The sequence below is a fragment of the Phaethon aethereus genome (assembly GCF_964289735.1).
Source record: "Phaethon aethereus genome assembly, chromosome: 1".
In the NCBI taxonomy this organism is placed as follows: Eukaryota; Metazoa; Chordata; class Aves; order Phaethontiformes; family Phaethontidae; genus Phaethon; species Phaethon aethereus.
Window position 1 is genome coordinate 101,041,304 of NC_138575.1, and position 72,089 is coordinate 101,113,392.

Genomic DNA, 72,089 nt, shown 5'->3' on the forward strand with positions numbered 1-72,089 from the left:
TGTATCAGTGCATTCACCTAAGAGTACTCGTACTTAAGTACGTGAGTGGTAGGAACACAAAAATATGCCACATAAGCAGAACACTTTGCATTATCTATGTGTAACATTTTAAAAACATTTTAGACAAAAAATTTTAAACGTAAGTTAAATCTATCTTCTAAGAGAAGGAATAGTAATTTTCATGAGCTGAATTAATCTAAAAAGTATTCAGTGCTTCCAAAGAAGTTGTTCTTGTCTTTTTAGCCAAAACCTAGAATCCACAGAAGGACCTTACTCAGAGACTTAAAGGTTTTAAATAGAAAATAATAACTATAGTTGTATTATTAAAGGTAAGTATATTTGATATCCATTATGTTTCGTTTCATGCCTGTAATGTGGTGTCTCCATGTAAACAATGCACAGCAGGTGAGGGACACTCATATTGAGGTGAGACAAAAGCACTGTAACTTTCGAAGCTAGTTGATAATCTTGTGAGATTTCTACTTCAGTTCCACACTCCTGACAGAGAACTGGAAAGCTTTAAGAGAATTACCTGCAATAGACGGCTGATGCCAGCTTTCTAATGGCCCTCTGGTGAGCCCTGGTTACAAGGACCAAGAGCGAAGCAGCAAGGCACCTACAGAGAGGCCAGTGAGGCAAGTGTAACAGGCAATCATCAAGCACATCAGTCACCCCACTGGCTATCTATCAGCAGGGGCCACAGAAGCCCCTGTGCTTTAAGCATGGGCTTTAAGCCCATGTTCTCTCTCACCTTCTAGGCTGTGAATTCTGTATGACCTTTATAAAGGCTGCAGTGATTGTCCTTTCCTTGAAACTGGAAGAATTGTACCTCTATCCTCTGGAGGCCTATCTGTCACTTAAATATGGTTTTCTCAGTTTTGCTATTTTAGATGACTTTTAAGCCAGGAGTGGTCTCATGACAATTTTCTTCTCCAGTTGAAACCAGTATATCTCCCAAGAATAGTTATTTTTTGATATAATGATGTCACATTAGAAAAGACTGATGGACAGTAACAAAGCGTAGGCTTTTTTTTTTTATTTGAACAGCTGCATCTGTAAATGGAGTGAGGAACTATATTTTAAAAGTAAATGTAATTTGAGACAAGTTTATCTTACAACAGAAGAATCTTTTTCTTGTTTAGTTGGTTTTGTGAGGGTTTTTGGGGGTGTTTTTTGGTTGGTTTGGTTTTTTTTCTCTTTTCTCCCCCTAATCTTCAGTTAAGTTGTATTTTCTTGCTTAGGATTGCTCTGGCAACTGCTCTATGCTAACAAAATCTGTGCTTTTCAGAAGATATTAGGAAAGTGGACCACGGAATTGTTAGCAATCTATGTGTACTCCCCAATGAACATGAATTTTTAAGATTGCTTCAATTTTTCTTTCTGCTGGGCTAGTGGAAAGATTGAGAGAGGGAAAAGTTGAGTGAGGATGAGTAAGAAGAAATTAAATCCTTACATCAAGTCAAGTATGTTGGTTAAACCTGTAAAGACCAACAAAGCCAGGTGAGCCTGAATAAGGTAGCTGTGCTACTAAAATAATGATTCACTGATAAGCAACTAGATAAGAGACTGAAGGACTGAGGAAGAACAGGAGACTCGGGATTTTGAAATGTGTACATACACTTAGAAGTTTTCTTCAGAAGGTAGTAGATTTTGCAGACCTCAGAGTGATGCTTAGTCAGTCTTCCCACCATGTCTGTATTTGCTACTGCAAAAAGCAGTGTCCTAAAATTTATCATGCAGAAAAATACAGTCTTAAAAGTTTCCCAGGGTACTACATCCTAACAGCATTAACTTACATGATCTGCTAATCTACATTTTTTTTTATCCTAAAAGTCATGTTGTTCATGACTTTGAAGTCCATAAAACATAGCAAACTTTTGCTAATTCTTTCCTAATACACAAGCAAACATATTCTCCTTGTTTATTATATTTCTAAATTACTATATAATAATAGTGAAGGCTCAAAATTTGTGCTTGCTCCAGGAAGCTGTGGACACCTGAAACTGAACAGTGGAAGTCACAGTAGTGTCCCGTCTTTTCTAGTTGCTAAGCTTAAAATATGTTGATGTGCTGGTGGTGGTATTTCTGAATATTGACTCTCGAATTTTAAGACATTTCAGCCACCCTCTGTTCTCTGAAAGTATCAGGGCACAATAGGGCATACATTCTGTCCTCTTCCTTTGCTTCCCTAATGCGAGGACATGCTTAGAAAACACAAGTTTGAAATAAGGTAACTTGCATTTAAAGGAAATGTGTTAGCTTAAGAGAACTGTGGACTGAGGCTATAGTGGAGTTGTGGAAATACGATGGATTTTGCAGAAATGTGATACAGCTTGTGGTTTGTGGTTTAACAGGGCATGCAGGCATGCACATGGTCACTTACCGTGGCAAGTGTAGTTGCTTAGGTGACAGAAATCGCATAGTTCTGGATTGCTTTTTATTAAGAGGAACAGTAGCCTGCCTTTCAAAACGAACTGAAGTTCATTCCCCTAGAGTCAATCCATCTCTTCAATAGCACACAACAGAGATATAGGTTGCAGCTGCATTTTTACTGTGGTGGTGTAGTTTGTCTGTTTGTTTACAATCATGGTATTGCTAGTGAACAAACTATTTAACTGAAGTCCCTTCTTTGCTTTTGATATGTTGCAAATCTTACTGGTTTCAGACACATTAAGCAATGCTGACGGCACCATCTACAAGTAGAATATTGCCCTATATTTAGGGGAAGGCGACTCATTCAGCATACTTTTTTGTTTTATTGGTACAGTAAAATTCAGTTATTGTATGTATTTTCTTGGATGTTACTGGTCTTGTCAGAATTACAACTGCAGAGAACTGTACTTTTTACACCAGTTTTGGTCCGTGTCTCATGGTACAACTCATTTATCAAACAACCCTCTGGTTTCCTTTCACATTTGATAGGTAGGAGGTCTCTATTTTGCTTACTAGCTCTTTGTCGGGGTCCCGATTGAAATGTTTCAAGTAAGTTTTCAAGTTTGATGATAATTTCCATGAGATTTTCATAAATGCCCTTAGTCTTCATTAGTCAGTGCCTGAAACTCAAATATTTATCTATACGATAGCACTCCTGCCTTTACCTTTGCACCCCTTTCCAGTCTGGATTTCAGAGGCTGGTTTGGGCGCACAGGAGCTGTGTGGGCAGCCATTAATCAGAACTGCTGTTAAACAAACTTGCTGTTTCTGCACGGGTTGCTCTTTACTGAAGGAGTTGGCAGATGCTGGTGGACAAGCGAGCTTTTGAGAGAAAGAGGGCACGTGGTGGCTCTGTTTTACTAGGCCAAGATGGCTGCAGCCAAAGATGGCCGACACAGCAAGATGCCCTTCTTCGCAGGAGAGGTTTGCAGGTCTCAGCAGCTCTGTTCAGATGAAGCAGTCTGTAGTGCTTCAGTGCTGCTAAACCAGTTGCAGTTGGTGAGTTGGGGTTTGGTGGTTCTCCTGGTCACTCTTCCCAGAGAATGGGCTACCTGAGAATGTGTGTAAGATGTTTGTGTGAATAATTATCAAGTTTCTATCGATTTTTTTTTCTCTGCAGTAGCAGCAGGTTAAGCTAGAGCTGGGCTCCGGCGTGCTTTAGAGGAGGCTCTTGAGCAGCTGAACAGCAGTTGCAAGGTCTGCATAAGCCTGGACCAAGCCAGGAGTTACGGACTGGTGAAAAGCCATTAGCAGAGCTCCCACAGTGGTGGCATGGATGGCGGCAGCACCTCGAGCAGGCTCGGGGGTGAGGATAGGTTTTATAAATTGATTAATCGCGGCTCCAGTCGCTGCCTAATCCTGATTTATCTCCTGGGGAGGCTGGCAACGCTGGAGGACAGTCCAGACTCCCACGGTTTAAAAAAAAAAAAAAAGAAACGGCAAACAAACAAAAACCGAAGAAACAATCAAAGAACAGACCAAAAAAACCCTCAAACCACCCCCAGCACCTGCTGGGAGCGACAGGGCGCAAAGGAGGTCGGCGGCGGCGGCTCCGGGGCCGGACGGGCGGAGCTGGCCCCGCCCCCAGCCGCCAGGGGGCGCCCCGGTCCTGCCGCCCCGCCCGCCTCCGGCCATGCGACTGTCGCGCGCGGCGGCACGGCGAGTGCTGCTGCCGCCGCCGCCGCTGCCGGCCTCTGGCTCTGGGGCCACCCTCCTGCCGCGCCGAGCGGCCGCCCGGGCCGCGGAGCCGGTGAGGCACGGGGGGGGCGGGGGCCAGCAGCGCGGCAGCCGGAAGCGAGGCGGGAGGCCGCGATCTGCGCTTCCCGGGGCGGGGGCCCGTACAGCGGTACGGGAATAGGCCCCGCCGCCGCCTCTGGAGGGAAGGGCCGCGGCGGGGCGCCGCTGTTTGCTTCTCAGTTTGAAACGGCGGCGTGGGTGGTGTGGGGGCGTTTGTACCAGGAGCCCCGACACGGCCTAGTGACCGGTGCCGGGGTCCCGCCCGCAATGGGCCGGCCCCGTTTGTAATCCCCGTGTCCGGTCTGTGAAAGAGCATGTCTTGGACGTTCGCACTCTGTGCTGAAGGGCCCTCGTGGCCTGTTTTGCCGTCAGTGCCGTGCCTCTCCGCGTTTGGCTGTGGTACAGCGGTGGCTCCCTCTGTGAGGCAGTGCGGCCCCTCTTACGCGGGCATCGCGTAATGTTAGAGACAAATCTGACCCGCAAACGCACTGCGGTGTTTAATTAAATTAAGAGTGAACAGTAGCTCGGAGCTTAGCAGGTCGTCCGGTGCTACCTTGCGTCAAGTGTTCCGTGCGGCGAGGAGCGGTGTTCGGCACGGCGGGGAGGCGGGAGGAGGGACGGTGCCGCGGGCGTGGGGTGGGCTGCGCCATGTCCGTGGGGAGGGAAGTCCCTCAGGATTCCGTGTTTCTTTTCGGGGCTTTCCTTCCGAGTAGCACAAATTTGCTTAGAAACCAAAAGTTCTTACCGCCCTTCCCCCCCAATAAAATATCAAAACTTCATAGGTTAAAAAAAACCCAAAACAACAAAAAAAACCTCCAAGAAGTGTAGCCGATTTTTTTTGCCTATTCCTGGAATAAATTAGTTACTGCAGTGCTTTGTGGCTCAACTCTAGCTGACTTCCACAATGAATCAAATTAATATCTTTTAGTTAAGCACGTGGATTCGTCTTGGCAGAGGTGATCATAGTGAGTGATCATAATCATGCCTTGCTTATATTGCTCTTGGTATATTGGAGTCCCAGGAACCACTCCATTATTCGCATAGTGGATGCGAAGGAGTATTAACAGCAAACTTTGAATGGCCTCTTCACAGGTAGAGAAGAAGAGAGTACGCTACCTTAACTTGTTTGTTCTCTAAAATTTCTGTTATGTCGCACATGTGTGATGTGACCTTGATATTTGAGCATCCTAATATCACTGATACTAAGTTGATTTAAATTAAGAATACATTCCTTTAATAGTTCTAGTGAGACGTATGGGGCGTTTCATTTGTTTGTTTTCACTGCTTTTCTTTTTTCCTCCATTCTCTGAAGCTGGAAAATACAACAAAAAGGAAACTTCAAAAGCAGATTTGTCAAGTCGTTCTGGATCATTTTGAGAAGCAGTACACAACGGAACTGGGAGATATATGGACCAGTGTCAGGTCTGTTGTTTTGGGGAAGTAAGGGAAGGAGAGGTGGTGGTATTTTTTGAGTGCTTCAAAAAATAACTTTGAAGAGAGTCATGGACTCTAACAATTACTTCAGTTTATTTTCAGTTTAGAACTAGTGTAAAAGTGTTGAATAACAGAAGACTGAAGCTTGGAATTTTTTGGTTTTTTCCTTGACGTTATTCTTTTGGATGTGATGAAGTTTCTGTTCTCCTGTATGCATGTGCACTGCAAGGAGACTGCCATTTTATGTGTTTGTTGACCATTTTGTAAAAACGTGGTCCAAAAAGCATCCCTTTATACTTAACAGCTGCTGTTAGGGGTTTTTTTCCCTACGGCTTTGTAGTATTTTGAGAGACTGGGGCAAAGGTGTTAGAAGTACATCCCCTGATTTCTTTCATTAGAAGAAATTGAATATTAACAACACTTACAGAAAAGGCTATTGCTTAATTTGGGCCTTGATCACACAGCTGCTAAATAACTAGCTGTGGTATTGCAAGAAGACGTTTTCCTTTCCCTGCTCGCTGGTGGTTGTCGCTCATAGGAAAGCCATCAGAAGAGCCCTTCTGGAGATGTTCACTGCTTAGCGTATATACTGTTGAGCAGGAATTTGAACAAAAGCAGTTGACTTTGACCTAAAGTGCATGAGGAGGTGTCGTGGTTTAGCCCCAGCCAGCAACTAAGCACCATGCAGCCACTCACTCACTCCCCCTCCCGCAGTGAGACGGGGGAGAGAATTAGAAAAAAACTCGTGGGTTGAGATAAACACAGTTTAATAGGACAGAAAGAAAGAAACAAAATGATAATACCAACAAAGGAATGTACAAGAACAAGTGATACCCAATACAGCAATTGCTCACCACCCAGTGATCGATAGCCCGTCCCCAAGCAGCGATTTCTGCCCCCTGGCTAACTCCAGTTTATGTACTGGGCATGACGTCGTATGGTATGGAATATCCCTTTGGCCAGCCTGGGCCAGCTGTCCTGGCTGTGTCCCCTCCCAGCTCCCCGTGCTCCCCCAGCCTCCTTGCTAGCAGGCCAGCACGAGAAGCTGGACTGTCCTTGACTACTTAGCAACAACCCAAAACATCAGCACATTATCAACAGTTTCTCATCCCAAATCCAAAACACAGCCTCACACCAGCTTCTGTGAAGAAAACCAACTCTATCCTGGCTGAAACCAGGACAGGAGAGCTCCTATAATCAGTGTCATGTTACTTTGAAGGGAAAAGCATCTTGTGTGATTGGAGTCTTAGAAACCGCATGATTCCTCTGAGTGACCTCTTTGGACTAACAAGTAGTTTAAAAAAAGTGTCTCCATTGTTTAAGAAAAAGCTTAGGTGTATAGCATTAGTTTAAGTAAATCAACTTAAGAACTCTTTTAGGTTGGATCAATGTGTATTTCTCTTTTAGACAGTGAATATTCCTGAGGGGTATTTTTTGAGGCTAAATGAAAAAATACTGAGAGAAATTTGAATACAAAATGGGGGAAATCCGTGTAAGAAAGGTCTGAAAAAGTGAACTGAAATATGAACAAGCATGTTCCTGCCATGTAAGCACTGCTTTTTTACCGTCTTCTAGGAATTGGCTGGCTTTTTTCTGGCCCAGTGTTCGCAGAACATAAAAGAAAATTTAGAAAAGAACACTTGTAAAAACGGCATTTTCTGGTGTCGGCTGGAATAACTGTTGCAAAGCCAATGTGATTGGTTTTTGTTGTGATATTTACAACTAACATTACAGTTGTCTTTGTCTCTAGGGAAGTACTTTATAGTCAGAAAGCATTATGCTTCATAATTTATAACTTCTACAGTCATTTGTTAAAGAATTAGGAAAAATAGAGACCATTTTGTTTCTGAAGAAGTTAGTGTTTTAAATCCAATAATTAGAACAGTGGCTTGATTTCCTATTAAAATTATTTTCCTACATACTTTTCTTAATCATATCTAATCAAAATTATTTATTTTTGATTGTATGATAATCATCTGAGGGTGAGGTTGTTATCCTTATGCAAGAAGCGCTATGGAAAGCTCATTTTATTTGCCAAGTTATTAAATAGCTTTTCCTTTTTTCAATCTAGAGATGTACTCACATACCCATTGTGCTGGCAGTATGCCGTCCTGCTTAACAAGTTCAGCCAGTCTGCTGAACTGGAGAACACCATGCGTGTGAAGGGATATCATCCTGCCTTTCAAGGACCTTTGCCCTATCTTCCGGCATCTTTGAAGTGTTACATCAGGAGAACTCCTGGGAGATTCCCTGCACAAAAGCACCAGGCTGGTAAACTGAAAGACTATTACCTGCTGAATGCTGCTTCGCTCTTGCCAGTGCTGGCGTTGGAAGTGAAAGATGGGGAAAACGTTTTGGATCTCTGTGCTGCACCAGGGGGTAAATCAGTAGCTATACTGCAGTGTGCTGATCCAGGTAATGTATTGAGGTGCTGTTAGAAGCAGATCCTTCACTCTGTGCCTGGGTTATTTTCAGTTGTGCCTGTGTCCTGTACAAGATTTGAATTGGGGGCAAAAACCCAAACAACAGTTTATATCCCAAGGAGTTCCATGCTGTTTAGTGAGATTTTTATGAAGTCTTTTTACTTAAAAGAGGATGAAGAATGCAGTAGTTATTTAATATACTGCAGACTGACAGACAAAAGTGAAGTAGCTCTATGTTTTTCTTCCTCCACTGGTTCTGTTATTGTTACTTCTCAAGAAGTTACTTAAAATCATGTAGATTTGTTGGTACAGGGAGGTAAGTAATCTGCAATCTTAGAATACTCATACTTTTTTCTTCTTTTCCTCTGCTGCCTCTCTGGCCAGTGCTATGCAAATAGTATAAGTAAATTTAAGTGTACTGATGTAAAACAGCATAACAAATTAAATGTGCAAGATCTAGGCAGAAGGAGAAAGCTTATGATGAGGAATTCATCTATATCAGTATTCAGTAAGCTCCGTGTCTCAATCCACCTAGATGTTGCAGAAGGGCACTAAGATAATCACAACATTTAGAAGGCAACAGCAAGCAGTAGCTCAGCTCTTCTAGGCCAGGGAGTTAAAGCAAGATGTGATTGCTGTTTCCAAGTTTATATGTTAGCTTGGGTGATAATTGTCTCAAAATGTTCATATCACCTTATGTTCTTACTGATGAGACCATAACTAAAACCACCTGTACCTGTTGATGACAGCTGATTCTCCCTCCCTCTTCTAGAGGAATGAGGCGATGCCAGTGAGGTAAATTAAATGTGGATTGCCCTTTCAAAAGGTTTGGAAAAAAAAACCCCACATTTATTCCATGGCTGCTTCTGAAGATACCAAATTGTTGCTGAGAACATAAGATATAAGGAAATTGATTCTTAATATACCTCAGTGCATGCTAAGATGTACCAAATTGTGTGTGGCAAACGTGGTGTAGGACAGCCTGTGGAGACAAGAAAGAAATTTTATTAAATTAGGAAACAGGACTAAGAGGCAAAGTATGGTGTGTTGCTGGTATGGGTACAAGCAACCACAGTGTTTTTTCTGAAGGGGTAACCACTCTGGCTACGTTGTTAAAAGTAAGTGCAACCAAAAGGCTTTTGTTAAAACACTTCTAGCTTAAACTTCAAATAAATAAGGGGTTGGACTGCTTGACTTAAGATAGACAAAATTGATGTTTTATTTATTTAAAAGGCAATTAGTTAATTAATAAGGGGCAATTACTTCATTTAGACAACGGCTCAAGAAAGGCACTCATTTAGCACTGGTCTTTGGGTGTGGATCATGTTTAAAGTTTGTTTTACTGTGGAAGTCTATTGCTGCAGTAAGTATTCATTAGTAAATATTTATATATAGATTACTCTGTAGGAGCATGTTGGAATTTACAAGAATTCAGCAAAGTTATAAAATGTGCAATAACATAAGCACACGAGGTGTAAACTCTATGGCAGTCATGGCAAAACAGTAGAACTTCTGAAATCGGTGTAGCTCCTTATATTTGTTAAAAAAAAAAAAAGACAAAAAACGCAAAACAAAAACCATAAAGACTTATTTTAGGGTGTTTACTTCATTTTTTTTAATTTTCTAAGGTCAGTTTCACTGTAACGAATATGATGATTTGAGGTCAAGATGGTTGAAACAGACAATAGAATCCTTCATCCCGGATCCTTTGATTAACTTAATAACAGTCTCTAAACTGGATGGTAGACGGATTGGAGATCTTAAGCCTGAATTATATGACAAGGTAACATTATTACTTATTAGCAAATGACATGTCTGCAGTATGCTTTTTTTTTCTTCCTATGCCGCGCTCTTTTTAATTTTATTTTTGTTTCTGGCCCCGGTGAAAATACCTGGCCTATCAAGGAAAATCAAGGTCATGTACAGTATTTGTAGAGCCTCAGGATCACTGTATGATGCCTACTGTGCATTTGTTCACGTATTAGATGATACCCATTTAGCCTTGGTAGTAAATTCTGAAGACCTTGTGTTCTTTGCATGATGTGTAATTAGGAAGGGGGAGAAACAAGTGAAAACTATTCAGGTAGAAGGTACCTTTTGGAGCAGTAATTTCTTATCTTCCCTTTCTCCCCCCGTAACTCTATAAAAAACATCTCAAAATAGTACTCAGATCATTTCTGCCCCTAAAAGGGAAAATAAAAAGGGTATTCTAAGTGTTTGCGAAAGTAAGTTGAGCAAGTTTTTGGCATATGGTGTTCAGGAAGTGCGTATCTTTATTCTGAATTGTCTTATTTGCTCCTATTTGTTGTATAGGTACTGGTTGATGCTCCATGTTCAAATGACAGAAGTTGGCTATTCTCTTCTGATGTTCAGCAAGCTACGCTTAGGCTAATACAAAGGAAAGAGTTACCCTCTCTTCAATTCCAGCTGATAAGGTAAGAAGTGCAAAGGAAAGCTATTAAAGGAGCTTTTAGTAATTAGTAAAAATGACATGGGGGCAAGATTACCCATGTGTAGTAACAAAAATCAGGTTTCACCATGTGAAAAGAATGTGAAGAATATGTTGTTGCAATTGCTGTTCAGAATAAAGAGTTAATCTAGGCTAATGTGAATATGGACATTTGTATGGGGTAATGTAAGCAGTGAGGCGTAGGTCTTCTACTACCGTACTGCTGTACAGCCCTGTTAACTCAGCTATTCACATATATATAAGTCCATTTCCAGATGACTCCGAACACGCTGGTACCATATCAGAATATTTTCAGTGGACACAGCTAAAGTGGTTTCAGATACATTCCTCAGCTGAAGCAAAAAGACATATTTTTTTAACTATCTGTGAAAAATAAATTTGTAAACCTGCCAAGCTGGGCATTCTTTCCGAAAGTCCTTTTGCTGCTGCTGCTGCTATTGTTCTTTCACAGAATTATCCCTTATGGTTCTTTATTACAGTCTTTTTGATAACGGAGCTGTAAGTCGGGACTGGTTACCAACCATCACTTAGGTCATTAGTTAATGCTGCTTCAGAATTTGCTTTCTGGGCTGTTCATATGAAGAGGTTGAGTCCACTATTGCATGAATTTAATACCCATTTGAGTCTTTGTGACACAGAAAGACTACTGATCATAATTGATAGGGTAAAAATGTAAAAGAATGTGGGGTTTGGTGCGTGACTGAGGATTGTTTGTTTATTTTTTCAAGAATATCCACCCAGTAGTTCAAATCAAGGTTGTCATGTATTACACTTTTTAATGATACTGGCCATAAGCTAGCATTTGTGAAGCATTTCAAACTCCACAGTTTTTCTCATTGGGGAAGAAAAAAAGTGACTTCCCAATAATACCTTCTAGACTTGAGTGGTTTTTGCAAAGTAACAGTCACGCCTGAAATCCATCTGTCAAAGCAAGTTGAGGGCAAAATAACATATTATAAAAAAGAAAAAGTTTTTTTATGGAAAGTTCCCATTGCAGTAGTTCAACATAGTTTTGCACGACTTCCAGTTGAAAAAGGCCCAGCAGAACCCTATGATTTATAACAGAAATATGAGTATCTTATTGCAGTAATGCATCATGTCACCCATTTCCTTTGAAGAAATCAATCACATTTAAAACACTGACCTGTTTCACTTTTCCCTTTTCAATATTTGACACACAAAATCCAATTTGTGAAGCCCTACCAAAAGAAAGCATAGATCATGCAGGGAAATTTTGAGAATTTGCATAAATCACTCCAGATTGTAATCTTGAAGTGGAGAACTCATGACAGCAGAGACCTTGTTTTAAAAAAAAGGAGACATTTCTGTCAGGCCAAATCAGATTTAATTGAATTATTCCAAAATCAAGAAGAGAACTTTGCTTCTGTTGAAAGTATACTTTACTATAGCAACAGCAATAAGAATTAGATTTGTAAGGACAAAATACTTTTGATACTTAAGTTGCAGTAAAAGGTTGGTAATTTCAATTTTGTTGCTCAACTTAGGTCTGAGTAGTTCTGTAGATTGACCAATCTATTATGTCCACTAGAATTTTTTTTGTCTTTTAAAAGATTTTGGAGCATATGAAATAAATGGTTAGGTTGTAGATTTAGAGATTACAAGCTTTATCAGGTAAAATATTTGACATATACTTAGTAAATTATATAGCTGTCTGCTGTATTTTTGTTGTTCCTTTTATTCTGATCACTTCAGAATGAATTTCCAGCACTAATGACATCTCAGATCCTGTGCAAAAGGGAAAAATGAAATGATGAAACTAGGAAAGGCTAAGTGATTCATGCAAGTGCATTAGAAGTTTGGCAAAACTAAAATTATGGAATGCTACCCAATTCAAGCCTTTGTTTTATGGCTAGTGTGCAAAATTATAAATAAAAAATTGAGTTTGAATCCTATCTCTGATACTTCCAGTAATATTCAGGAAGGCTGAACCTGCATTAATCCAGCTGTACTGCATTTCGTGTGAGTCAGCTCATGCAAAGCTACCTCTGGTTTATCTGTTCAGATTATTTGGTGCTCACCTTGGTTCCTGTATCTGTAAAACAAAAACAAGTATAAGGCTGAATTGCAGCAATTTTGTTGAGTGTAGTGTAAGAAGTATTACGTGATTTGAAGATGAAGCTTAAAGTGCAAAGATCAAGCATTGTTTCAGTTTAGCAGTAGTATTAAGTATAAGGATAACACACAAATCAGAAGAATAAATGCAAAGAGGAGTTCTGCTTTCATTTCTATCAAGTGACACTCAGCCCAAAATTTGGGATTCCCTCTTTCTTAATCTGTTTTTCAGGGTTTGGTAATTTTGAGCTTTTTTTCTTTTTTTCTTTTTTTTTTTTCTTCCTCCTCCTTCCTTCTTTTGCCTTTTTTTCCCCCTTTTTTTTTGTTTTCTTTCTGTTTTCTTTTTTCGCAGAGCAACTTGAGGGGGGAAGCTGGGAAGGAAGGAAAAGTATTTTTTGCGGTACAGCATAATTAAGTACATAGTCTTCAGAGAATGAAGATCTGAAGGAAGTGTTGAAACTGATGCAACAGTCTTCCTACTCCAGTCTGAATAAAATCTGAAATGTAAATAAGTGTCATAAATGCTGAACAGCAAATGTTATAAGCAGGGTGGGCACCACTGATTTGAAGGAAATTGAAATTGCAATGATTGTTAATACCAAAACTAAAGCATCCCTGCTGAGTGCTATAATCCTGGAACACACTGCAAATCTTGTTATTTGGAGTGTTCATGCAGAAAACAAATTGCAAAGTAAGTAAGGAAGGTTTATTTCCTGATACTGAATGCTAGCACAAAATGCAGTGGTTCCTGTACGTGAATTGACCAATGCTATCAGTTCTCAGATAGAAATTAAAGTTTGTGTTAAGCTCAAGTGCATAGAACTTAGTGGCGAAACTGTTATGGATGTTGTCATTATTCCTAGAGCAGTTACTGCAGCTGAAAGAAACTGTATTAGGGTTCAGCTGAAAATAAATCCAACAGGATACAATTTAGAAAATGCAGCAAAGGCATTCAGAGTACTGTAACTCTTCTATATGCAACACCTCTCAGTAATTAAACAGCTCTGATAGAGTTCTGGTCCATGGGAGCTCAGACTAACTTCAAAAGATACATATTGGTTGACTTTCCTTTTTTACCTCTTTTTCTCCCTAGTAGTTAGCTACAAGGATGATTATTTTGAATACCTATGACATGCATGCACAAAGTTAAGAATTTGGGGTGAGAAGTTTGAAGTATGTTTTGGATTACTGGTGGCAAAATAAGCCATACAAATGCTCATTTTCCTAGATGATCTCTTGAGTCTTATGTATTCTCATTTTTCAAAACTCAGGATGAAGCGTTAAACTTAGTTGGAGAAATACAGAACACTGTTTATTCTTCCTAGTTAATTAAATGTTTCAATCCCTGTTTTGCTTATAAATATAATGATTTTTAAGGAGCTATGTCTGTATTTGTATATATATAGTTCTGTGTAACATACATATCTTCTCTTGTAAAAACTATGCACCTGGAGTGCAACACTGAGATAAAATGAATGTTTCCTTCTATAAAGAACTTTTTTCCTTTGGATATCAATCCTCACATGGTATTTGAAACTGCTGACCTTTTTCAAGAAAAGGTTAGCAGAAGTTTTGGGTTGGTTTTTTTTTTTTCTTTTCTCATTTAATAGTTTGGGAGGCAAGAGTGTTGTGCATATGCTTTTACTTGGAAGGAGAAATAAAATAAAAAAACTCAGCCCAAATGTTCTGAGTCTATTTTTCTGAATTAAAGGGTACTTAAGCTATTATTTAATGTCATATGTAAGTAACCAGGTGGTGTGCAAGTGGCTTCATAAAACTTTTGATCTGTGTTTGTCTTGCTGCTTCAGTCCTGGGCTTCACCAGAGCAGAGGATCATGCAGCCACTTTGCATGGTGGTTTACCAATCTGCACACCTGAGAAGTAAAATGAGTTTGACATTTTCCCTTAAGTCGTTAGGTAAAATGTGCAACTTAAGTCTCTAAAGGCTATTCTACATGCCACAAGACCTGCTTGATTTTCTCAAGTCCAGGCCTTTGAAAATATATCTTACTTAGAATAAATGTTAAAACTTGTGATGAAAATGTAGGACACAGATATAGCAAACCTTAAGTTACAAGCTGCTCGGTTTTCTCTGGTGTGTGAAAATTAGTGACGTGATTTCATAGAATACATTTAGTCATAGATTTATTTGTTGGAAAGTCTTTTTCACATAATGTGTAGGAAATACTGTGATTTACTGGAAAAATCCTGATACTCCTCCTCCTGCATTCAGTGTCACCTTTGTGTTTTCACTGAAGTGTAGAGTTTTCCACATGTACATAGAAGAAGAATTGTGTGCTTTTAATTGTGGGTTTTTTTGTCGTTGTTGTAGAGTGAAGGCAAAAATTGTTTTTTAAAAATACACCATCGTATATTTAGCATATGGTACTACTGCACCATTTCTGCTTTGATTAAGACAGAAGCCTTCGTAGCACATGGGCATGTAATGATGAAGCAAAAAGGAAGATACTTGCAATTAGCTAGTTGTCCTATCCAGGCAAAATTACTCAGTTTTGCTGGTGATTTGCTACTGATGAAAAAAATCTCAGCCTTTAACGTTCATTGCAAAGGCAAGGGGAGCCAGTGTCTTGAACCTTTAAAAAAATCTGCTATCGTAGAAATTGCTTGAGTTTTAGTGTCAGGCATTAGAAGGATGGCAAGGCTGAATGTCATGGGGGAAGGAGAAACACAAGGGAGTCCCTCCAGAAATACAGCAGCCATCTTGTGCCATAGATTTCTGTTTCAGCATGTGCTGGTCTCCTGCACAGGAGCTCCCTAAGTTCAGGGGCATTCTGGAGTGACCTGAGGGAATTCTGAAGCACAGCTCTCGAGGGGGAGAGGTGAGCTGAGGAAGGAAGTGAAGTGGATGCCATTTTCTGTGGAGAAGGGAAAGAAGGCACATCGGAAAGTGGAGAAAATCGCATTGGGAATTGCTTCATCACACTGTTCTTCAGCTTTTTGCTTGTATTTTTTCCCTTTGCTCCTCTGTAGCGGACCATTTAATCCACCTGGCTTATCTGTAACCATCTAGTCAGTCAGCTCCACTGGGAATTTTTTAGAATTCCCGCTGTTGGACCAACAAACCTTCTATGGGTTGCGTGGATGATTCTGTCTTTAACCACTTTCCATCTTGGAAAAGCTGAATAGTTCATATAGACCAGTGGCCTCAGACCAGTGGCCTCAGGCTCCAAATTGGCCAGGGCTGTCTTACTGGGCAAACCATGCTCTTCTGTACATCCTTGCCCCTCTGGATGAGAGCAGTTAGATCGCTGCTGACTAGACGGGGAGTCTTTATTTTTTATTCTGATTCTCTGTGCTTAAATGTGTCATGTTTGTGCAATGCCATTCCCTGAAACACAGTTGGTTATTTTGCTGGAGGTATGAGGCATTTAACTGAGTTTTTTAGGCTCATGGTTGGTTTGAATTTCTTCACAGAGCACGTGCTGTGGCTGTTGTTGTGGTTCCATTTTGTATTCCATCAGAGATGTCAAAATAAATGTTTTATGATTTTTTAACTACTGCCTGCTTCCTTAAGCCTTTGCAGTGCCCTGAGAGTAACTTATGGATCAAGTCCCTTATGATATGTTGCAAAACAAAGTTTATTGAATTAATAAATAGATGCACAAATGAAAAATAAGCTACCAGCAGCTAAGGTAGCTGTTTTGGTATCATGGATTTAAATTCAGACACAAATTTTGCTTTAATTTCACCTTCAGTCCTTTCTATGTGTATGTGTTTTTCATAAGCTGTAATGAAAAATGCTAACTCTAAAGCTGCGTGGCGAAGTCTGTAGCGGGCTTCAGGAGTCTTTTGTTCTCCCTTCTCTAGTTGAGAAGGTTCTGCTGGGCTCTTTATGTTTTTCTTCTTGCAAGTAATAAGTTTAAGTTGGTAAGAGGGATGGACCTTTGAGAGTGTATAAGCTAAGAAGGTAATTCTGGTATGACTAAAACGGTGGAAGGGTTGAAAGTTTGTCACAGCAGTAGTAGTGGACTACGTCTGGCTGCTGGAGGCTAGCCAGCTAGAAACAGCCTTGCTGTTAGTGATACTGAGCCTGCAGAAACCCAGCATGTGCATGTGCGAGGCAGCTGCAATATTGAGAGTGGAAGCAAAATTCTTGAGCGTTGCATTGGCACTTGTGGCTCTTAAATCTGAGAATGGGAAGTAAACCAATCTGTTACCATTACGTTACAGTTCTGGTATTGCGAAGGGTATCTCGTAGCCCTGTGTTAACAGGATGAGTATTTCAGAAGTCACCATGCATTAGAAGAGAAAACTCAATGTTAAACTGAAGGTTTGGTCTTTGCTTTAGAAGAAATATAGAAATTAAAATTGTTTGCTATAGAAATGTTACCAGAATTATTGTGACAGATTTTGGCTAGAGCAGAACAGGGTGGGTTTTTGGGATATGTGGTGTTTGGTTTTGGGGGGTTTTTTGGTGGCTGAGTCTACTTTCGTTTATAGTACACTCTAATGCTGAACAAAAGCAGTTCACTTCATGTTTCTCCTGTTGCTACTGTGTCATTCTGAACTGCAATGTCCCTCCACAGTAGCAAAGCTTAGAGAGGAGCAGAGGGAGTATGTGCTTGGGGTGTGGAGAGAATACATGAACTCAGGTCTCCGTCTCTTGTGCACCTCTGTCACTGCCCATCACAAAGCAATAAAAAAATTGGTGTTTTGACTCAGGATGAATTTCCTTATCAATTTGACTTGGTTTGGAGGAAAAAAAAAAAAGGCAAAACCTTTAACATGCAGGCCATATTACCGCGAGGTATTTAGAATCTTTTAAGAGGAAGAAGGAAATGTATGATATCTTTAGTCAATAAAAAAATTAGGATTGAGGATAAAAGGAAATGCATCTTGAGATGCTTTATTTCTTGAATAGCTTATAAAAGGGTTGGCAGTGTTTATTCTGATCAGACATTATCTTGCATATTGAGCAGAAATACATCCCAGTTGCCAAAAGATGGCACTGTTGAAGTGTTGTATTATTTTAAAATTGCCCTAAATATATGTAATCTTTTTACTTGAATACTGAAAATGGTTGAATGATTAACATAATTAATACTGACCCTTCCAATGGCATGCAACATAAACCCAAGCACAAGGAGGAGTATGGTGGACATGCAGGTGCTAGCTATACTATGAAATATATAGTGTCTGCCTAGTTTTAAAAGGATGTTGGAGACACCAAGACCTTTATAATGAACAAAATCTCAGCCTATCATGTTTAATTTTCTGTAAGTGTGAAAAATCTTTTGGGGTTCTTGCTAATTATGTTGTAGTTGCATGTAAGAATATTTTGGTTTTATAGTGTTGTTGTGTGGCTCTAGAGTGGTCTTTTTTTTTTTCCCTGAGATATTAAATAATAATACTGTTTTTCCCAATTTATTGTTAGCATCTTCTCCATTGTTAGTTTTAAAGTAAATTTTGAGAAATAAACTAAATAAAACTGCTTTAAAATAACATATTTATTTTAAAAATCTTACCCAGTATTCCTGTAATATGAGGGGTTAGGATAGATTAATGGATTTTTGGTACCTCTGACTTCCATAGTACAATACGTTCTGTTGAACCTGTATCCAAAGGCATATCCTGCAAAAATATAAAGTATTGCTAATACTTTTTTTTTTTTTCTTTAAACCTCATTTATAATAAGGAGGGGAGCAATCTGCATGTGTTAAATTGTTTCAGAGTACTTCCTGAATGGGCTGCATATCAACCACCCTTTTGTTTGGATTACAGATGTGTCTTGGTTTTATGTGCTGGAAAGATTTAAGTGTGGATTTGGTGGTATAAAGTGATAATGTTAGTAGTTTAAAGCAAGTGTGGAAAGCATCAGGCAGGTTTCTACAGAATGATGTGCCAGTGAATCTCACTGTCCTGCAGTTTTCCAGCTATTCTAATTCCACGCTATTGATGATTTGAAAATATAATTAAAATTTTGGACTGTTTGATACCACTGAAGTCTCGTAAATTGTCATATGCTAATATGTGCTAAAGTTGTGTTCAGAACCTCAGAAAAGAGCTGACTTTTTTTTCTTTAGTTTAGCATGTATGTTGTCTTGGAACAAACGTGCAATAGTACTTGCAGTTTTATAATGTGATTACTTCTTTGGCATACTGCTTTGTATTGTCTTCTGGAAGAACTAGCCTTGGAGATCTTGTATACAGGCCTTACATGGAAAATAGGACATGTTTAATGGATTGTTGTGCATTTCACCAATTTCAGTCTTTTCTGCTTTGCCTTGACTATCTTCTGGTGCTAAAACAATAACCTCACACTCCTGCAGTGGTGTAGCATGGTAGCATGCAGCATAAAAGCTTGTCAGCTGCCGACAGCGGTGCTTCTTTAGGGTCTTGATTGCAAGTACTAACGGGTTGTCATGTTACTAAAACAAAAATGGTTATAGGGAAAGGTGAAAAAGTCATGAGGCTCCGGGAGAAGTTTGCTGTACTTTTAATGTGTATTCTTATGTTTCTCCATATTGAGCTTGAAACTGCAATATCAGTGCCTCTACCATGTAAAATGAGTTATGGTAAATGTATATACCTGAATTTAAAATGATGAAATTAAGTATTACTAGATCTATTTTAAACTGAAAGTTTTAGTACTTTAATAAACATGAAGGTCATGTGTACCAGTAAGAGAAAAATAATTGCAGATTAATTACCCTTAAGTAATGTATTTTATTTTTAAACAATGTATTGTAAAAGAGGAAGGTGAAAAAATATTTTAGGGTCTTCTGCCCTAGCACCCTTTTTAATCAGTCTAGATTTTGAGCCCATTTTTGGAAGTTGCAAAGCTAAGAGTTGAGCTTTAAGTAAGGATTTGGGTATAATCGAGATGCCTAATGTAGGAGGAATTTTACATTCTTAGATGGTGGAGTCATAGTAGCAGTGGTGGGTTCTGCTAGATGTCTGTAAGGTATGCTCCAGCTCTGACCCCTATCCCTTGGATAAGCTTGTTCCCCTCCATCGATTATAGAGGAAGACTAGTTTCTTAAATTTATTTGAACAAATTCTCCTATGAATGAATTCTCTGTCATGCTGATGATAAGGGGACCAAAGTCCCTGAATCTGCTTAGCCCAGAGGAGTATCACCCTGTGACTTTGAGCCCAACACTTCTTCACTTTGAATTTTGCAGCTCAGTGCAAGTTTATCAAAAGCCAAACACGGCTTAATCAGGGATGGCGGTCGGTTGACTTTGAACACAGCCACTGAAACAACTGTTGCTGAACTTGACAAGATGGATAGATACATTGATTAACCTTGCTGTGTGAAGTAATCCTGCTTAGATATTTTAATTCACGACTTAGGTTCAGAATAAAGATAACTGCACTGAGCAGCCTGACCTTCTTGGGTCATTGGCCAGTGAAGATTCCCAAGCTGAGAAGGCTTAGAGTTAGGGGTCTTTTGATGTGAGATTTCCAGGATTTTGTTCAGAAGCCTGTGCTGCTCTTTCCTCTGAATCACTGCCACAGCAACTCAGTTGTAGAAGCACGGTGCCTTTGAAAGTGTTGTCTTGAATAGTTGTTAGTTTATATATGGTAAGAAATGGACACTTAGCAAGCGTCCAGGCTTTTAACCCTGTAAGCTGTAGCTTATCTACTTTTTTGGTATTTACCTTTACATAATAAAAATATTTTCTCACTTGTTTAAATGTTCATGTAGTATTCAACTTACAGGTACGAAAGCAGTTTCCGTTATCTGCTTCTATGACTAAAGTTAGCAGGTATGGTAAAAGTACATCTTGATTGTCATGCAGAAAACACTTTTCACACTTCCAAACCAACTAGCTGCCCTCTCATGGCTTTCCCGTACGCATGGAAAAGGTATAGCTGGAGGGGGAAATTCTATGAAAATGAGTAAAGCGGCTGATTTCTAATAGTACTGTGAAGATCAGCCAACTTTTGAGGGCCCGTTGAGACTTCAGCTGTGTTCTCTTTGAGTTCTAATGTGAAAGATAGAAAGCAAGCAACTATTACATGGGCAAAAAAAATGCTTTTGTGTTTTCTAGTACTGGTATGAGTCCAAGGAGACAGGGGATCAGTATGTGGTTCTCTGTCTGGCTGTTTGTTCATGAGGAGGGAAGGTTGTACATTCCTGCTCTGCTTTACCATAGTTACTTTCCATACATCTGGGCATACTGTGGTTGCTCAGACAGGCCAGAGAGCAGCACTGTGAGCCTTGCCCTTTTAAATAGGCAGCTGCAGCCACAGCAGAATGGCTGCAAACAAGGAAGGTAGCTGGAGAGGCAGTGGAGACGGCTTAGGGCCTCAGGTCCAGTACTGGTAGTCTGCTAAGGAGTATATGTGTGTTGGAACATGGAGGGGAAGAAGGCTGAATATCTGGAGCTGGGCAATTCACATGCATGCTGGTAATTGCAGAATTTTAGAAAATAAGATCTGGAAGGGATGTTAGGATGGCACCTGTTCTGTTTTACTGTCTCAAGGTGGCATTGTAAATGCTGTCCCATACCAACATGTGTCTAAAGCATTCTTAAACATTTTTGCAGACTCTCAAAAGCTACTCAGAGGTCTAAGATAAGCTTGCAGTTTTGTGATAGCTTTAGCTAATTTTGGAAGTATCCTAGAATGAGTCCATTAGGCCAGTTAAATTGAAAGTATTCAGACTACCTAAGTACTCTGTAACCTGTTCTTTACCTATAACAGGCTGAACTTGAACTGTTCACTCAAGCTAAATGTGCTAGCCATCTGCTCACTCTCTGTCTTTTTACTGAAGACTGATACAACAAAGGTATTAAACATTGATTTTTTTTTTTTTTTTTGAGCGTTGTCTGTTGAGAGAGCTTTGTTCTCTTACGCTAACTAAAATTGGAGTATAGACTCCAGTAAAATGCATACTTGGCTTGCTGATTAATGTAACTGGGACTCATAGAAGAAATGAGCAAGACAATGTGTACAGTCTCCAGCGAAAGAGGTTGGGTATAATACGCAGGAGTTTTCACCTGGGAAGATGAACAGAGTTGTATTATCTCTGTTTGTTTCAGGAATTTGTCCTGGTCTTTCCTTATTATTTCAGACAGGACTTTCAGAGTAGCTTTGATCTGTGATCTGCTTTGATCCTGCTTGTGATGAGACTTTTCTTTATTGATTCTTTTCCTGGAAAGGCCAAATCCTGTTAAAAGGACTTGTCTTTTTCCCCCTTGTTTTTTCTTCTTTCCTTTCTCAACTGTTTTTGTTCAGATACCACCCTTAGCAAATCCTCAGCTTGTCTCTGGAGGAATTTCTGTTTCAATGGCATTGTGTTTGTTTGTCTGGGCTTCGAATCAGGCTCACTGCATTTGCAGGCTGCTCACCTCATCTGGTTTGAAGATGTGTTTTTTTCTTTTGTTTTTTTCTTCTTTTTATTTTTCCTGTAGATTGGGGGGGGGGTGTCAATACAGTATTGTCAGTAGTATCTACCAATCTAAGATTATTCACTGTCTTTCCATACAGCATGACTGTGTGTGTCATTGTGCTATGTGTGTATCTGCCCTGCCCTCGTGCACCTCCTAAATTCCCAGTGACACACTTGCAGTCCCCTGAGTGCCTGCCGTGTTGTCTCTCTGATATTCACAAGATGAGTAACAGCATTCACCTGTTTAGATTCCTTTGTTTTGAAACAAAAGTTTTGTTTGGGGAACAATTGTATTTTAATGTGGTATTCACTTCTGTTTTCCAGAAGCAGTGAGGTGATCTGTCTGAATACTAGTTTACAACTCAGTCCTTGAGCCATTATGTCCTTGAAGGCTCCAAAGTGTATGATTAAAAGGGATTAGCTTAAGAGTGCATTTTAATGGGAAACTAAACTATAAACTATAATATAAATACAGTTTGAACTATATTCTGCAACTCAGAACAGATGCTGCTTTCTGCTTGTCATTGTTGTGTTAAAAATAGCTTCGGTTAACTGAGAATAAATTAATAAATGAGAAAGCAAAATGTGTTACAGGTAGCTTCCTGACCTGTTTCATTATGTTATTTTTCTCATATATGTTTATACCTATTTATAACTCTAGATTTATAAGCCTTACATGTTCTCTTTCCCCCACAGTATGTCACTTCTTACGTTGAATTTTTTGTTGTTTTTGTTACCTGCAGGTCTGCTATTAAAGCGTTGCGTCCTGGTGGATCTCTGGTCTATTCTACATGCACTCTGTCAAAGGCAGAAAACAACAATGTAATAAATATGATTCTAAACTCCTGCAGTAATGTTATGCCTGTAGACGTAAGTGAAATGGCCAAAGCAGTCTCTCAGGAGTTCACTTTTCTCAGTGGTACGCAACAGCATGAACTTCTGATTCTCCCAGAGAAAGGGAGAGCATGGGGTCCAATGTACGTAGCTAAATTAAAGAAAATGTAGTCCATCTGGTGCCTACTAGTTTTTTATAAGGGATATGTGATAAATTAATATTTATTTTCTAATACAGTATGTATATATGAACATATCCAAGGCAACTGAATTTAGACCCTTGCAGTTCTGTATCAGCTGCTGTCTAATAAAAAGGAAGCTAGACACTTAACTTAGTTTAGCTTAAAATACTAAATGTGTCTTCTACTGTGGACTTGTGGGTCTCTGTGAAGCCCTTATGAAGTCAAGGGAGCTTTGTATTATTTTCAAGATGATGCTCTTAAATGGATTTATATTCTAGAATAGAGGCCTAATGTGGTGAGGTTTTGCACCGGCTTTTTGCGGTTTGTTTTTTTTTTAATTACTAATTTGGTTTTAATAAAGTATATTTTAAAATTAATGGTTTCAATGGTCTGAAGTCATGGAAAACCTGTGTTCTCTGTCAAACACGTCTAGAAATCTGTTTTCTTGTAAGAACTGATTTGTATGCAGAGTCTGTCATCTTAAGCACTGACTATTCCAAGCACTGGCAAAACAGATTTCACATTTGCTAAGTTGTTTACTGGTCAAAAACTGTCTTTTATTTACAGTCACAAAGGTCAGCAGCTATATTGACACCAGCTTTTTTTTTTATATATATTTTTGTATTTTTGAGCTTATAAAAATATAAATTGAAAGAGTAAATTACGTTGAAATGTCCTTAAAACAGTAGATTTAGATGTGTTTAGCTTTGGTACTCAGTTTGTGGCATAATGCAGTATATCCAGCAGTCTCTAGAGCACATGTTTGAAACACAAGCAGGGTGATTAATAACCACAATAATAGCACAGCATTCAGAGAATTTTGTCACATAATGACAGTCATGACGAGTAAAACAGCCAATCTGGAGAAGTGGCTTATCCACTGAGTTTTGAAATGTTATGTGAATTCATGATGTCATACCTCTGGTGTGTAAGGAAAGAGAGTCCTAGTGAGAACATGTATTGATGTCGTTTATAGGCTCCCTCAATTCTGCTACGCAATGCTGTGGATAAATAGGTAGACGAGCACATGTTCATGCATATGCACATGCAAACTATATCTTCCTACGTACTGCCTCTGGGTTAGGTATAGCAACTTCTTATCCAGCAGTGCTTGAATTATGCCTATGAGTGGATCATGTCTTGAAACAGAATCCATTTTCATCCCTCTCCAAGCAAAGAGGAGCCCTTTCTCTGATTTAAGCTTAGAATAATTGTTTTTAAGGAATGGTGTTTTAAAGAACAGGGGGTTTTTGTGGTAGATGAGTTGCTTGTGTGGAAATGTGTGTGTGTGAGACTGTGTACATTTATATATTTCATATGTTTTGTCTTTACATCTCTGTGTGTTTGTGTAATTATAAGTTTTTTGCAATCTCAAACAGAATTTGTTAATGCAGATTTGATTTTTTTTTTCCCCCGAATACAAATGAATATCAATTTGTAAATACTGGAAAAACTACCAAATTGGTGATTCTGCACCGCGTTAACAAAGGCAGGAATGAACCTGATTGCCTGAGGTCTTCTGTAAGGAGCTCCATGTAACCACGCTGGAAACCCAGTAGTTCTACATTAAATTCTCCAGGGATTCTGTTGCTGTGAGCTCAGAAATACTTGTTACAACTCTGACTGAACTGCCTTTTGTCTCTGACAAATTCGGTTGGCTTTTCACTGCCTTTATTGTCTGCTCACCTTGCTACAGTGATGAGCCTTGACTCTGCATTCACACCAGTTCTCTGTCAGTACCCATGGTCATGGAGCACTCGACATCTGTCCCCGCTCTGAGTGCTGTGGCTGCTGGGAAGGTCCTGTCCATAGTACCTAGAGCAGTGAAGAGGGCAGTGTTCAAAAGCAGAAAGAAAATCTTGGTTGCCTAAAAGCAGATGCTAACCATGAGCAGTGACTTTGGTTCTTCTGGCTTCTACGACTCAGAGGAGGATGGGTTGGGCAGTTTTCCCTCATAATAGTGTCTCCCTGCTGCACCTTTTGCCGAAAGAAATAAATGGATAAGGTACTCTGCCCCTTTGGTGCATGAGCTCCCACGGTTATTGTTTCCCCTACTTTGTGATGAGAAATGTTTGAGGTGCCCCTATAGTGTTAAATTGTCAGAAGTATCTCTGAAAACTTAAGAGGATATAAAGCGTATGCAACTTGAGGCACAGAAGTTACTAATGTATGCAGATGGTATTGTGTTCCTGTGAAAAGACCTAACAGCATCTGTCCCAGAAACATTAAATGTAATATCCAGATTTGGAGTCATCTCGGGCTACTGGATGAAATAACAATACCCTTGTCAAAATGCTTTCCATCAGTTTTATTTGTCCCGTGGAAATTGAAGTGGAAAGCCAAGAACGTAACTTACTCGGGGATGGAATTAAATACGTGGTTAAACTGAATCGTTGAGGAGAGCGTGGGCTAGGTGATAACGGAAAGAACAAAGGGATCCTTGAAAACTGAACTTGGCTCAATCTCAGCAGATGTGTGAGTCCCTGTGAACTGCATTGCATTAGACCTAAATCGTGCAGCAAGGCCTCCTGATGTATGTAGAAGTTGCACTGAGTTCTGCATAACCCTTTGCTGTTCTCCTGAAGTTTCTTTTCAACTAGTCTAAAAATGCACCAAAAAGGGAGAAAAAATGAGGGTAGTCAATAGGTGTGATTTATTTTGCTTTGTAGCAGATGAATGCTAGTCCGGAGTGCTGTGGAGTTGGTTTTGTTCTGTTCTAAGCGGTTCTGGGTGATGACAGGAATTTGGTAAGCACATGTGGAGGGAGAAGGGGGTGAGAAGGGAAAAGCAGAGAGGATGGGAGGCATGCCTGTGGAGGTAGGGGGCAAGGTTTGCACATGTGGAGAAGTGGCTTCCACTCAAGGATACTTCCTGAAATGGTTTTGTGTCCGTTCAGGTATGTCATAGATACTTCTGATGTCCTAAGATGACTTCTGCTCACCTTCAGGACAAGGCTGCAACATTCTCCCTTTTTACACCTTTTTTCCCAGGGAAATGTAATTTAATTCCTCTACTAGGTCCTGCTTCCTCTTTGACAAGCAACACTGGTGGAAATGGGGTAGCAAAGAAGTCAGCCTCTCTAACTTAGAGGAAATTGCAGCCCTGGGAAAAAGTCAGATGAGCAAGATGAGGCAAGAAAATGACCTTTTTTGTTCTGTTGTGGAGTAGCCAGAGAAATCTGCATGGTCTCTAAGGCAGGCAATGAAGAGAGTGTTTGTGCAACTACTCACAGTCATATTGTGCATAGCACGTATCAGTGCCAGTAGACTTCAGAGGCAGCAGAGATAACTGGAGTTCAAATACTATCATGCTTTTCTGCCATTCCCTTTTCAAACATACAAAAAGCAATTTCCCTGTTAGTTTCAGGGGGCTTGGCACAACAAGAAATGAAGACGTTATATAAAGGCAACTTCAGTATTTGCCAAATTTTATCCTTTATTCAGTGACGTCTGACACAATTCAATTATGGCTTGTCAACAGCGTTCTCCACTGTAGGACAGAGTGGGAAAAAAGATAACACGCAAATGGCTGTGGACTGTTACAGTCAACTAGGGGACTAAGAATTCTTGGCTTTCTTACTGAGATGTGCAAAGAGATGGTGAAGCAACGCTGAAAGAGCGGTAAAACGAAAAGATCTGGACTACAGCAGTGGAAGAAAAATGTGAAGTACTGGAGAAGAGATGCCATGGCTTTTAGCATGGAAGAGCAACGATGCTGCATCCTGCACCGGAAAAGGTCCATGAGTGTCTGGGTGGTGGGGAGAGGATAGTTCCTTTGGGGGAGAGCCACAGTTAGCTGTGCTGGGGTATGGAGGATCCCCTTAGCTCATTTTGGCTGTCTTGGGAGAAAAATGTCTCTGCGGACATCAATCACGAAAACTGCAGGGGGCTTGCTTTAAATTTGCAGGGTACTTAAATGAGCTATGAGCACTTAAATAGAGCGTGGCTACCTGTTTCTTGCAAAATGAATGGCTTTATCAGTGCAGTGTTTCTATCAGAAAAATTGATTTGGTGAGAGGAAATTTTGAGAATCTGATCTGGCTTAAATAGTCTGTTCTGTCCTAAAATTTGGCCTGGTGGTAAGCCAATTTAAGCTTATGCAATATTGGCTATAAATGAGACTCTTCCTTCCAGAGGAAACTCAAGCAGCACATATTGGTGTAGTCTCTTAACTTCCAGGTGAAAACTCAGGTAAAAGTGAAACTTTAGGTTCTCAGTTATCAGTTTGTCAAACTTGGATAAGAGATCCTTGGGTCAAGGCATACACTGTCACTAGTCTTAGCTTTTAGATGGTGCTGCTGTGTCCCCACCGCGTGATTTTTTACTAAAGATAGGTTTTTATAAGACAGATCATAGTAATCATGAAAGATTTGTCAGAAAATGTTTTCATTGGCTGGTCTTTCTTAGCTGCTTCCTAAGATTTGAGGTCAAGGCCTACTGGTCTTGGAAGGTTTTATTTTCTTAGAAGTTGTACATAGTTTTCAAGAGGGGCAAGCATCGTAGAGCTCCCATGTACATTTAAAAAATGTGTTTCATGTGGTACCAAAATAAAATGCCCTGATCAAAAAGTCACAAATACTCTTGAGAGAAAGGGATGGAACATAAACCTGGGTTTTCTGCTAGTCTGTATTTCACTGAAGAATTTCCACTCCCGACAGCTGTGTTTTTAAGGTGGTCACTTATAGAAGTACTTCCTCAATGTTTCACTTTGTGATGGCATGGCAGTACCATGGTCACTTACCAGTGTGTCACGGTGATGTAACCCTTCATGATCACAAAGGAAAATGAAACAGATCTGCTACCGTAGAACCACAGGTAATAATCAATTCTATAGTAAGAAGTGCTCCAAAAGTTGTTGCAGAACTAAGTCTTTTCTTAAAGTAGGTAGAAAAATAGAATCATAGAGTCCCAGGTTGGAAGGGACCTCAAGGATCATCTGGTCCAACCTTTCCTGGAAAAAGCACAGTCTAGACAATATGGCCCAGCATCCTGTCCAGCTGGATCTTAAAAATGTCCAATGTTGGGGAATCCACCACTTCCCTGGGGAGATTATTCCAATGGCTGATTGTTATCATTGTGGAAAATTTTCCACTTTTGCCCAATCAGAATCTCCCCAGGAGAGACCCATTACCCCTCATCTTTTCCATGTGACTCCTTGTAAAAAGGGAGTCTCCATCTTCATTGTGGCCACATGGCGGCTGGAACATGGTGATAAGATCTCCCCTAAGCCACCTTTTCTCAAGGCTGAACAAACCCAGTACTCTCAGCCTTTCCTCATATGGCAGGATTCCCAGTCCTTTGATCATCTTTGTGGCCCTTCTCTGGACCCTCTCCAGTCTGTCCGTATCTTTTTTGTATAGCAGGGACCAAATCTGAACACAGTATTCCAGGTGTGGCCTGACAAGTGCTGAGTAGAGTGGGATAATGACTTCTTTATCTCTGCTGGTGATGCCCTTGTTGATGCAACCCAGTATCCTGCTGGCTTCCCTTGACACAGCACACTGTTCACTCACATTGAGCTTGTCCACCAGGACCCCCACAGAGCTGCTCTCCAGCTGGGTAAATCCCAGCCTGTGCTGCACTCCTGAATTATGTTTTCCCAGGTTCAAGAATTTACACTTGTTTTTGTTGAACTTCATAAGGTTCTCGTTCGCTTGCTCTTCCAGCCTTATCCAGGTCTTCCTGCAGGATGGCTCTCCCTTCTGAAGTGTCCACTTCTCCACTCAGTTTGGTATTGTCATCAGACTTTATCAGAGTACACTTGATCCCATCATCCAGAGCACTTATGAAGATATTAAACAGCGTTGGGCCCAATATCGATCCCTAGGGGATCCCACTTGTGGCAGGTTGCCAGTTTGAAAAGGAGCTATTTACCACTACCCTCTGGGTGCAGCCCATCAGCCAGATCCCATCCACCACACAGACCACTTGGCAAACGTAACACATCAGTTGTTGTCCAGCAGTGCCCCATTCCTGGTTGGCACATTTAACATTTGTATGAGGAAGCAGTCCTCTACGCGTTCCAGGAACGTGATGGATGACATGTGAGCTGCTGTATTGTTCTTCCAATAAATGTCTGGGTAGTTGAAGTCACCTATAAGAACCAGGTTCTGTTGACCCGAAGCTTGCTTAAGTAAGTGACCCCGATATTGTTTTATTGGCCTTATCATCTTGGTTTGGAGGTCACTAGCAGATGCTTACTGTAAGATCTCCCTTGGAGATGACCCCTCTGATCTTGACCTGGAGGCATGTGATAGGGCTTCCACAATTGCCGTAGTTAACCTATACATTCAAGGTTCCCCTCAACATACAGCACACCTCCTCCTCCTCTTCTTCCCTGCCTGTCTTTACAGAACAGCCTATAGACATCCATCACGATCCCCCAGTCATGTGAGTTGTCCCACCATGTTTCAGTTGCTCCTATGATATCATAACTTTCTGACTGGATGCGGATCTCCAGTTCCTCCTGTTTTTTCCCCAGGCTGCGTGCATTGAGGTGGTTGGTCTTCTGCTTCTCATCTTGGGAGGCAGCTAAGGGTCATTTGTCATTGCTCTAGTTGGCCTGGCTTATTCCCTAGTTGATAGAAGCACTAGAAGGCAGCACAGCTACCCAAATTTGAATGAGGCTATCACTTCAGCTCATTAGTGACATTCTTACTTTGTTCTTTACAAAATGATGCTTCCCTGATGTATGGCTTTCACCTCTGATGACTATAACAGTTTGGCCTGACCTTAATTCTGACGAGGCTAATCAAATAAAGCAGTCAAAATAGGCAAGATGCTCGTTTACATGCAGCGTCAGAGTAGCTCTCACAGCGATCCTAAAGAGATTTCGGTTAACTGTTGCTGTGTCTCGGTCACCCATGCTATTCTGGTGTAATACTTGTATACCAGCACCTGTGTCAGGTGTGGGCCCTGACACGACTCCTCCTGATTCTCCCTCAAGTAACTTTCTTTGCACTGGGGAGACCTTTAGAGGTGCGTGCCTTGCTTCAGTGAGAATCTGTGAATGAACGGCTTTGAAACCAACCTATGATGTACTTTGGTGTGGCACAGATTAACAAGGCAAAACTGCCATCTCTGAAGAGGCGTTTGTCCTGGTTTCAGCTGGGATGGAGTTAATTTTATTCCTAGTAGCTGGTATAGTGCTGTGTTTTGGGTAAAACACTGATGTTTTAGTTGTTGATAATTAGTGTTTACACTAAGTCAAGTACTTTTCAACTTCTCATGCTCTATCGACTGAGAAGGCTGGAGATGCACAAGAAGCTGGGAGGGGACTGGCTGGGCATTGGTTGGTGGGTGGTGAGCAATTGCATCATGCATCACTTGCTTTGTATATTATTATTATTATTATAATATTTATTTCAATTACTAAACTGTTCTTATCTCAACCCATGAGCGTCCTCACTTTTACTCTTCCAATTCTCTCTCCCATCCCACTGTGGGGGAGCGAGCCAGCAGCTGTGTGGTGCTTAGTTGCTGGCTGGGGTTAAACCATGACAGTGTTCTTGTAGCATCTTAACCTGCTCAAGGTCCCTTGATTTGAAGGTGCATAAAGACATAGCATATATTTTAGATGCACTTTTTCCCTTTTATTTAAATGTACTCAATGCTTATTAAACATCTTACCCTAAGAGGGGAAGGTGGCTGGTGCTCTCTGCCCTAACTAAAACAGGGGGAAGCCCAGAAGTGTGATAAGGCAGTAGGAGTGGATGGACAAGGAGCAATGTGGAAGTAACAACAAAATTATAGCTTTATTTTTTAATTATTTCAGCCTCACTGAGAACTGTAAGACAAGCATATGTGTATTACTGAGAATTAAATGGTGGTTTATAGACTGAGCATTCCATTAGATTTTGCCCAGAAATAACTGTGGCCCCAAAGTCCTCATTCAATCTGGCTGATAAAATAAGGACTGACTGTACCAAGGGGTTTGGTGTTGTGTGTGCCTTATGAACATATTGTTGCAAAAGGTCTCCCATATCGCCAGTTCTAGTTCCCTGCTTTGGTAAGTCTCCAATATGCCTGCCATAAACTTCTAAAACTTTACCTCCAAGATTTCAGGTTTCTTGTCTCCACTGGAACACAACTCTGGAATTATGTTACTCAAAATTCAGAGAACTAAATGATCAGTTCACCTCCCTGCCTACTTCTGGTGTTCACCATCACACCAGTCACAAATGAGCAGCTACTACTGCTTGCATTTGGATGTGGTGGGCTATGAAAAGCAGGGAAATATGTAACTAACTGATACAGTTCTCAAAAAGTATTTTTCTAATTGTCCCAAAGTGAAATAAGATGATAAGAGGAAAATCAGAGTGATATATTATGGCTTTTTTGTAGGTTTTTTTGCTTTGTTCATTTATTTTCTAGGAAAAATCTAGATTGGCTGAGTGTGTGATTAAGTAGCTGATGGAATAATTCCTTACAGGGAGGAGAAGATGCCAGAACATTTGAGTGGTGTAAAACTAGACTGCACAGAGGATTATAAAAGGTACAGGGAGGAATAATTTTGAGTTGGCAGGAAGTAGACTTAATAGTACTTTTTTATCTGTAATTTTTATGATTCTATGGCTAACCAGGGAAATGTTTAATGTTCCTGATACAGCAACTGAAGGTAGAAGAAGGAAGATTGACATACCCAGCACTGTTATAATTCATTTCATTACTTCACACAGGGCTTTTATATTGTCATGCCCATAAAGTGCCAGTGTGTGCTCTTATAGCCAATTCATCTTTATATACTGCTGCAGATCCCATTGAAGTGAATGGCAAAACTCCCATCAATTTTAATGGCAGTGGGATATGGCCCATTTTGTAGATATACAATGTATATTTCCTGCACAGACCATTTTCCGTGTATAACACGCCTCTCATCTGAGGTTCGGAGAATGTTTTATAAAGCGGCTAAGTCACAACCATTGATGACTCTCCAGCTGACAAGATAACGTGATCTGTCTTCAAAACGAGATTTAAAGGTTGACATTTACCTATCTGTCTATCTGTCTATTTATTTATTTATTTTAGGCATGGTCTGCACATGGAAGGTCTCCATGTGTGAAGTACTGTCTTTGGAAAATTTGCCCAAATAAATTGCAAGAGGTAACTATGTTAGAAATAGATGTTGCACTTGCAAGGTTAACATTATGCTTTAACATTTGAAAAATAGGAAGCATCAAAGAAAATTGAAGGCAGCATGGATCAGTGGGTTAGTACCTTACAGAGCAGTCTGCAGCACCAGAGACTCAGAAAGGTCCCTTTTGGAAAGCACCTGTTTAGATAGCAACTCACTTAATTAGCAAGGTACAAACCAAAAAAAAAAAAAAAAAAAGATTCTTTGGGTATCTTAGCTAGTGTTCTTATTGAGAAACATTTTAAACAGTGGTAAGGTGTATGTTCCCTCCAGAAGCCATCATCCTTGTCCCTATGTACAATGTATTTTAGTAGCTGTAAACCCTGCTGGTTATGCATTCAAAGATCTGGATTTATAGCATCATTCAGCATGTGCGTACTGGAAGCAGAATTGCTTGACAGGCTGATGTCTTCACTCGAGAAGCTTCCTTTCTTCACAGTAATGTATGCTGGAGAGCAGTCATATTCCCAGCTTAATGAGAGAACAGGGCTTGCAGAGGACCCAAATGGGAAGTTTGCAGTCTAACTAAAACTCTTAGAGTGTAGCTGTGAGTTATGTATCAGTAGAGACTAAATAATTCAGCAGACTGTACAGCAGGTGACGGATCACCTAGCCTTGCTGTACAATACACTCTCCACTTAGTGCTTGCTGCAATCACAGGTCCTGGAATTGGGTTATGCAAAGACTTACGAACTCGTTCTTTGACTGGATGTACGCAAGAGTATATGCAACTTGTTGAAGTACACTTGCCTTTAGTTAGCACTATGACATTGAAGGGTATCTCTTTATGAACATGTTGATTTAAGTAGCTGTGCTGTGTTGGGGTGACACAGTAATTGAACAGACAAACACCACCATCGTGAAGGACATTAGCATCATCTAAACATACAAGCAGTCCTCTTGCATCCAGTCCCTTACAGCCACTTTTGTAAAATAATAGTTATCTAAGACATAAGGATTAACTGGGTTTGGTTGGTTTGTTTCCACCATCTTCGTACTTTCAGAGGTTGGTTTGTTTGTTTTTCAAACATGCAAGTAGTCTTTTTTTTTTTTTTTTTTATAGTTACAAAGTTGACTTGAGCTGTTAGGCTGGGATTTATATTCCTACGTGGTTCTCAAGAGAATGCAGACCTTGAATTTAAGTGCTGAAAACACAGAGTAAGTGCTGAAAACAGAGTTTCGCATAGAGCTATGTCTCAAGTGCCGAACTGTGCACCTTAACGCCATTCACTCTAAAGCACCTGTAAACCACCACTATGGCTTTGTGGAGAGGATGGTGTTGTGTCTATAGCATTAGCCTGAAGTTCAGGAGGTCCGAGTTCAGTTCCTAGTTTTTCTCTTGATTTCCTTTGGGCAATTTGCTTCTGGTGTGATTTTTAGAAGCACTTAGTGTAGGCCTAACTGTGCTATCAAAATCAAAAATTCCTATTGACTTATTTGGAAGCAGAGTTAAGACTTACTGAAGCACGTTTGCTGTTTTGTCCTCAAAGTCTCCAGGTCTCTGGTCTCATTTTTCCATTTGTCTACTGAGAATTATGTGTTCTATTCATAGAAATGATGTGAGGATAAATTCATGCATACGTGTGAGCCACAGAGGTCTTAGAGCAACAAAAGCCAAGCTTGGCCCAGGAGCATTTATTTACTTTGTAAAGGTCTGACTGACTCCTCCAGTTTCTAGAAGCTGACTAACCTGGGAATTTTTTTTTTTTTAATTATGAGGCTACTTTTTAATGAGAGGATTCATTATTTTTGCTGAAAATGTACAATGCTTTAATAGCAGAGGGTGAGGATGAAGAAAACTTTTTGCCACAAATTTTCTTCCCATGTCCTCTCTTAAAAGACAGAGTTTTGCAACCCACAGCAGCTGTCAGTAGCCTGCAAATTATTTCTGCCCTCTCTAGCAGATGTCATGGTGGCAGCTGGCAGTATACTGTGAACTCCAGAGATGTTAAAGATTAAAGTAAGTGAAAGTTGTTAAACAAAAAATATATAAAATGTTCTTCTTAGGAAAAAAAACCCCATAAATATCTGGGCCTCTGACAAAAGCCTGTCTCCCTTACGTTTTCTTTTTGCAGAATACAAAATTCTCTAACTTTTAAACTCGGCTTTGCTTTAGTCTGAGGTATGCTACTGCTTTTTTAAATTATTGATGCTTGACCCAAGAAACACAAAGGGTATGTTTTATGTTTCTTGAATTTGCATCATACAAATTGGCTCCCAATGCAGAAGAGAAAGTGTTCTGTAAAAGCATTTACAGTTACGGGGTTGCAGAGGCGTGGGATGTCAAAAGGGGCATTATCAAGGTTCACTCTCTGAAGGTTACTCTGCTGCTTAAAAGAATGCAACATTTTGTGGCTTTTGGAAATGATTTGCAGCAGAAGTGGTTTTTTGGAAGGTGGAAATAGATACTAGTTCTGACAAGAAGGGATGTCTGAGAAGAGATGTGTTGAGCTAAAGAGAAAAATAAAGTTATCAGACTTTACACTAGATTTAATTATTTATTAATTATTTACTTAGCACCTGTGTACTATGATTGGAATAAGTATTACACATACTGGTAAATAGAAAAATATGCATAAGATGGATTTTGAGCCCCAAATTTCCCACGCTGAAACCAAAATACTGTAGAGTGCAGCAACTATTTAGAAGAACAAGTAAAAAGAAAATTAAGATAATTATTGTAATGACTGGAATACCAATTTGTTAGTTACTTCCAGGTGTTTTCAAGTGTCAGAAAACTTGAATCACTGGCTTAAAGTGGAAAAAAGAGTCTGAGGAACATAAGTGAACTCTGAGCTACTGGGTTTGACCCTTTTCTACGGTCTGATTTGCATGGATTTGTAGGTATGGAGCTTCTCATACTATGCAAGCAGCAAGTGCTTTATCATTAAAACTTGGGGAACTCCAAGTTCAGCAAGTTGAAATGCAATTCCTGTGTTTCAGCTGGAAGCTCTTTTTCACACAATGTTTCTAAGAATGAGGTGTAATAAGCTCTGACTCAGAATAGACAGAATTATCATTACTGGTTATTTTGTGTGAGTTGGTTTAACCTCATGTGTAGGGCAGTCTGTTGGAGAACTATATGGAAGAAGACACGGCATGGGGCAGAGTTGCTCTTTACCAGCTCTACTGAATGGATCCATGCTTTCCACTGAAGTGTTTGACAGTGGTTCTTTGCAGAGGTTCAAGGTTGGACTAGATTGGATTATATAGGCTTTCTTTGATGCCAGAAGGAAGTATCCGTGTTTCTGTGACACATGGTCAAACAGTATTTAAAAAAAAAAAAAAAGCTTCCCACTATGCACACGTGTACACATACACAGAACCTGTTAGTTTAGACTCTTCTGCCTGAAAGATACTTACAGGTAGCTGGAGTGTGATTAAGTTCATGGGATCGGAGATAAGGAAGTGAAAGCTGATTCCATGCATTGGGGTGTGTTTTGTTTCGTCTGTTTTATTGAACCTCTTGGATTAATCATTTCTTTTATATATTTTGAATAAGCAGAACATTTGGAAGGGAAAAAACCAACACCTTTGCTAGGGAGAAATGTCTTAAAAATCTTAAGCCTTCCAAAGTTTCTTCTTTTTTTGTTTTTTTTTGTTTGTTAAAGAACGTGGCAAGATTACTACTTCTGAAATATGCTATAAACCAAGAAGAGTATAAAAACTTTTCTAAGAAAGCACATCCTCTGTTGAATCCTACACTAAAAGGAGAAGGAGAACTCTCATTCTTTACACGATACCTTTTGTCTGTCTGAAAGGAAGTGAGGTTAACAGTGGCAAAGTGACCTATGTGTCGAAGTCATATTCACTTCCTTGGAGACTTAGGCTTTCAAAATCATTTCAGCACTTTGAAAATGTTAACTTAAAGCTCAAAATGGACAGAGTGCCAGCTGGTTCCGTAAGGCGGCTCTTCCTCCTGCTGTCCCGGTTACTTCAGGTACACAACTGCTATTGCTGGTGGTGAACAGGAAAGCGCATTTGATCTGCCATAGGAGATTTTAACGAAAACATTGCGTAACCTTCTTTTGGAAACGAAAAAGTTTTGTTGCAATACTTGCAATCGATTACTATTTAATTGATCATTGTTATGATGAATAAAGCAGGACCAAGCATAAATGGGTGTGAAATTTTGCAGTAGCAACAGTGATGCAGGCAGAACTTAGAAATGCCATCGTACAAGCTCATCTCTGGCAGCCTGTATGTCCATGTCTAACTCAAATTATGTGACAGGGTGTTGCAAAGAGGATACTTTTAGGAAGAGAGGACAGCATGCAAGTGCCTGGTTGTGGTGTAGCGAAGATAATTTCAGACTGCAAATCATTGCTTGGGCTAAGTATGTTTCAAAGAGTCCAGTTGATGTCTGCATTCAGGCTCCAAAACGTATTTGTACCTTGTACAAATATGTACCCTGTATTTGTATTTATGCCCACTCCCCAAGGAGATGAAAATTTAGGCCTGGGTACAGCTAAGCCCATATAAGCGCACAGATAGGTTTCACCTTCAAAAGAACATAAGATCTGTAAGAAAAACCCCACCCCTTTGGACAGCAACTTCCTCCGTGTGCTCCGCTGCCAAGCAACGCCCAGGAGAACCACCACTCACTTCTCCAGGACATCTCCACCGCTCTCCCTGGAGGGAGCACGTGGGGAAGCTCAGCCATCCTGAGTCGCCTGGCTCACTTGGCTGCCACTTCTTCCTGCTCTGCAGCACATTGCGCTTTACAAACACGGAGGGTGCTGTACAAAACTGTTTTGTTTCTTTTGTTCCTAAATTTTAAGGGTGGTAAAAAGAAAACCTGTAAGACCTGTGTGAGAGGCAAAAGAGACTCTGGGTGGAGGTGAGCGGGTTGGTTTGGTGGGAGGGGGAAGAGAATGAGTGCTTAAAGCACTTGCATTAGCATCCAAAATAAATTCATTCAATCAGAAGCACTGGCAAGGGTCACTCCTGTGATTTTGGGGAATCTAGAAAGCATATTGAGTACTCTTTGCGCTGCTTCTCCCAGCAGTAATTTTCTGCTGTACTGAGAGGTCAAGACTAGCTATGTGTTTGGTCTGATAACATATGGCTGGCTTTAGGAGTTCTCACGGTGGGATGGCTCACTTCACAAGCTCCTTCCCCAAAATGGTAGCATTTAAAGAAGATGAAATGATCCTTAAAAGCTAGTCTTATTATTGAATTTATAGTAATATCATGATCCCAGGCTGCTTTTGGTTTTCAAATTTCTGTGGTTAAGTAGTAGAAGTGAAGATTTTCCTTCAAAATGGCAATGGTACTTCCAAATCAGCAAAATGCGTACCTGATCTTGGCCCTTCTTTCTTTGGAGTACTCCCTTTTTGAAACCATTGTTTTAGAGCATTGATAAATGTCAAAAAGCCAACCCTAAGCACAGCCAGTTTGATAGCAGCCTATCCTGGAGGAAGAAGTTAGTAAATGTTACAAGTGATGTTAGAATATCACTGAGTTAATGCCTCCTTACATTTTATTCCCTGTGGTTGTTCAGTGAGCCTAATGATGTGAGAGTGAGGTCTGATTCTTTCCCCTTTCTGTCTTTAACTCATATTCTGTAATGACAAATCTGTGGTGATTTCTTTGAACTTTTTGCTCTCTTACTGTGATCAGGATGTGCATAACCAATGTTAACATTTTGTCTCTCAGAGGCTTTGGGTGGGATTATTTTTCTGTTCTAGAATATCTAGATATTATTCAGTTGAATAACTGATTTTCTCACCTCTTCCAAAAGGTCTGATTATGCTTACACTAAAATGCAAAGTCTGTTATGAATGCCATCCTAGTAATTTTACCAGGGGATGGGAAAACAGTAAAAGTTAAGCCGTTGTTTTCTTTCAAGAATCCATGCAAACTGGAGTAATAGTGAAGTTTGGCATCAGTTCTTTGGCTCAGTTTGTATTGGATCTGAGCTATTGCAACCTCTAAGGTAGAAGAGCTGTCTCAGCTTGTTATCATATTTGGATATAGAGCCAGCTCTAATCTCACTTGGTTTCACTTACTTATTTCCAGGAAGGATTGAGTCTGTTTAGCCTTGCGTACAGGCCTGTCAACTCATTTCAACTCGTAGTTATTTCCCAGGACCAATATTATAACATATGTTTATCTCACAAACCTACTCCGTTAAAGGATGTCAATACATATGTTAGTCTTAAAGACTTCCTACCTGCTCTTACCCTGTAGCAGTCCCTGTTGTTCTGAGTCTACACGCTCAGAACAACCATTATCTCCCGTCTATGCCAGGAGGTCCTTTGCTCCGCATTCTTTCCCTGCAGACCCACTGTACTTTGCATGCCGTATTTCCCCTATCAAGGTTGGCAGGTATGCTCGCAGGCTTACAAAGGATTTATTCAGAAATTATCTTCAGACCCTTGTGTCTTATGCAGATATAAACAAGTCATCTGCGATTTCCCTCTTACAAAGGAGACGGCATAAAGGCAGTGCTTGAAAAATGGAGGAAAATACATAGCTCGTTTACACGTTAAGGGAGATGAGCCTTCCTGGGATTGCAGCCACTGGGACTGTAATGAGGCAGTGAAACTCTGGAGCAAATCCTTAGTAGGTATAAGTTTTCCCTGGGGACAGATGCTCCACTGGTGTAAATTCCCACAGCTTCAGCAGAGCAGCGGGAGCCAGTATCAGCTAGGAATCTGCTCTCCTGTGAGGGAGAAAGGCTTTCTGGAAGTTTTCAGCTGCAAGATCCAGGCTTTCACATCACCTTGGTTTATCAATTAGTTTAGGACTATAATCCCTGGACGGTCTGGGGGTACAGGCCAAAATAAGTAAGCAATGTACTTTGAGCAGAAAAAAACTCTGAAGGTTGCTTCCTTCTCCGAGGAAAGGGAATGGTGTCCCTTGGGTTCCCCCCCAAACATAAACTTTCAAAGATATGAATGTGCTTGTAGCTACGAGGGATTTGTCTGGCTGTTCAAAAGGTGGCTGGAATGGTAGTACACAGAAAGTAAGAACCTGGAAAACAGGGCTCAAAGAAGGGAAGAGAGACGTAAGACCACAATTAACAGGCTACTGACTTGCTTCCCTTTTTAAACACAGAGTTGTCTCGAACTTATACTGTAGGCAAGCTCAGTCCTATCCTACCTAAAATCTTCTGGCTTTATTCTCAGAGTAGACAAGACTTGTGCACTACCAGCTCGGTGAAAACTACTGTAAATAGTTTATGCAGTGCTTGCAAACAAAAGTGAAAGTTTTCTGTCTAGTCTTCCTGGAGCTGTAAATGAGACTTACTCAACTTTTAGTGTCTAGAATGGTAATAAGTTACATATATATATATATAGGTAGATATATGTATATTCATGAGAAAAGTGTATTAAAATGTAGTGACACAAAAGTAATTTTCACTTCAATTTCAGAGAATAAAGCAAATCCGTCTTCTGTTGGTCATGATTCTCCCACATTGCCTGCCTCAGAGAATGGGATTTGAGTTGTTCAAATTAAATTAGAATGTTGTGGCCTTGACCTGAATAGAAACAAGAATAAAAAAAAGATTATATAGAAGATGCCCATGTAATTTGTGGGGCTTCTAGGACTGTTAATTTGTGAGTATTGTTAATTCAGTAGCAATAAGCTCCTATATTAGTTCAACTGACTATCAATATTAACATGCGGTATTATATGCAATTATATGCATTAAAAATGCTGTGTTTGCCTTTTTTTTCCTTCTTTTTTTTTCCTCCTAACATGCATGATCAGTTTTAGGTATAACACTCTAAAATTTGTATTATATTCAGCCAATCCAGATCTCATTACGTTAGACAAACACTGTATAGAAAGGAAGTGGATCACATAAATGCCATTAATATTATTCATGAATTTTCCTACTGCAGTAGGCTGGAAATGTGCTACAACCATTCTCTTATAAATTACTTTGTTTAAGTTCTGGTATTGTATTTCTGTATTTTTTCATTACTATTTAAGAGGTTTTGATTCATTTCCTCAGATAAAATTCAATGCTTTACCGTGACTGTTTGCTCTCTACCACTGATGATAATGTACCTTCCTTCCCCCTTCCTGCTGGTCTCTGGATGTCAGTCTGTATCACGGACTGGAACCTCCGTTACATTGCTGTAACTTTTCATAGAATAGGGATTCCTTTTTTCTTTTTTAGTGTGCTTTGAATCAGCCAAAACTTATGACTGTTCAATACTGTTTCAGCTACTGTAGGTAATAGTTTAATTACCTGCTGTCTTCTGATGTAAAGCTGTTTGTATACTGGTAGTTAATACAGCCTAAAATATGTGAATAGAAATGTATACATTATTTAGTGCATACATATAATATAAAATTATAATGTATATTATTATGTATGTAAAATATATACGGGAAAACATATAATATTGCATACAGCATGCATGTAGTCTAGGACAACTGCAGGTAAGCCTTCTGGAGGACTCTTGTTAATGGAAAAGCTCCAATCTTGAATTGGACCGTGCTGTAGTGTTTAATAAAAGTATTATCTGTGACATTAATTTCTATAGGCTACTTAAACAGAGTTTTAAACCAAGAGTCTATCTAACAAATTCCACAGGTTTTCACAATTATTTCTATATAAATCCATGGCATTTCTATGGCATTTTATTGTTTCAGTTATTCTTTTTTTCAGGTTGCACAAAACTTTCCCATATCTTCTACTTACGGTTTGCTAAAGTCCTAGAGCAACCTGGGGTATAAAATGCAAAAGTAATATGCTCTTGACAAGAACAGGTCTGTGTTTATTAAGCATTGTTGATTACCCGAAAAGATCACTTGTGTGCATATGAATTCAAGAAAGCTCTTCTGTTGGTTATGGTATGGTCATGTTGAATGCCTCTCCTGGTCTGTTACTAAAAACATCGAGAGGGTAACAATGTACAGCCTACTAGTGGGTTTGAGCTTCAGAAAAGAAAGCATGGTGAAACGGAGCGATGGAAAAGTCAATGAGTGCTGTGAGTTCTTCTTGGTGAGACTGCTGCAGCTAATGCACAAACCTTTTTCCTCTTGTCTCACTCTCCCATCTATTTATGGAGAAGCAGGGGCCAGAGGGAGAGTTGGCAGATCTTGGGGCGTTGTATCATCTCCACTTTATTTCACTCCGTTTCTGTTCTCACTAGTCTGGGGCCCTTCTGGTATGCTTCATCATTCACATGGCCATGAGGTCCAGTGATGGAGACATTACTGACCGCATTACTTCATAAAATCATAGAATCTTTGGGTTGGAAGGGACCTTTAAAGGTCATTTAGTCTAAACCCCCTGCAATGAGCAGGGACATCTTCAACTAGATCAGGTTGCTCAGAGCCCCGTCCAACCTGACCTGGAATGTTTCTGGGGATGGGACATCTACCACCTTGCTGGGCAACCTGTGACAGTATCTCACCACACGCATTGTGAAACACTTCTTCCGTCTGAAGCTACTGGCTTCAGAAGTTACTGGCAAGAGAGCAATTTTTCTGAAGAGTTGACCATAAAATTTCAACACCATTTCTTGGGTTTTTTTCCTTCCATCTGCTGTGGAAGGAAAGGTGAGTAATGGGCTCATTTGATTGGTACAAAATGTCACTAATTAGAAAAATCTGAAAGATTTAGAGGGTCAGAGATGTGCTGCTTATTGTTGGTGTTTATTTCTTTTGACTAGGCTGAGGTGTGTGAACTGGATTTTTTCTAACTTGGTGGTTAAGGTATAACTGTTCATTTTAATATAAAATTGTTATTGGTGATGAATTTCTGTAGTCTCTTTTCTATCCTCTCATGTTTGGGATTTCTGTTCACTAAAGTTATTAAAACTTGTACATTCTGCATATGAATTAACAAAAATTTTTATTTGTACATTCCCTCTTTACTACCAGAAAATCACAACATTTCTTTCCAAGCAAATTGCTTCACAGAATATTTTGAGTTTTAGCTTTATTTGCCTTCATCCAAGAATTTTGCAGCAAAGGGGCTGTTAGTAAATCTAAAGTCAAAACAGAAACACTCACCAAAACAGGGTAACATGTCCAGCCTCAGTCCCAGGTAAGCTCGTTTCAAGTTTAATGCAAGTTCTCTGACGTATGAACATGTAGCAGAGACACGGAGGAGAGATGAAGGTGGTGGTGTGCGGGAAAACCCAAGCATTCATATATGGTTTATCTGCCTTATTTCCTGAGCTGCATTTCATTGCTCTCCTTCTCTCGCTGTGCTGACTGACCACAAAAAGGCTACAGATTTCCATCATCCATCCTGTCTCAGGTTCGTTGGGCAAGAAATCCAAGCAGGGTAGGGGAGAGGCATTCTGTAGCATAGAGTATGGCATCAAAGACCACATAAAATAGATAAAGCTCTAGTGCACAAAGTCAGTTCAGTGCAGCCCGCAGGACAGTCTGGATGGGTTGCAGCGTTGAGGAAAACCCTTCTGCTTTCTCCACACAAAAGGGCAGCTGCCTTTACATTCCCGTGGGAGTCTGTGGTACCTGGAAACCTTCATACCTAGTAAAACGCATACTTTGAGTATAAACAAACAGGTTTTGAGGTCAAACCATTTACTGTGTTTACAGAGAGAGCTTTCTAGGGAAATAACTCTCTTGTCCTCCTTTTCTTGTGTTTCTGCAAAGTCTAACGTCGTCAGATTCTGGTCCACAGCTATGCTCCTAAACATACGTTGTGAAATATACCTATAGTGAAATATACATAATCGATTCATGTTTATGTGGAGCTAAGTGAGCATTGCTGCAATCAGCTTTTTTTTTTCTTGTATCTGCACCTAGATAATCACACTGCTCAGATGAATTTGTGTAGAAAAAACCTCTATGCCAGTAGTTAAGAATGTTACATAACGAATTCTGATATCCAAACCTTTTGAATCAGATTTCAGCTAGGCAAGGCAATTTTTCATACCATGGCAACTATCTGCCTAATAGAAGATTTCCCTTTCCTTTCAAAGGTGATGCTGCTATTTTTGCTGAAGGAAAGGAGAGCCTTCCACGATTTTAAATTCTGAATATATGAAATAATTTTGAATCTCAAAGCAAAATGTGATTTCATAAAGCTACTTTTTTGATAAGGTTCTTTTTTGGTGTGGATTAAAGTAATGTTTTCTCCTAGGCATATCTCTGAATTCAGCATAGCCAGGAACTCAGCCGCTGTTGAACATCAGGCCCTCTATATGTATAAGCTACTGACTCTTAATTACATGGGTGAGTAGGAAGGAACCAAGAGTTTTCTGTTATATTCAAAGGCCTGTGAGAGACTTCCCGCACAGCAAAGGCCATTTGCCAACACTTGAAGTAACACACATTTTCATGAATATTGGATTTGTGGTTTCCATTTTAAATATTTTGTCTATGTCAAGAAAGTGCAAAAGGTGTTAGAAAGGAGCTTCAGCAAGGAGTAAAAACCAAGAGAATTTGGACTCCAGCCAGTAGGACTGACACAAGGAAGAGATGACCTTGCAGTTCAAGGCTACTGTGGGAGGTAGGGAAGAGTTTTGAGCAGCAAGAGGATAAACAAAGAGCGAGACATGAGAATTTCCATTTAAGAGAGCAAGCAGAATTTTACTCTTGAAAGAATGAACTAATACAGGCTATGACTCCAAAAATTGAGAAATGCAGACCAAGATGTATAATTTTTCATGCTAAAGAAATATTTATCTCTAAGACTGTCCATTCTGCCTTTTAAAGGATAAAGTTTCTCCTGTGTCCACTTCTGCATATTTATGGCTTTCAGTAAATATCCTTGTCCTTTTTTACAACTGTTGGCCACAAGCCAGACCTGTTGTATAATGGGCTGACACATTGTCATTGAGTTTGTTGTAGATTATCTAAAGCTTAACAGAAACAGACAGGCTTCAAACTGGTATCTCCAGCTGATTGCTAGGGACAGTGTATTTTTTCCACCTCAGCTTGTCTTCCCCACCATTTTTATTCAAGTAGCCTGTCCTGTCATAAGTCAAGACCATATGGTGAAATCTTTTTGAGAAAGGGACACTGTTTTAGGAGAAACTCGTGCAAGTGGCTGCACTCTACATTCTCTTGAGGTAGGACGATATCTTAGAGGCTTTTGTAGCGTAGTGCAAGACCCTCTCCTACAGATCTTGTGACTTTGCAAGCCAGATGGTCTCATGCTATTATATGATGCAGTGCAGCAATTCTGTGTGTCAGGGAAAAGAAAACTTGAAAGGTTCTAGGAAACTAGAGCTCTCTGCTGATGCGCAGGCTTGAACCTTGACGTCATAAATACAGCTGGGTGAGTGGATGGATTCCAGTTCCTTGCAGATCCGCAGCAGAATGCAGCACTGTGAATTGATTGCGTTGAGAACACGCTCTTACGTTGAAATAGTAGGGCGTGGCTGTCGTTGCAAAAGGCTTGCTGAAAAGACATAGACCACATAGAGCACCTAGGTCTCGGTGAAGCGGGTTCATGGCTATGTCCGTATTCCCAGATAGCCCTGTTTAACAGAAGCAGACATGTACAGCAGAACAGGTGGGGCTGAGGACCAAGCACTGTGTATTTCAACAGTTTACTCTGGGTCAACTGTAGCTTGGTGCTGTGAATTCGGTGGCCATTAGTGGCTGCAGAACATCAGGTGGACTCTTGGAGCGCGCTGTCTAATTGAGTTTCATCCAAAAGAAATCCAGTTTTCACACTCCAAAACCACTCCATAATGTGAACCAAAAGTGTGGTGAGACGGAGCTGCTCCAAAAGCATAATCCCGATCCAAAGCAAATTAGTGTTGTACATGCATTTCATACCTACCCTGTGAATACACAGGGAACCGAGTGACTAAGACAGCTGTTATGTGATCCTCCTTCCATTTAGCGGAAAGCCGTCCCGTGCTGGATGAGTTTAGCAGTGCTGAACTCTGCTCGGTGGCAGGGAGACTGCCTGGTCCTCCTGACTGTGCAGTCTAGGTTCACTTCTTCCTGCCCTTTGCTCCCACCCTTAGCCTCAAGCTGTCAGTATTTTGAGTCAGTTAGACTTCAAAAAGAAAAGAGTGAGTTAAGCCTTCTCACCTGTTTTTAAAAAAACACTTGAATACTGGTTTCTTGGAGGATTTTCAGATCTTCAAATTTCATGTTTTAGAGCTTTACAACTGCACGTGTTCTAATAAAAATTCTAATACAAATTCCACTAGCATTTTCTGTGGATCTCTAATCCTTCAAGTTTAAAATGATGAAAATAATTAGCTAAATGGCTATTCTCTAAATATAAGGAGGCCTTTTAAGTAAGGGCATAGAAAGAATTAACCTTTTTTTTCCCCTCCCCACACACCTCCTAGAGATTTGAACAATTGATTTTACATAGGTAACAAATTAGTTTAAAAGCAGTATGATGAATACACTTCATTTCTGCAGCTTATTTCACATGCTTTTGAAAACTAATGCTGAGGCACATCATCAATAAAGGATGAGTGACTTTTTCTGGTAATTGGCATAAACATGGAGTCTGTGAGAGTTTAGCTTTTTTTTTTTTTTTTTAAGGAGAACAGACTTAGAAAATCCAAAGGGTAACTATTAAATTGGAGCACACAAAAATATACAAACCCTTTAAAGAACACTTCCAGTAAGAATCCCATCCTCTTTCTGGGACTGCCAAATGGCCTGAATCACCTGAGTCTGTTGGGTTGTTATGTCTACCAGTAACTAAAGAACATGGAGACACTGCAAAATTCATTCCAACTGCTAAACCTTATGTGTCTTGGTAACTGATTTTGGAAGATATTTAATGCTGTGTAGTCATTAAAGTCCCTTGGCTCAGCTCACCTTTTCCAGTAATTCCACGTCAAGATAATCCAACAGTTTATACTGCATTGTTCCTGATCCACCCTGATGTGAGAAGATAGAGAGGCCTCCTGGTCCTCCCATTTTATAGCAAATATTGTGAAAAATGGTGTTCTGTGTGATCACTTAGAATAGCTGTCAATTTTCTCTGAGGCTTCAATTCTTCAAACTGTCCACAAAAGCTTGTGAACCCAGATTATGAGTATAGTGTCCATGGCATGAAATGGGGAGAGCATGGATACGCACAGCTATTCTCCACATATGTTTTCATGTAATTTTCTACTGTATTCTGAGCTAACCATGAAAAAACAAAATTAGGAAACAGGATAATTAGTTTTCAGGAAGAGATGCTTATCAGCTTTTAGGTATTTTTGATCTCCCCGTGCTGTACTCAGGTGTGATAATGGATAATTAATTTACTAAACTGGAATAAGATTTTACTACTAAAACTTCTTGTCAGAAAATTTGTAAATGGAGGCCAAGAAGGCAGAAGACAATGAAAGCTGTCATGTACGTCTAATAAAAGATATGTGTGCATGTCCTGCTTTTAAAACTCTTGAGCATAAATGTGTAAATAGAAACACTCTAAATGGTAGAAAAGGTCATCACTGAAGGAACCACCCTTTAATATAGGAATTTGCAATTCAAATTACAGACTCTTACTTCATGAATCTTTGCAACTAGTTATTCTGTATAATTAAGTGTGGGTTTTGAGTATGTTGCATCAGATATACAGACCACAACTTGAGATATGGTTGCTGTCTGAGCTGAAGCTCTTCATTTTATTTTTTTATATACATATGTATATGCTTCATATACAATCTATGATTAAATACATTTGCTTTGCCTCCTGGAAAATCAAACACATGATGTGTGATCCAGAAATGGCTGAAACAAGGAAACAACTACATTGACGTTTAGGCATCTACTTTGATGTGTAGATACAGGGTTTTGTCACTTCTGAAAAGAAAAGCTTGTCCTATGTCTTTTGGTACTCTATGATTTTCATTCCCTGTATCAGAACAATAAGTCTTTGCTAATTTGCAGTGGTGAATGAAAAACTTGTACATTAATGAATTTTGTGCACTAGCAAGTAAACCATTTTACAAGGATGGCTACTGCTTCTGTAAACACATTCTGTTTCTCTTTTTTGGCAGTGCTAGCATATCTTTAATTATTTACGATGCTTTGTCAATGTTCTGTCCTATGTCTGCAGTAATAATGAAACAATAATAAGAAGAATCTTGACTGCATCTTTGAAAGATGAGAAGAGTCCATGAATGCTGTTGTCTTCAAATAATAAGCCGTGCTATTTAGGAAAGTGCTTATAAGTAAATGTCTTGCAGGACTCTGACTCAGCATCATTTTAAAGGTTCTGCTTTTGTCAAAGAATTAAGCTAAAAACCATCCGCTTTCTGTCTTAGACACGTCGGACTAAATCCAAATTGGAATATAGTAGCCTCACTCGCACTAAACTAGATTCACTTTACTACTAATTGTAATACCAAGTATCTGTAATTGTCTCCCAGAGCCTGTGAGAAGGGAGCAATATGATGTCCTCCTCTCTCCTCCTCCTGGCTACAGCTTTGCTCTGAAAGAGGTGCCCAAGGGCAGGAGCAGGAGTAGAGGAATTACCATGGGCTTTTTGCCCCACACAGCCTAGCAGTCTTACCAGTGCTCTTCCTTCTCTTGTCTGTATCCTCCTTGCCTGTGACCTTGTCTTCTCTTATGGTCGCCTATGGAAAATTTACCTTCTCCTCCTTCAAGCTCACGTGGCTACATGCCTCACCAACATTTTCAGTGTTCTTTCTCAAATTGCTTATTGCTCCTTTCCTAAACCTCATGCTCCTTGCCACTCTTATTTAACCCCTCCTTCCCACTGACATCCCCTGGTTTTCCATGTTCCCTCACTTTTCCTGTACAAAGTCTTCCTGTAGTCTGAGACTGCAGAAAAGCTGCTTGTCTCAAGCCCATAGGACAATGTCACCCCAATGCTGACATGAGCTCCCTATACTGTTTTCAAACGCAGAATGGGGAAATTGCTTCTGCAAGGAGCATAAGACAGATGGCTGTTAAGTACAGCAAGTACTTACTCGCTGGAGGGAAATAAAGCCTGTGCCTATTGCACTCTGACAGATTGGTTTGAAAGGGTTCCATGCAGTTTATAATCTCCAACCTGGTAAAAAGAAACTTATTTAGCATCAATGACTCCCCCCATTTAATACCAGCTCTTTCAACAGGAAGAGAAGGCATAAGATTATAAGTAGTAGCTATAAGCAACTGATTTAAGATGCCTAAAACAATGTATCTGTAGGCTATGTGGAGGTTGCAGGATGAGGAAATACTGGATGTGAGAGACAGTTGCACCTTTCTGTGATCAAAAAGGTCAGAAGAAAGAGCTTGTCAGCCAGGTGGCCAATAACCATGAATTTTGCCTTGTGTGGATCAATATAAGGTCGTGTATTCATATCTGACTACCTTAGATGGATTAAGATATTGGAAATATATTAAGATAATAAAAGGCAGGTTTGGCATCATGATGGTACTTCTTTGTCCTTGAAACTCTGTGGCTGGAGAGGTTCCCATTTATACATGCCAGATGGTTCTTGAGACCTGGTTGCTGAAATGAGGGAAAATTTCTACACTAGCAGGTAACTTTCCTATTAAGATTTCTTTGGATAGTCTCTACTCCTGGTTTTTATATATTTTTCTTATTTTTGTATGGTTTTAATTTTCAGCTACTTTCTCTCTTCATGTTTTGTTAATGGCCAATTGCTAGCACAGTAGAAATAAATCTTCCCTAGCTTCATTCTAAAATATTTTTGCTTTTACGCACCAGCACATCTGGGCATGCTCAGAGTTACTGATATTTTTTCAATAATCTGCTTAGAATTGAAAACATGTAAGTGGAAAGACAGATTTTACTGAATGTCAGTAAAACTGGGTCCCTCACCACAAGAAGGACGTTGAGGTGCTCGAGCATGTCTAGGGAAGGGCAACAAAGCTGGTGAGGGGTCTGGAGCACAAGTCTTATGAGGAGCAGCTGAGGGAACTGGGGTTGTTCAGTCTGGAGAAGAGGAGGCTGTGGGGAGACCTTCTCGCTCTCTACAACTACCTGAAAGGGGGTGTGGCGAGGTGGGTGTTGGTCTCTTCTCCCAAGGAACTAGTGACAGAACAAGAGGAAATGGCCTCAAGTTGCACCAGGGGAGGTTTAGATTGGATATTAGGAAAAATTTCTTTACCGAGAGAGTGGTCAAGCATTGGAACAGGCTGCCCAGGGAGGTGGTGGAGACACCATCACTGGAAGAGTTCAAAAAACTTGTGGACGTGGCACTTCAGGACATGGTTTTAGTGGGCATGGTGGTGTTGGGTTGATGGTTGGACTTGATGATCTTAAAGGTCTTTTCCAACCTTAATGATTCTGTGATTCTATGATTCTGTCAGCTAAAGTATCTGTCTCTCCCCATTCACATATCTGTTATGTGAAAGTGAAAACAAAATCTCTAATAATCTGTTTCCCCATTAAAATTAGTCTGTAGTTTAATAATTTTCCTGATTTTTCACCCTTATGACAAGGGATCCACTAGGCTCTTATCCCTGCCTTTGCACTATTCTGTTCTGATGGAGGGCTTCCAAGAAATAACACTTCCTCCTTCCCACGGCACCTGGAAAGAAACCCTGTTCTGTAGGGCTTTAGGCTTTGCCTCCATTGACATGATGGTAAATGCAGGACAACTGCGAAGGAGTCAGCCTTGTCACTCTCAATCTGCACTAGTGCATAAAGCCACTCACTAAAGCCCAGATTTGCCATTTAGTCTTTTGGGGTGTGACCCCTGTGAAAGTTTCATTGTCAAGATATGATTCTCCTGGATGATCTTTCTTAGTCAATTATTTCAGGCTACAGCTGTTATAATTGGTCTTGCTTTATGACTTTATTGTCCCGTGTTTTTTTCACCATTGCTTTGTTGTTGTTGTTGTGGGGATGTCTTTAGGATAAATTCTTTTCATGTATTTTGGAGTATACCTAGGTCTTTATTTTTTCAGCCTATATGCAGTCTGTATTTTGAATACTTTTTTTTTTTCTTTATATGGTATCTATTATTGTCTTATAGGAATAAAGATATTTAGTTTGAGCTTTGTCTCCTTCTAACTGAACCCCTGCTGTGGTATCTATTGGGTGTCATATATCTCTTCTCAGCACTAGGCCTGCATTTTGATAATACATATTTACCATAAAAATGTTAATATTAAATATTGATTAAAACACACTAATGTCTGAAGCGTGTATGTCCTGACACAGCAATTTTCTAGGGTCTGCATGTAAGTACTTCTATTTTTTCTTTGCAGTCTTCTGCAATGAAATCCTCATGGCCACTTATGATGAATCATTTTAATTGCACCATGATCTGTAACACAGCATTGCTTTAAATCCCACATGCAGATCAAGGTCTCTTGCTCTGTAGAGTCTCTGATAGAAATGTAGGCATTTGTGCCACTGAGTTAATGGGGTAAGATCAAAGTATCCAGCGCAAATCAATGTTAGATACAGTCCAACATCACTTGTAGATACTTACTACACTAGAAAAGCCAGCATGAAATGAGTCACTCCTGTGGGGCTTTCTTTCCCCTTTTGTATTGGACGAGCTCTGGCCTCAGAGGAGCTGGTGGTGGTTGCTTGCTTGTTTGTTTGACTTTGCAATTGTTTTATCTACAATTAGAAGATAGAACTGACCGTCACAAGCCCTAAAAGTCTAAAGATAGGTAACCCCTCCAGGTAGAATTTAGCAGATTACAGTGGCTGGAGACAGGGAGGTTTATCTTTCCAATGAAGTGATGGATGTAACCAGAGCAACCTGTAACGGTTCTTTTAGCTTTGAAATGAGTAGTCATATCAGTTAAATAGTCAAAATGGTCTGAATCAATCTTAATGCAACTTTCATCTTGTTTTGCTGTAGGCAGACCCTGTGAGATTGTTTCATCTCTCAGCACTGGTGGAGAACACATACCTGTCTTGCTTTTCCTTGAAAACAAGAGGGCAAGCTGGGAAGGTGAAATAAAAACTCCTCTTCTCTATGCCACTGCTCTCCAGACAGCAATCTGTCTTGTCTTCTTTTGTTTTGCATATTCCAATATAATATTCCATATTATTTTGCATATTCTAAGTATAGCTTAGGCAGGTTTGGTTTTTTTGCTTTATGTTTGTTTGTTTTTTGCTTTGTTTTTTTTTTAAATAGCCTTGCCCACTGATTTACCTGAATCTAACTAATACATTTGTAAGGTGCTAGCTATTGTAATAACTAGACAGAAGGCAACCAACAGAGCATTGCTGTTAAAGAAGAGATGAGTCTTGGTATTTCTGTAAGCAACTCTCCTTTGTTACTTTGGACTATAAAGTGAGTGTAGGAATTAATGCATGAGATTAGGTCAGCATTTCAGATACTCCAGTGTTCTGTCTCCTTACATTCCTTTGATCCTGGACACTTCATAGACACTACAAAATGTCTATGTTGTTTATAACCTGATGTAGAAAGTGGGTGTTTTTATGGTTTGTGGTTTGGTGTTTGGGTGGGGTTTTTTGTGTTTTGGGTTGGTGGTTTTTTTTTTCTTTCTCCTAACTTCAGTGATTGAGGTTGACTGATTATCTGAAAAATGATGGTTTATGGCCCTTCAAACTTCTGGAGATTTTGCTTTTGTTTCCTTATTTTCAGCATGCTTTTGGATGTTTCTTACTGTAAGTTTAAAAATAACAAGCTTAGAGATATTTCAAAGTTCTCTAGAGACTGGAGCCTGGTTCTGGAGGCTGATGGCCAGATTGTGCTACCAGGTATGATATAAATCAAAAATAACTCCATTGATTGCAGGGCCATTACTCCAGCATAACCAGGAGCAGAATGTGACCCTCAGTTTAATTTCTGAAATGGCTTCTGAATTTATCGGAGCTATGTATCTCTGCAGGACCTTTCATGGCTTTGCTGCAGTGGTAGCCTGGTGTAAATCAGATTTCTTTGCAGCTGAGAACAGTGCTGATTATATATGAAGCTCTGATAATGTTTGCTGGAGTTTTGTGTTCCTGGGACCACCTTAGGCATTGAAACAGCTTACCCTTCTGCCTGTGACCTGAAGAAAGAGGAAAGTGTTTTACAGTAGTAATAAAGAGATTACATTAGATGAAGTTATTTTCAGTAGCTCTATCAGGAAGATTGAGAGTCAATTATCCTGGACAGGTTCATCTTTAGGACACAAGCAAAGAAGAGAGCTGAGACATTTATACTGTACTAGCAAAAAAAGATTTAAAGATGCTGTGTTTGCACTGAGTACTTGGGCCTTATCAGTGGGAACAGTGAGGACACTGATCATATTTTGGGAGCTGGGGAGTATTGCTTCAGTCTCTTTTGGGGTGCTTCTTGACCTCTTACTCAGCAGAGTAATCAGGCTGTGTGGCTTTCATCACACATGGCAGTGAACATTTGGTAGGCAGAATAGTGCTGAGGCTTCTGATAGTATTTCTGGGTTCTGTTTTGTGAATTTCTCTGTTGCAAAATCTGCTCTGTCCTGATTTCAGAAAGCTTTCCAATGTTGTTCTCTGCTGACCCTGCCTGCACTCTTGCACTTGTGTATAAGTTGTATATATATAATTTCCCTTCAATAAGATGCTACCTGTTTTTTTCTTTTTCTCTTTTTAAAATAAAACTTAAAAAACTTAGAAGATTAGCTTTCCAAAAGTAGCTTTGCTGTTTAAAACCCTGGCTTTTTTTAAGTGAAACTTAGCATCCTGTAAGACAAAAGATGCTGCTGTTTGTCCTATGTTGCATGTGCGGAGAGAAATGTTCCTTGAAAACAGGCCATAGGAAATGCTATGTCATTCTGCTACCTATTTTTAAGTCTCCACATACCCCCCACTTTTGGAAAGAAAGATATCCATTCTGAGAATGTGACAGCTGAATCGGTAACCTCTGCCTCTCACAGTTACAAGACACTGATGATCAGATGGTGGATGGGACTGTGCAGCTGGACGGTAGGACTAGTGAAGCTACGCTGACATAAATCCACTGAAGAGCTTACTCAATATGTGCCCCAGTTACTCTGTCCACAAGACTTTGTCTATGTTTTGGCACCCTTTAGTTATCTTGTCAAGCAGCTGCTTCCTTCTCTGCATTCATCTGTGGCTTTACTGCGTTTTTCATATATTAAAATGTTGCCTCTTGGAGCACTGAACAGTTTTCAGTCAAAGCGAGGCAAGTGTTTGATTCTTATTTGACTGAATTATAGAAATACTAAATCCTTCCAGGATGCAGTGGTATCTGAGAAACGTTATTATGTTTTCAGCAGCTTGTGGTGTGCCTGGAAACATGTGTTGTTTTCCCTTTCTAGCCCTTTTCCTTCCTTTCTGGGGACTATAGTGCACTTACGAATTTGGCTGTTTATAGTGAGGGGATTTCAGTCAGGTTTCACTTCCGCTCCACTTTGAGATAATTCTGGCAGGTGAGTGCCTTTATATACCACTTCTGGCACAAGTTGAAATGGTTTGGTTATCCAGAGAATGAACCTAAAAAGCGTAATCATCACTTGATCTGCCATTCTGAAGCTAGACTGTCTAGTAACAACTCAGTATTTTATTTTTCACTGGAATTGCTTGCATTTGGGGAAGCAGTACACCTGTTTCTTCAGTCTCGCTACTCAACAACCACTTCATCTTAGCAGTAGGAGCTGCTGCTGAAAAGTAGAGAGGCATAAGGAGCTAATCTTAAAAAAAAAAAAATCATAGCATCATAGAATAGTTTAGGTTGGAAGGGATCTTCCAAGGTCATCTAGTCCAAGCCCCCTGCAGTGAGCAGGGACATCTTCAACTAGAGCAGCTTGCTCAGAGCCCTGTCCAACCTGACCTGGATGGGGCATCTACCACCCCTCTGGGCAACTGTGCCAGTGTTTCACCACCCTCATTGTGAAACATTTCTTCCTTGTATCTAGTCTAAACGCAACAACCCTCAAAGAATTGGCATTACCTTTATGTGGAGCAGCACACTGGAGGTGGTATCAGTGGAATTCATCTACATCTACACCGGATGGGGATGGGAGTGGAGCAGGATGCTTTTCTATTGAGATCCAGAACCTGAGTATGATTTATCCCTGCTTTGCTTCTGTACAGCCAAGCTGCTCTCTTAGCTGCACTTAGTGGTCTGTGTAGCATCCTGTAAATAAGTTTTCCCGGTTCTGTTCCCAGCTGCTGTAAATCATAAGCTGTTTAATTGAACTTGTTGCTTGAGTTGTGTAATACCGATGCAAATGAGGAGAGAGTTCTGCCTATTACATGGTCTTTTTGGCTGTCAGCAACAAATTCCTATTTCTGGATTAATTCCTGCTCCTATACTTAAAATCTCTGAGACTGTTAGGTGCTGCTTTAGGTAAAGCTCAGAGAAATATCCAGGTAAAATTACTCAGGGAAAAAAATCTTCTATAATTTCTGGTGTTCTGGCATGTAAGTCCCCAAAATCAATCTGCACCTTGAGTATGGATTTATTTTGATAGCTTCTGTAATTAACAGGTTTTATTGAGACAGAGTAAAGATTGCCCCAAACATTTGGAGTTTCACTGAGGATATTGTGTGAGGGTGGGGAATAAGGAATGGTTTCTCCTGCCTTGGAGAGGGCTCCAGTATACCGGGGCAAACAGGCTGCTGGTAACAGGATCACAGACCCCCTCCACTCCCAGTTAATTCTGAAAGCTGGGTGCCTTTGCATGCTCATTTATGGCAAAAGTTAAAACAGTCGCATTCTAAATCCCTGTCCAGTTGTTCACAGCTGATTCACAAGGCTGCCCACTGCTCTTTCTGGTTTCTCCCATTACTGAAGAGTGGAATCTTGCCAAAGGAGTTTTCTCCCCTTGTTCCACCCCCGAGTTGTTTAGCTGACTCTCAGAGGGGAGCTATTCCTCAATTCAAGGCAAATTGAACTGAAGTAAAACAACAAAATTAGATGGCTGTCTGACATTCAGGTGTTGATAGAGTGCTTCAAACGCCTGGCATGACTACGCAGGGTTAAAACACCTTACACTTTAAAACAGCTTATACTTTAAAGCAATGGAATTTACATGCTTCAGAGGTTTTCTATCTCCTTATCTTGTCTGTGAGGAATTAATAAGTTAAAGGCATTCAGCTCAGAGTGGTGGCTTGGTTGTGTGCCTTTTATTAAGTAGCTGAGGCGTGAGGAGACTGTAGCTTGATATATTTACATAGACTGCAGCTTATGGACATGAAGACTTTTCTTTTGATGCACTTTCTTTAATCCTCTGCACTCCAGCTCATCCAGCAGGTCATAAAATATACCTGTCTGTTGCAACAAAAATATTATGCTTTTATGTGCTGACTTATCCCCTGAGATCTACAAACACTTTGTAAACCTTTTGATTAAACTATTGTGAAGGGAGAGTCTTTATTCTTATTTCCTACTTAAATTGAGGAAGAAAGGGATGAAGTGATTTGGCCAAGGTTAGTGTGTGAGCTGCAAGGCCTAAAGCTGTATCTAACATCCATCTCTAATTATATATAGCAGTAACTATTTCAAAATATTTTAGGGGTTTTTTCCCTTTAACTGAAAACAGATTGCCACTGACTTATTTTATCACTTTTTTAGTTTGTTTGTTGGGTTTTTTTGTTTGTTTGTTTGTTTGTTTTTGTTTTTTTGGTTTTGTTTTAGGAAAGCAATAGGGACGTTTTCAAAGGACTGGTTCCTGATCTTGGAGACTTAAACTTCCAGGCGTAGCAGCTTTCGTCTGATGCCAAATGTTATACTTGCAAGCAATGGCTTCATTGCCATGTTTCTATAACATGCTTTGACTGTTTGAGACCAAAAGAAGGCTAATTTTACAGCCTTGGAGTCCTTTCTGTTTAGGGACCAAGCAAGCTATCTCAATAAAACATTGTCCTGGTTTCAGCTGGGATAGAGATAATTTTCCTCCTGATACCTGGTATAGTGCTGTGGTTTGGATTTGGGATGAAAATGACATTGGTAACACACTGAGGTTTTCAGTTGTTCCTCAGCACTCAAGGACTGTTAAGCTTCTCCCCCTGCCCCAGCACCGAGAAGTCTGGGGGTACACAAGAAGATGGGAGGAGGCACAGCTGGGACAGCTGAGCCCAGCTGACCAAAGGGCTATCCCGGACCATAGGACGGCACGCTCAGCAATAAAGAGCTGGGGGCAGAAGAAGGAAGGGGGCACGTCCGCAGAGACAGCGTTTGAATTCCCAAGTCGCCGTTCCGCGGGACGGAGCCCTGCTTTCCTGGAGATGGCTGAGCACCTGCCTGCCGGCGGGAAGCGGCAAACAAATCCCTCGCTTTGCTTTGCTTTGCTTGCGCGCGCAGCTTTTGCTTTACCCACTAAAGTGAGTCTTTAGCTCAACGCGCCAGTTGACTCCCTTTGACCCTTCCGACTCTCTCCCCCATCCCAGCAGGGGCGAGTGAGCCAGCGGCTGCGTGGGGCTTCCTTGCCGGCTGGGGTCAAGCTGGGACAACTGTCCGCCGCACGGTCACAGTCAAGCAGTCAAGTAAGCGTGACTAAGGGAGCGCCGCTCATTGCAAGGAAGGGAAGCACAGCCCCCGCCCCGAGCAGCAAAGGACCCCCGGAGCAGCGCGAGAAGGCCAGCACCCCAGCCCCTCCGAGCGCTCTGCGAAGCCCCCCCGTGACCCCGCATGCCGGAGAAGGAAGTGTAGCAAGAGCGACGGCAGGGACGTCTCCATCCAGGAAGAAGCAGGTGGGTGATGACGCCACGGGCTTCGAGTCGCTCTACAGCAGGGCAGCAGGCGTGTGTGCGGGTCCCAGCGTGGGCTGGGCAGCGAGGGCTCAAATCCCGTTGCAGCTGGACGCTGCCCGGTACAGGAAGGGAGTGTCAGAGCGCATTCGGGGTGGCCCAGGTGGCAGGGGCCAGCTCACGCGCGTGGGGAAAGAATTCCTCCTGTCACGCCGCCCTTTGCGTCCCAGCCTCGCGCCTGGGGGGGCACGGGCCAGCGCTGAGTCAGTGGTGATGCGCCGAGGCCCCGAGCAGGCCGCTGGCGGCGGCGGCGGCGGCGGCAGGAGGGCTTGCGCTCTGGCAGCAGAGGAGAAGCTTGGCGGAGGGGAGCAGCGGGCAGGGCGTCGTCGAGGAAGGCGAGGGGCCGCGGTGGTCCTGCCTGGCTGTAGCTGGAGGCGGGGGGCGGGTGGGCTTGTTGTGGGGCTTGAGGTGGTGGGCAGAGCGGGCGCAGTGGCGGAGGAGAGGCGAGCGGGTGGTGTGCGCGAGGGAGGGCGGGCTGGCGTGCGTGTGTCGGAGGAGCCGCGGGGGGTGTGAGGCGGGCGGTGTCGGGGTCCGTCGGTGGTGGGAGGCGTGTCGAGGCGTGTCGCGGCGCGGGTGGGGCGGGCCCGCAGGGCGTGGGTGCGAGCGGTGGGGCGCAGGGCGGCGTGAGGCCTATAGGGGGCGCTGTGCGCTGCCCGGCAGTGGGGATCTGAGATGGACGAACGGCCAGGCCGCGCCCCCCTTGGACCCAAGGGTGATAGGTTCGATCCCCACGCCTTGTTTTTTGCCCGCCCCCCGCGCTTTGCCTCTCGGCCTCGCCTCGGCCCCAGCCGCGCCAGCGCCGCACGGGCAGCTTGGGCTTTCCTGCGCAACGGGGCGGCATCCGGAGCCGCCAGGCCTTGTGGCCTCTTGCCCTCTCCCTTTTCTCCCCTGCCCACGGCAGAGCGCAGGCAGCCACAGGCGGCAGCAGCGGCGCCCGGCTGCTGCCCGGCCTCAGCCCCACACCAAAGGGGCAGGAAAGGCTGGCGTGGCCAGGGAAGGCGGCAGCGGCAGCAGCAGCGAGGACAGGGAGGGCTGTGGGCGCTAGGCGGGAACCTGCGGCACCACCAGCCCTCAGGCTGCCGGCAAGAAGCGCGGGGCTGGAAGGCTCCGCACGCCCCGACCACAGGCACCTCCTCGGAGGAAACGGCTCGTTCTCCCGCGACTGTCGTGTACCGATTCCTCTTGAACTAGTGCACCAATTGGGCCTTCACCGAGGAAATGCTTGGGCGGTCCCATCCGGAGGGTAGTGGTCAACGGCTGAACGTCCAGGTGGAGGTGGCTGACGAGCGGTGTCCCTCAGCGGTCCGCACTGGGACCAGCACTCTTTAATACCCGCTCTTTAATACCTTTGTCAATGACAGAGACAGCGCGATCGCGTGCACCCTCCGCCGGGTTGCAGACGACGCTGAGCTGAGCGCTGCGGCTGACACGCCTGCGGGACAGGATGCCTTCCAGAGGGACCTGGGCAAGCTGGAGTCAAGAAGTGGGCCCGTGTGAACCTGGTGAGTTTCAACAAGGCCACGGGCAGGGTCCCGCTCCTGGGTTGGGGCAAGCCCCGCTATCAGTACAGGCTGGGGGATGTGAGGGGATTGAGAGCAGCCCTGCCCAGAAGGACTGGGGTGGGGGTAAAGGTGGACAAAAAGCTGGACATGAGCCGGCAAGGTGCGCTCGCAGCCCAGAAGGCCAACCACCTCCCGGGCTGCATCAGAAGAAGCGTGGCCAGCAGGTCGAGGGAGATGATTCCGCCCCTCTGCTCCGCTCTGGTGAGACCCCACCTGCAGTGCTGTGTCCGGCTCTGGAGCCCTCAGCACAGGCAAGGCACGGACCTGTTGGAGAGGGTCCAGAGGAGGACCACAAAAATGATCAGAGGGCTGGAACCCCTCTGCTATGAGGACAGGCCGAGAGAGTTGGGCTTGTTCCGCCTGGTAAAAGAGAAGGCGCCGGGGAGACCTTCCTGCAGCCTTCCAGTACTTCCCGGAGGCTTCTAAGAAAGACGGGGACAGACTTTTTAGCCGGGCCTGTGGTGACAGGACAAGGACTAATGGTTGCAAATTAAAAGAGGGTGGATTTCTCCTAGATAGACAGAAGAAATGTTCCACAATGAGGGTGGTGAGACACTGGCACAGGTTGCCCAGAGGGGTGGGGAGATGCCCCATCCCCGGAAACATTCCAGGTCAGGTTAGGCGGGGCTCAGAGCAAGCTGAGCTCGTTGAGGGTGCCCTGCAGGGGGGTTGGACTAGATGGCCTACAAAGGTCCCTTCCAACCCAAACTCTTGTAGGAGTCCCTGAGTCTACGAAATTGTATCAACCTTCTTCCAAGACAGAGAGACAGGCTGAGAGATAGACAGAGAGACAGGCAGTTGGTGGACATTGTTGTGCTGGTTTGGCCTGGGACAGGGCCAGCTTTCTCTATAGCAGCTTCTCTGGAAGCATGGTTTGGGTTTGTGCTGAAAAGGGTGCTGATAACACAGGCATGCTTTCGTTATTGCTGAGCAGTGCTTCCACAGCGTCAAGGCCTTTTCTGCTTCTCCCCCTGCCCCAGCAGCGAGGAGCCTGCGGGGCACCAGAGGTTAGGAGGGCCCGGAGCACGGGACAGCTGAGCCCAGCTGACCAAAGGGCTATCCCGGACCGTAGGATGGCACGCTCAGCAATGAAGAGCTGGGGGCAGAAGAAGGAAGGGGGCACGTCTGCAGAGACAGCGTTTGAATTCCCAAGTCGCCGTTCCGCGGGATGGAGCCCTGCTTTCCTGGAGATGGCTGAGCACCTGCCTGCCGGCAGGAAGCGACGAACGAATCCCTCGCTTTGCTTTGCTTTGCTTTGCTTTGCTGTGCTTGCGCGCGCAGCTTTTGCTTTACCCGCTAAAGTGAGTCTTTAGCTCAACGCGCCAGTTGACTCCCTTTGACCCTTCCGACTCTCTCCCCCATCCCAGCAGGGGCGAGTGAGCCAGCGGCTGCGTGGGGCTTCCTTGCCGGCTGGGGTCAAGCCGGCACAACTGTCCGCCGCGCGGTCACAGTCAAGCAGTCAAGTAAGCGTGACTAAGGGAGCGCCGCTCATTGCAAGGAAGGGAAGCACAGCCCCCGCCCCGAGCAGCAAAGGACCCCCGGAGCAGCGCGAGAAGGCCAGCACCCCAGCCCCTCCGAGCGCTCTGCGAAGCCCCCCCGTGACCCCGCATGCCGGAGAAGGAAGTGTAGCAAGAGCGACGGCAGGGACGTCTCCATCCAGGAAGAAGCAGGTGGGTGATGACGCCACGGGCTTCGAGTCGCTCTACAGCAGGGCAGTAGGCGTGTGTGCGGGTCCGAGCGTGGGCTGGGCAGCGAGGGCTCAAATCCCGTTGCAGCTGGACACTGCCCGGTACGGGAACGGAGTGTCAGAGCGCATTCGGGGTGGCCCAGGTGGCAGGGGCCAGCTCACGCGCGTGGGGAAAGAATTCCTCCTGTCACGCCTTTGACCCTTCCAACTCTCTCCTGCATCCCAGTGGGGGTGAGTGAGCCAGTGGCTGCATGAGGCTTCCTTGCTGGCTGGGGTTAAAACACGACAAACATATAACTTCAAGTGCTATCAAAAAGCATTTCTTAAGACTATGGAAATATATACAGGGTTGTTAGACACTGAAGTCTTAAACTCCATTCACTATTTTTAACAATACTGCCTAATTTTTTATTTTTTTATTTTAATTTTTGCCCTGTTGAATGGCTCTGAGTTTCCTGGGGACTGGGAGCAATATGTCCTTGCACAACAAGAGAACAAGGTAATTGTTCGTCAGAGACTTCTAAGGAGATATCTGATCCTTCAGGTCATCTGGACTTTTTTGTAGATAAGTGTTTTTGTGGTAGCCCAATTGGTCTTCAGGAGTGTTTCAGGTTTGTCTCTTCCTTTAGCTAGTGGTGCAGCTAATGCCATTGGCTGTTGGGGGATGTGGCGTGTGTGGTGATTTTTTTTTTTTTTTTTTTATCATGCTCCCTTTATTTCTGTCAAAGAAAGGTCAGGAAGTAATAATTAGAAATTTAGATTGTTCTATTGAAATTGCTCACTTGGAATCAAGCAGAAGAAACCCCAAACTTTAAAGGTGACCAAAATGGTTATGTATGTAGTCTGCAACATTTGGAAAAATGCTTCCCGAAACAATCCATGGAAAAATTGTGGGTCCTGAGCAACTCTTGGCAAGCTGGTAAAGCTTGTGGGTGTCAAACCTGGTGAATTTTTAGTCCTTTAAAAATAGTACTGACTGACCAGAGCCTGAACAGTTGCATTATTTTTTTTTTAATATCTATGTGTTTAAATATTCACCTAAGCCTACAGTGCCATCCTCAGGCTCTCCCCAAAGGAACAGATCTACTACCAGTACTTTCCATCGTTTGGTAGCACTTTCTGTCAGAGGCTCTTTTTCCATTCTTTCCCCAGCATATACATAGAAGAGATAGTGTGCCTGTTTTCTGTATATGGCTCAGGAAAAGGAGTAATGAAAGGACCACAATATTTATTTATGCTGCCATTTCATTTGGTAGATTTCCTTTTTTCCTCACTGGTAAATGCAAAATATGAAGAATTCCCTATAATATCTATAAATAAAATGATTACCAAACAGTGGTCCACTTTGGCTTGTTCATGGATGTATTTTTAAGAAGAATTTATACAAACTTGGTAATTCTGTGTGCTTTCACATTGTCAACTTTAAAGGTGATCACTGCTGTTTGGCTTTTTTCCTGACACTTTTTCTTCAGAATGACTGATCTATAATAAATGAGATAAATATATGGAAAACGTCCATGTTCTTAATGATTTCTTGATTCTTCTTCAATTATTTCTTGATTCTATTCTTACATATTTGGACTTCCCATCTTTCTCCATCTCTTTCCCCTCAGTCCTGATTTTTGACTCCTCCTACTATCCAGCCTGTGTCCCATTCCTCTGTAGTTTACAGAAAGCAGAAGAAGCAGGACTAGAGGAGTAATTTGTAACTGTAATGTTTTAGTGCTTGCCCTGTCTTGGCTGTCTTTGTTTTTCTCTGGGAACTACCTAGTGAGTGTGGAAAAGAGGTAGAGACAGTCGAATAGAGCTTTCCTGCCAGCTAAGCCTGGTGGCTTTGGGTGCTCAGAAGCCAATTACTATGAATTCTCTTTTGGTTCGCCAAAGTGTTTTGGCTGAGTTCAAATATGTGTATCAACTTTCCAGTCCCAAATGTGTAGCATAACAGATTAGAGAATCTGCATATAAAAAAAATATTCACAAGACATATACAGATCATTCATGAAGGTAATTTTAAACTGCCATCGGCTTCTGCATTTATTGTAGTCAATTCTGTAGCTGATGTTTCATGAATTTTTACTCTTGATGTAATAGTTTTCAACCATAGAAGCAACTTTAGGACTAAAACGATATCTCAAACTACCACCAGCATACATGTTAAGTAATAAAATAAACAAAATTTTGACCTGTAGAAAAGGGAAGTACCATGTTCGTACAGTCTGGAGTAGCTACCGTGTATGGTGGAAGATTTTTTTGCTGCTCATGTCATAGGCAGAAACATAGAATCATAAGACAGAAATGAGTAGTGCCCTCAAGATGAAGGCTGCCTACATAACATGGGTTCAAGAAACTGCCCAACTGGTAAGAAAGAATTGGTAGGTGTGGGATATTTTATGACAGCAGTCTTGTGGTGTACCTGCAGTGAGAAATGCAAACGTTTTAAACTCGAAGGTAATGTTTCTTAAATAATTTGTGTGCGTCTGTATATATGTTTGCAGAGCAGCAGCAGTTATTGGAACTGATGCTAGACATTTCTGGTGTTTTCATTTGGTCCGTAGGGTTTTGCTACTTGTAATGCTGAGGTGTGATGGCATTAGACATTTCTCAAACACGTGCCAAAACAAGCAACCTGATAATTGCTTTTTTGCTTTTCCATTGTTCTCTGCTATGGTAACTGCTGTAATGCTTTATGTGTTTGCACTGACTTATTTTTATCTGCAGTGGTTTTTAAAAGCATAAAAGATATAAGCAACTGATAGAGCACACTTGCACCATCCAGCAAAGTGTTGCACTAGTGTTCCTTGCATGGCTTTTCAGAATCAATCATATTTATATCGCTGTGATCATCTAAAGTAGGTTTTTGTAACTGTATTTTTGCTCAACAGGATATTAGAACAACACTCTTAGTTATAGTCAAGAAAAACAAACAACTTGGCTTTCCTGGAAGTGCAATATTTGTAGAGAAAAAGCAGGTGCGAAGTCCACTGGCAATTCTTAAAGCAGAGAATGAAACACAAATCTGATGAGTGTCAGTGCCACCTTGGGATGCCCTTCCAGGGTGTTGCAGACAGCAGCAATATTCGAAATGTTCACCGCCATGTTCTGCGAGAGCGTAAGAGCTACCCACGCTCTGTTTAGCGTGGCTCCACAGGCTGTGCAAGGCCCTCAAACCTACCTCCGAGGCAGAGGCCCTGTGCACAGCGGGGCTCTCCTCTGGGAGCTGGGCCTTCCGAGCTGCAGGGTTCAGCGCTGCTGCCTGCGTCAGTCCGTTGTGTCCCTGGCGCAGGTGCTTGCTGGGCCGTGGGAGAGCAGAGCGGCTCTCCCTACACACGGGGAACAGTGGAAGGCAGAGGGGTGGTGGTGCCCATGTTGCAGAGGTGAAGCACAGTGGCGGGAAGGTGTGAGGGGCCGGCTTGAGCACCGCCGCGCAGCCTTGAAATCACAGTCAGGAATGAGCCTCGGCTCTTGCCTCCTTGACCAGACTCCTGGTGAAGGCCAAGTTTTGGTCTGGTTAAGGTCAGGCCACTTCACTGGCATCAAGAGAGATATGCAGATCTGTGCCAGAAGGGGATCTTGTGTATCCAGCTATATCATGTTAACATTAGATACACATTGTCTATTACAGTATACTCAAAAGTTAATTCCCATCTGATTGATGATCTAGAAAATGCCAGTTTTTGAGTTTTCTGTGATGGATGTAATAAAACTGTATCATCAAATGTCTCTCAAATGCTAATCAAGGCAGAAGAAACAGCAAAGGAAACATCTTCTCAAAATCTGTTCAATTAATAAAACTGGCAAAGAGTCTAGGAACCCTCACTACAAGAAGGATGTTGAGGTGCTGGAGCGTGTCCAGAGAAGGGCAACGAAGCTGGTGCGGGGTCTGGAGCACAAGTCTTATGAGGAGCGGCTGAGGGAACTGGGGTTGTTTAGTCTGGAGAAGAGGAGGCTGAGAGGAGACCTTATCGCTCTCTACAACTACCTGAAAGGGGGTTGTGGCGACGAGGGTGTTGGTCTCTTCTCCCAAGGAACTAGTGATAGGACAAGAGGAAATGGCCTCAAGTTGCGCCAGGGGAGGTTTAGATTGGATATTAGGAAAAATTTCTTCACTGAGAGGGTGGTCAGGCATTGGAACAGGCTGCCCAGGGAGGTGGTGGAGTCGCCATCTCTGGAAGTGTTCAAAAAACGTGTGGATGTGGCGCTTCAGGACATGGTTTAGGGAACATGGTGGTGCTGGATTAATGGTTGGACTTGATGATCTTAAAGGTCCTTTCCAACCTAGTGATTCTGTGATTCTGTGAACATGGGATGAATCGAGAAGAATTATGAGTTTTTCACCTCAGCATCACTGGTTCATGCATTGCTAAAGTTAGGGAGAAAGTGGTTATTAAGTGAGATGGACACTTTGCTAGACCTTTCCCTGCTCTTTGTTCTGTGGAGAGATCAGCCTTAGAAGAGACTAGGATCAGACCTGCTTATGAGGGAAGAAAATGAAAATAGTGCAAATATATAAGGCAGTCTGGGAGTGTAGCAACAAGCAGATCTTCATCATTTCTCTCCCCTGACCACGGAAGCTAGTCCACCCAGTACAGGAGAGAAAAGGGTAACAGCGTGTAAGGTTCAGGTCACTGGGTGGTGAGGAGCGCCTGTGCGGGAGGCCTGGGGAGCACCTGCCAAGGCTCCAGTCTCCTCATCAGAGAACTGCAGGGATCTATCTCATTGGCACGTAGCTTGAAAGGGGGGAGAGATCAGCCCCTCCAGCCTCTGCTCTTGGCACAGAGTCTTGTGGGATACAGGCTTTGCATTTATACAGGTCATTTGTGGATTTCCCCCAGAGCGAGCAGATCGATGTTAAAAATCCACTTGAGAACGGAAAATACGTGGCACTGAGCTCCCATCTGCTCCCTTCCACAGAAGTGTTCTGCTCTACGGTAATGTTCTGTAATGCTGTATTAACACAGCTGAAAACTGTAATGGATGGGCCAATGACTGCAGGATGGTGGTAGTTGTTTTTAATAGGCACTTACATGCTTAATACGATGTAATTTTTAACATAGGTTTTCTACACAGAAATAAATCCACTTATTAGTCAGTTCTCCCAGAGGACTTACTTATTAAAAAAGAAGCAGTGATGATTTTCAACAAAGCATAGTTTGGGTTTTTTTGAGGTAGAAAGCAAAAAGATCTGCTGTTTAGCAGACTCAGGCCTCCTCTAAGAATAGCTTAAAATAGTAAATGCCCTCCCCATATAGACAGAAAGAGTCTACTAGAAGTCATTGACTGAACTGAGAGGCATAAATTTGATACACATTTCATTCTTTGTCATTTAGAAAAGTGTCTTTCTATGTTAAATGAGATAGCTGATATGGGAATTACTCTGATCTTGTTTTCCAGCTCTATCTATCACTTCGGACATGACAAGGAGCTCAGACTAGCAGTGCTTGAAGGAAGGGAAGTACAAGATTTGAAGATCATTACCCTGTCACATTACAGTTCATGGTGAGGTTGGCCATTCATACAAATTCATTCAGATGCTTCTTTCAAGATATATTTAATATATCATACAAAACTGGGCTACATAGTTCTTGCTCAAAGCAAGATTAGAAGATGGGACAGTAAAAAAATCCTATGGGCAGACAAGACTTTTTTTTGGACTTACTGCAATATAAGCAAAAAAGCTACACATAAAAAGCAAAAAGCAAACAAAAAATCTGTATTTGATGTAAAATTTGAAATAGTGATAGCTAATTCAAAATAAAATTTCACTACTGCTCATTTCAGATTTGGGTTTTGTTTTAGTGGTAATGAAAAAATCATGCATGAAAATGGACAATCAGTCCTTATCACGTGATCAGCAAAGCCTAACAAAACTTAACCCTATGGATTTTAGTTTGCTGGACTACATAAATAACACAGCAATAAATTTAGTAGAATACATGATAAAAACTGATGCCTATATATGCATTAAAATGTCTGTTTTCCAGCTCCAGAAGAACTGTCATCAACTAAATTTCTTCCTTTGAGCTTAAGATCAGATCTTTAATCTTAAGCCAGAATTTTAGCTGTGCAATTTGTATGAAATGAGGAATTACACCTTACTGGAAGTCATCACTATCATCCAGTTGAAAGAATCAGTATCACACAGATGAAAGGTAATGATGGCGTAGTGCCTGCATCCAGGTATAAGTGGCCTTCAGAGAAATTCAAAAGAATGTTGTTGAATATGGGTGAAATGTTGGCTGAGTCAAGTCGAATATGGATTTCAAAAGCAGCATGTCAATAGTAAACATGCTAGGAAACCCTATCTCTAGAATGTGATGACCAAGAAGGAGTTGACATGAGTGTCCTGGTTTCAGCTGAGCTAGAGTTAATTATCTTCACAGAAGCTGGTGTGAGGCTGTGTTTTGGATTTGGGATGAGAAAATGTTGATAACGTGCTGATGTTTTGAGCTGTTGCTAAGTAGCTAAGGACAGTCCAAGCTTCTCATGGTGGCCTGCCAGTGAGCAGGCTGGGGGTGCATGGGGAGCTGGGAGGGGGCACAGCCAGGACAGCTGACCCAGGCTGGCCAAAGGGATATTCCATACCATATGATGTCGTACTTGATATATAAAGCTGGGACAAAGAAGAAGGAAGGGGTGGGGGGACGTTCGAAGTGATGGTGTCTGACTTCCCAAGAAACCGTTACGCATGGTGGAGCCCTGCTTCCCTGGAGATGGCAGAACTCCTGCCTGCCCGTGGGGAGTGGTGAATGAATTCCCTGTTTTGCTTTGTTTGCGTGTGTGGCTTCTGCTTTACCTATTAAACTGCCTTTATCTCACTTTTACTCTCCCGATTCTCTCCCCCCCCCCACCGTGGGGGAGTGAGCGAGCGGCTGCGTGGGGCTTAGTTGCCGGCTGGGGCTAAACCACGACAATGGGTTAAGCAATTCCTGCTAAAATATGTTCTTTATTTGCAGTGGTTCCTGTTTTACTGATTGGGAGCTCCAGCTCTCTCTCTCTTCTGAATTATTCTGAGAATTAACTTGTCTAGGATTCTGTATTATTTATGCAAACAATTGCACCATATTTAATAAAAGCAGAGTGCAGCAGACCCTGTTATAAACCCTATTAAAATTCTGACCATTTTCATCACTTGGAAATTCATAAAATGATGTGTTAAAAAACCATAACCTGTATTTGGTTCTGTCAAGAGTGTTCCCCTCAGTTAGATCCATGCAGTTTCAGGCCAGCTTATTCTCTTATTCTTTTGTCTGTTTACATGCAGACTTAACACTTAACAAGTGATAATGTGTAAACAAGAGTATGCATTGTGCATAGACTTCCACTGTTGAACAAGTCCCTAGCAGTCTGCATTAAAAATAAATACAGATGCAAACTGGAATACAATATTTATTTTAACAGTTGGACTATCACTGGTACCATTCCTTGATATTTCCAGGATTAAAGAATTGGCTTTTAAAAGAGATTCACTAGTCCAGGAGTTTAAAAGAGTTTAAACCTTTTGTTAATAGCACCGAAGGGAAAGATGATAACAATGAGCATTTCTTCACAAGATCAAGAAATAACATTTGCATTAACGGACTGAGAATTGCTGGTTCCATGGAACCAAAAGTCTGTTTACCCACTGACAAATGTAGTCGTAAAAGGTGAAAGAAAGAAGACACAAAGATTTCCACTGATCTCAGCATATTGAATAATATTGAAGAGATTTTTATTTAGGACAGAAAATGGATCTGAATTCCATACTCCATTGAAAAGTCATAGGAAAGAAGTATAACTATCACTAGGCTGTTAAATATTTCCAGTATGTACTTCTCATTAATTCCAAAGGCGCTTAAAAAAAACCTTTCGGAAGTAGAAAAAAAAAGACGTTTCCTTTCTTTTCCTGAGAGCACCACATCCCTAAGTTTACCTTCAGCAGTTTTTCTTAAATGCTAGACTCAGTCCTGTTTCCCCCATCCTTCTCCCCCGTTGTTTTTGATGTGCTTTAGGACGACAGGGTAAATATGATGTTCAAGGGATCAGTGCTGGAGAACAAAACAGTGTTTAGCTCCAAGTTCTAGATTCAAGTCAACCTCAGGACACTAGACGTGGCCTAGTGGAGAGCTATCAAATGATAAACAAAGCAAGAGGAATACAGCAAGAAGTATTCACAAATATTCCTCTGAATGAAATTGTATATTCACTTTACTGTTTGATTCGCTTTTGCATTTAAAGTGTTATAGCAAAAAGGTAAGAAAAATAAAAGCAGTGGAAACACCTGGACAAAAAATAGTTTGATTGTGTCCTGTGTTCACTATGGATGTGATTGTGCATTTTGTCAGGCCACATCTTTAAGGATGCTTTCTTTTGCACACTCATCCAGTTAAGTCAATGATATGTGCTACTGTCATACAGTGAGAATATTAGAAGTCTGAATGAATAACTAAAAAATAGTTCTGAGGGAGGTCATGTATTGTTATGCGTTTTTGAAACAGGTGTGATCTATAATGCTGAGCAGAGACAAAAATCGTAAAGAGTCACTCTGAACAACAGCAGCATCAAAGCAGTAAATCCACTGGATAAGTTCTCCATTGCTTATCATGCACTCCAGAATTAAGAAGCTTGAGTCCATTTCTTTGAGGATCAATATCCAAATCACATTAAATAACATCACAGTTGTGTGAAAGATGAACTTGTAAAAGCAGTTATGGGATTTGTGGGTTCAGAGGTTATTTTTCTCCTCCTTATTTCTCAAAATGAATGTGTAATTTCAGACAAGTCTTTTAAATCTCTTGCTGTTTCACTGTACCTCTCCATCAAAGAGAATGATAATATCTATCTCCACTGTACGAAAGCTGCATTGCTTGTGTAATCAGTTAATCTTGTACAAGGTTTTGTATTCGTATGGCTTTCTTGCATCACAGTATCTTGGAGAAAAGTTTTATTCTTTTTCTTGGCACAAAGGCAAAGAAGGAATTTAGTAGAGTAGCAAACTAATGTATCCTGTTACGGTAGCCCTTTCAAAATAGAGCAGCAAAATTATGTGTAAGCATGGTAGATAAACTAATGTTTGCACTGCAAATTGTAAATGACCCTTATTAGAACATATCTTTAATGCAAAAGTTACTCAAGTTGCATATTCTATTGCTGAAAATTTGTCCATTATTATTTTTTGAACACACAAAAGAGTGTGTTCACAAAAGATACAAAGTAGTATCTTACATACAGGAGACCAAATTTACTACAGAAATGAAGACTTGTCCTTGGAGATCTCCTAAAGAAGTCTCTGATGCTTCCCAGTTGAGAACTATTCTGCAATGTCAAAATCACTCCAGAAGGTTTAGACTTGAAATTTGTCAAGCGGCAGTTGTCTGACAGAAAAGGAATGACCCAAGGTAAGTCAGAATTGCTGACTGGGTTCCCTCTCGCTGCAAATTTTTGTATTGTAAAGCAAGCCCTGGAAGTGATGACACTGGAACTAGTGGAACTTCTCACATCCCATTCATATATAATTCCCCATATTATTAGTTTGTCATGTGTATGTGCTACTAAACAATTTCATAACATACCTGCCTCCAACTTACAATATCTCTATGATGGTGAAGGCAGAATTCCCAGCCACCTTTTTATCTCCAGTTCACACTGAACATCCAGGATAGTAAGTTCAGGCTTGGCAAAAAAGTTAAGCCGAGGGGCCCCCTCTCCAAAGACCTGCTCAGAAGATTTTGTCTGCTCTGGAGGGTTGGTAGCTGAGCATTGTGGAGGATGTTGACCACTGAAAGGGGTGGATCGAGAGCTTGCCTATTGAGAACTCCTGCTCCCTGCCTGCTGCGAGGGCCAGCTGGCTATAAGTTGTGAGGGGACTGGAGGGAGAAAGCGGGAAGTGCAATGTGGAAGAGGTGTACCACAAAGCACTCCAAATTGCAGATTTACAAGAACTGTGGGAAACCTAAGACAGGGAATGGTACTCAGGAGTTGTGGTAATCCTACCTGACTGTGGCTATTTCTTGAGCTGTATGAAGGGAGACTAATTGAGCTACGCTCAGGTGCAAAGAGTTGGGAGAGGCATTGTAAGGGGTCTCCTGTACCTTGCCTGCATTTAACTTGGGCTCTTGCCCTTGCCTGAGCTACATTATAAGTATGTACATGTGTGTACATGTACGTACTTTGCTTATCCCAACCTTGCCTTGTTGACTTGGCTTTCCACCTTGACCTTGGTCTTGCCTTATTGCTACAGACTTGCCTATCAGGAACTCAACTCAGCTGATCCTGGTTACACTTGCTGGACCTGCTCTGCTCTTCTTGTTTGGTTACTGTGGGCCTGGGCCCTTGCTGGTTTGGTCTTAGCACGTGATTCCACTTCCGTGCTAGAGCAGTGGCCTCACTGTAGCCTGATGGGGTAAGACACAGTGACTGATAATTTGGGAAAAAATATACTCAACTTTTGATGGGCTAGAGGCAGTTGAATCAGTCAGTTTCTGTGACCAAGAAATTTGCTGGTGAGGGTGATGAAAATTATCATATCAACATGAAGCCTCGCAGGCTAACAGAACTTTAGAAGAATGGGATCCATGGAGTCTGAACCATCATAATTGGGTAAGCTTAGACAGGAGACTCTGACTTGGGTTGTGACGAGCCACATCTATAATCAGTGGAAGTGTTTCTGTTGACATAAGGAAGGATAGGATTTTACCCTGCAGAACTCAGCAGATGTGTATGTTGTTAGAAGGCTTAACTACAAGGCTTTCTGTTTTCTTCTTCCCATTCCCTTAGTAAAGGGCAACATATGGTTAACTTTTTTGTTGGATCGTGCTCTGTTAACGAAGCAGACACTTGTGGTAATGATAGTTCCTTTTCTAAATTCCCTGATTTGGCAAGCTGATCTATCAATATTCTGGGGTATTGCAAAGGTTTATTTTTTGTTTCCTTAGTGCTCATCATACATGATAAGCAGCAGACTTTGATTGGTAGGCAGCAGAAAGTGCAATTAAACATTTCAGAATCTGGAAGAACTTTTGAAGATGTTCCTTTCCGTTTTGTTGTTCTTGCTTTTTGGTGGCTTATTTATTTATTTATTTAATGACAGCACAAGAAAGTTTAATGTTTCATTTAGATGATGCCAGCTGTCCATTGTGAACGTAAACAATGAGCCAGTGGAACTGCATGGTTGCCTTGAATAAATACGTGAAAAAGAAGTGTGGTGTTACACATCGTGCAGGTGCCTCTGCTGTGGCAATCTATTCACTCAGAGGACATTTAGCTGATGTATTGTACAGCTGGTCAAAGAATGCCTTTAGGCTATCTGAAAGTTTCCACAGGAAATGAAATGTTTTGATGGAGTTTTCTACAAAACTTTATTTTATAAAATCAGGTTAATTTTGACTGTCTTCTTTTTAGACTGCTAATTTCATATCTGTCGTGGTTTAGCCCCAGCCGGCAACTAAGCACCACGCAGCCGCTCGCTCACTCTCCCTCCCACAGCGGGACGGGGGAGAGAATTAGGAAAAACCTCGTGGGTTGAGATAAACACGGTTTAATAGGACAGAAAGAAAGAAGGGAACAATAATGATAATACCAACAAAGGAATGTATAAGAACAAGTGATGCCCAATACAGAAATTGCTCACCACCCCGTGATCGACAGCCCGTCCCCGAGCAGCGATTTCCGCCCCCCCGGCCAACTCCAGTTTATGTACTGGGCATGACATCGTATGGTAGGGAATATCTCTTTGGCCAGTCTGGGTCAGCTGTCCCGGCTGTGTCCCCTCCCAGCTTCCCGTGCACACCCAGCCTGCTCGCTGGCAGCCCAGCACAAGAAGCTGGACTGTCCTTGACGGCTCAGCAACAACCCAAAACATCAGCACATTATCAACAGTTCCTCATCCCAAATCCAAAACAGAGTCTCACACTAGCTTCTGTGAGGAAAACCAGCTCTATCCTGGCTGAAACCAGGACAATATCTCTGCCTCTTCTATTCAATTTACCTCTTTTATTCTTTTTTTATGAACTATATACATTACATTTCTGAGTTTTTTAAAAAAGAGGTGGATTTTTTTTTTCCACATCCCAGGATGCATATATGCAATATTTTTTAGTTTGTAGCAAGAAGCCAGAGAGATACTAGGAAAAGGTTATGCTGACTCTCTGCAGTAAAACAGAGAGCATGAGGACAAATAAAGTGTTGTCAAATCTGCTTAATCCTCTGATTCAGGTGGACTTTT

The 72,089-nt window shown here is 41.6% G+C and overlaps 1 protein-coding gene across 1 annotated transcript; it reads left to right on the plus strand.

Annotated features, from left to right (window-relative positions):
• The first annotated feature begins 3,567 nt into the window (after positions 1–3,567).
• Positions 3,568–23,041, plus strand: NSUN3 (NOP2/Sun RNA methyltransferase 3). Its single transcript, XM_082014411.1, has 6 exons — positions 3,568–4,183; positions 5,483–5,592; positions 7,676–8,024; positions 9,661–9,810; positions 10,341–10,462; positions 22,675–23,041. The coding sequence occupies exons 1-6, from the start codon at positions 4,067–4,069 to the stop codon at positions 22,934–22,936; spliced, it is 1,110 nt and encodes a 369-aa protein (XP_081870537.1). The 5' UTR covers positions 3,568–4,066; the 3' UTR covers positions 22,937–23,041.
• Positions 23,042–72,089: the final 49,048 nt, after the last annotated feature.

Bases quoted from the DNA above. Each gene is read 5' to 3' on its own strand.
- NSUN3 (XM_082014411.1), top strand. From the start codon at position 4,067: ATGCGACTGTCGCGCGCGGCGGCACGGCGAGTGCTGCTGCCGCCGCCG. The intron at 8,025-9,660 runs GTATTGAGGTGC...TTCTAAGGTCAG, and splicing joins AGTGTGCTGATCCAGGTAAT to TTTCACTGTAACGAATATGA. The intron at 10,463-22,674 runs GTAAGAAGTGCA...TGTTACCTGCAG, and splicing joins CTTCAATTCCAGCTGATAAG to GTCTGCTATTAAAGCGTTGC.